Source organism: Corvus moneduloides, chromosome 24 (assembly GCF_009650955.1).
Source record: "Corvus moneduloides isolate bCorMon1 chromosome 24, bCorMon1.pri, whole genome shotgun sequence".
Classification (NCBI taxonomy): domain Eukaryota; kingdom Metazoa; phylum Chordata; class Aves; order Passeriformes; family Corvidae; genus Corvus; species Corvus moneduloides.
In genome coordinates this window covers 2,580,615-2,648,634 of record NC_045499.1, presented here as the reverse complement: position 1 = coordinate 2,648,634, position 68,020 = coordinate 2,580,615, and the positions used below count along the sequence as shown (strand labels likewise).

Genomic DNA, 68,020 nt, shown 5'->3' with positions numbered 1-68,020 from the left:
TAAGTCTTAATTACTTATTGCGGGTCCGAATTCCCCTGTCCTCTCCCGGGCGCCGTGGGAGTGTGGGTTGCTGGGCTGGGCTGGGGGCCGCCCTGACCTCTGCAGTGCCTCTGGCTCAGCACACGAAGCCACAAGCCTGGAGCTACACCGGGACCCCAAACCTGCCACAGGCTGCTTTTAGTGCTGCTGTTGCAGAAATCGGGATCAATGCAGGATCCGTCTGACCCGATTAGCGGCTTCCTATTGCTTTCCATTTATACCTCCTCTCCGGTTTTGCCTCCGGCCGCTGACCTCCTCCAGGGTTTGCTGCCAGTGCAGATTCTGAGGGGGACAAAGTCATTCGTTCATCCCTAGGAGCAGACTGAGGTGACAGCACCGAGCTCTCGGTGCTGGGTTGGGGGTGGAGGGGGGCCGCTCTGCCTCTATCCCAGCACTTTGGGACGGACTGGGAAAGTTTCCCATCGATTTGGGATCGAGTTCTTTATCGTGTTACAGGGCAGTAAGCAGGACGGTGGCAGTGGGGGGATGGCTGCCTGCCCCGGCCCCAGCCAGGCGCCCGGGCGGAGCCGGGATGCTCCGGAGGGAAGAGGTCACTCCACGCACCCCCTTTTTTACACCTCTGCCACTCCAGGCTGATCAAAGCACTTTCCGAGCGCTTTGTGTCCGTGTGTCCATTCAGCAGCCGCTCCCCAAAGTGTGTCCAACACTTTGCAGCAGCGACTGCTCCGTGAATCCCAGCGGGGACCAGACCCGGCCCCCGAAGAGCTCACTTAGCATCCCCAAGAAGCCACCGCAGCACCTCACAGCCAAAAATCCATTTAAATCTTTTCCTGAATCAGGCTAAACCCCGGCTCGGAGTGCAGGGAAGATGAGGAGGGCTCAGCTGCAGCCAAGCCTGGCCCGGTCCCAGGCTATCCCTGTCCCTCGGTGGAGCAGCCGGCACCACCGCAGGGCTGGTTTCATCCCACCTGGCTTTTCCTGCTGCCTGCGCTGGGCTGTGGCCGCTTTCACGGCACACTCGGAGCGGGACCTCGCCGGCTCCCTCCGAGCAGGAACTCGCCCTCGCTGGTTATTAAATTACATCCTGACCCGGTTAATCCATAGCTGATTAATTTTGGACTCCATGGCTGGGTATAAGAAAGGTTTCAACTGTCTCGTGGCGTGGACTCTATGTGCCGAGCTCTCTAATAATCTGATTTTTTAAATATTAAAAAATATGGGTGGAAAAATCAGAAGGAGGTATGAAAAGTGGGGAGGGCTGTAGGGGTCGGGCTGGGCACAGGTCTCTGCCTGCCGTGGGGTCAGCAGTGATGGACACTCCATCCCAGCACTGGGAATCCAGCTGGGGATCTTCCTCATGTTCCTCTTTTCCTGAAGAGCTCCTGCTTGGCTCTATGGCACATCCACAGCCCTGGGGAAACTGAGGCACGGAGAGGGAAGTAGCCTGTAGGAGCTGGTGGCTGCTGGCTCAGGCTCATAATTTGTTTCCTGGTGCAATTTCATGGATTCCCAGGATGGGTTGGGTTGGGAAGGATGTTAAAGCCCATCCTGCCCCACCCCTGACACGGGCAGGGACACCTCCCACTGTCCCAGGCTGCTCCAGGCCCCGTCCAACCTGGCCTTGGACACTGCCAGGGATCCAGGGGCAGCCACAGCTTCCCTGGGCACCCTGTGCCAGGGCCTGCCCACCCTCACAGGGAACATTTAGTCCCAAATACCTGATCTAAACCTACTCTCTTGCAGTTTAAAGACAATTTGTGTGTTTAAATGTTGAGGCTCATCCTGTCCCCCCCTTCCCCCCCTTGCCGCAGACAAACTTTAACCTCTGCTTTTAAAAGCAAAGAGGTTTCAGGTCTGGCTGCTCCTGAGCCCTGGGCTCTCCTGGGGCTGAAGAAACCCTGGGATTGCTCTGAGCCACACCATTATTTCAGTGTGTTTTGGCCCCTTTTCCATTCCTCTGCTATTCCCACAGTGAGGACTCCAAAGCAGAGGCAGCTCTTGCCAGATGCCATCATCCCCTGGAAGATCTGAATTACTCTTTCCTATATTTTTATCATTCACAAACTGCCAGCATCTCCCCTCCTGCTGATTCCCTCACAGCTGCACACATTCGCTTGGAATCTAAACAGTTCAATTCGCAAACACCTCTCCTAAGGAGGAGGACCAGCCACAAATTTTCACAGGGTCTCCCCCAGCAGCAAACCCAGAAGCTCCGTGTTTTCCTTCCCGAGATGATTCCTGCCCTGCTCCATCAGTGCCAGATGCCCAGGGCACCTCACTAAGCCTCCGAGGACACTCCGTGCCCGAATCAGAGCTCGAATATTAATAACCCAGCCCTAATCGAGGGCGTTGAAGGGTCTGGGTCGTGGTTTTACAAATTGCACCCCCCCAAAATCCAGCCCTCCTGATGCTGGGGGACTGTTGCTAATTGAGGGGCACTTCAATTAGCTGGGACGAGAAATAAGAAAAATTCCCTTGGTGGAGACGCCGCGGAGCCACCTGAGCTCCATCCCAGAGCCGCGGGGCTGGAATTACTGAACCCCAGGTAATTAGTGCGGCAAGGAGAGGACAATTAGCGGGGGCTCATTACTGCCCCGAGCTGCTCCGCGGACCGGAGCCGGTGCACGGCAGAGCCCGGCCCACACGGATTTCACAGGAATCTCTGTGGGCTCAGAGAATTCAGGAGAAGCAAAGAAAGAGTCCCTGCCTCGTTCCGCTGCGGGACGGGACCTGCAGGACCCCTCCAGCCTCCCCCTTGTTCCCTGCTCGGGCTCATCCCGCGTCAGAGCAGAGGGAAGCGGCTGGGATGAGCTGCTCTGTCTCCTGCACCATTCCCGCAGGGAAAATTAAGCTCCCTGTGCAAACAAAAATTCAGGCACCTGCTGCCAAATATTCCTCCTTTGCCAGCTAATCCCTCTCTGTTTTAGGACAGGCTCGAGGGTGTTTTATCTCCCCTCTGCTGTCAGAGCTGTGCGTGCAGAGCTGCTGAGCAGCGATCCTGTACCAGGACTTGCTGGATTCTGGTCCATCCGGGATGCAGGACACCCTCGGGGGCCAAATTTGTCTGCGGGATAAATCCCAGCAGAGCTGGTGATTCCAGGAGCAGAGGGTTAGAGGGAAAGAAGTGCCGGAGGAGTGCCTGGGGCAGCCTGGCTGGAGCGGGGATTGAAATCCTTAAAGCCAAGAGGGTGTTTAAGGTCACCTTGGCTGGGAACAAAGGCAGAACTTTCCCGAGGGTGTCCGGGGTGCAGCCGAACTCCCCAGAGATGAGGGAGTTGTGTAACTGCCCCGTTTCTTGGAGGCAGTGATGTTATTCCGGGCATCTCCCCCCGTTCCCGTCTCCTCCGGACCACAGCAGCGCTGTCACTCCGGAGATATCCCCATTATCAAGGGTTTTTTTTGCTAAAGCTCCTCAGCCCCAGCACAAGCCAGATCTTCGGCTCCTCTGGGTGCTTTTCATGCTCCGCATTTCCCTCAGCCACAGCTGCTCTTTGCCCGGATGCAGGAAGTGACCCTGGTTAGTTCCAGGTAGATTTTTGGGAAAATAAACACCAAAAGAGGTCAGATTTTGCCAACAGATCTCATCACCCTGTGCTCAAAGCCCTTCCAGAGCTGGGTTTGGAGGGGAGATGGACACAAGCCGAATTTAGGTGCCAGGAATGTAAAATTAACTCCTTTTTTTCATAGATGCCCTCAGTGGGATGAGGGTAAATCTAAGGACTGTAATCTACAGGGGTAGAGAAATGGTGTGTAAAACGATAAAGCTTCCCTGAAGGACCTGATCAAAGGTCTGGATAATCTCCTGTCCCCTTTCCATCACAGAGGGCTGGAGACGTCTGTAAGATGCTCCAAGCCAGCTCCAAGCCGGGCTCTCCTCCGGGACAGGGAGGTTTAATGTGCTCATTAACGTCATGAGAGGAGAAATAGCTCAGAGGACAGAAAAGGATGCTGGAGGGGGGGAAATCGAGGTGACCGGGTCCCTCAAGAGCAAAGGAGCGTCACCGTGGAGGAATTCAGGAATTCAGGCTGAAGCCTGCGGGTAGAAATGTGCCACCCCCTCCTCTGCCTTCCCCCATTGCCTGAGAGGGCGAGGAGGAGATGGAGGAGGAGGAGGAGGGTGGGAAGGTAACCTGGGTGAAGGGAGAGGTGGGATCCAGCCCTGGGTGAGGCCAACAGGGACGAAACCACTCAGGAGCACCCAAGGCGAGATGGCCGTGAGCATGGCAAGCTCCGGGATGGAAAGAAGGGAAAAACGAGGAAAGAAAACAAAAACCCCGGTTATTTTAACGCCTCATGCCAACCTGCCCGGTCCTGTCCACCCAGGGAGCTTATTAATTAATTAATTAATTAATTCCTGGAGGTGACAAGCCCAGTGGCGCTGGGGTCTGAGCCAGCATCCAGCTGCATCCAGGCCTGAGGAAGGGCCACGTCCCTCCTCTCCCTCGTCCCCCACCGATGCCCTTTGCTGGGCTGTGCCAGCTGTACCCGCTGCCGCAACTGGTCCCAGTCACCCCGGGGCGGGGACGGAGATGTCCCACGTGGTGGTGGTGGCACTGTGGCCGTCCCCTCCTGGAAAGGCGCCCGCTGTCCCCACGGCCACAGGCGAGAGGTAGGTGGGCAGCGGGGGATGCTCCAACCCTTGGGCTTTCCCCTCCCCTCCTCTTCTCAATGCCATTATTTTATATTCTTACTGAAAAGAGCCCTTTCGCCTGCTGTAAATCTCTCTCCCGGTGCCAGCGGTGTGTGGGTCCCTGTTCCCCCTCTCGGCCTCCCTCCCGGGGACCAGCTCAGACCTCGCCACGTCACGGACAAGACTTGTCCCCGCTGGACCATCCGGAGCATTACCGGGGATTAAAGGTGGCATCCGCCAGAAGGGCACGTCCTCCCCCGTCTCGCCCGCCGGCGGCTGGGGGCAGGAGGTGGGTGGCCGGGTCCCCCCTCCCCGGGCGAGGGGGCGTGGGGAGAGGGTGTCCTCAGCACGGCACCAGCCCCTGTCCCCATGGACCCCCGGCTGACTCCAGGGCTCGCCGGGGGATGGCGGGGCCGGGGCTCCGCACGGTGCCGGATCCCAGGGCCGCGCCTGCCAAAGCCCGGCCCCGGAGCGCGGGGCTGCCAATTCCCCGGTGAACCAAAGAGAGAGCAGCCTTTTAAATGACATTGCCTGCGTTATCCCAAAGGCACCTTTCGAGGGTACGGCTGGACTTTTCTTTCATCTCTGCTTTCCCTACACATCCCTATGCGTGTTTAATAACTCTCTTCCCAGATGCAGAGAGCCTTGGCGCTTCCATGCCCTGTCCAGGTGAGTCCTTGCAGGCGCTGGCGTGTGCGGGCAGCGGGAAGAATCTGCTCCTTTCTCATCCCGTTCAGGGATGATGGGGAGAGGAGAGGAGAGGAGGGGGGAGAAGAGGCTCAATGCCTCCAATAATCTGGAAAAACCTTGGAAATGGATATTGTTCGCCACAGGAGCGTGAGGGTGGTGGAAGGAGTGGGCAGAGTAGGGGACTGCAGGCGGGAAGGTTTCACTGGATGCAGAGAGCCTGGTGGAAACCACAGCCCCGATTCCCTGGGATGTGCTGGGTAAAACACAAACTCTCCCTCAAAATGACCTTTCTCTTTCACCGTCGCTCTCCCTCGTGTGGTTTTTTTTGTTATTATTATGATTTTCCACAGGCAGGGATTTCCGCTGAAGGATATTAGTTAATCAGATTCCGAGAAGCAGATGTTGGGTGATTTAGGAGGAAAAAACGAGGCAACTTTCTAGTTCAAGCCTCGGCTGGAGCCTGGAGCACGGTGCAAAGCTTAGGGAGGATGTTTTGTGGCTTCGGGACGCCCTGTTAGTTTTGGTCTTAATTAAAAATGAGACAGATAAGGTGGTTCGGGGGCTTGGGGACAGGCGGGACACCTCCCTCCAGTGACAGGGACAGACAGACATCGGCGTGTTCCGGGGGTTTGAGGCAAGGAAAGGAACCTCAGAGCCCTTCATCCCATGGGAAGCTGTTCCAAGGGCTTGAAATGGAGCTAAAAAGCTCCTTTCCATGTCCCAGGGGGGAGAATGAGCCCGACTTTCCACTCCCAGCCCTGCCCAAGACATCTAAATTGCCCCTTCTGTGCCTCAGTTTCCCCAGCAGGGACGGTGCTGGGGGGGCTCAGCTCGATGTTCGCAGAGGCTCTGGAGCAAAGGCAGCTTTCAGCACATCCCAAATCAGATGTCGCTCCAAGCTGGGGCTGGGGAGCCTTCCTGCCCAGCGAGCAGTGCCAAGAGCCGAGCGTCCCTAACGCTCAAAACACCGAGATCACCTCACCGTGCTGCCTCGGGATGCAATTTCCCCTTGTGGGTCCCTTCCAGCTCAGCGTACTCTGGGATTCTGGGAATTTCATGGTCAGCTTTAGCTGCTCCACTCTGTTCCACTGCCAAGAGATGTTCCCAGACATGGGGACCCCTCTGGGTTCTCCCCCAGGCTGGAGGTGTGGTGGGTCAGGTCAGCTCACCCTGCCAGTGAACACTAAACTCTGATTCAAACTTTATTTTATTCTGATTTAAAAATCAGCTTGGGATTGATATTAAGAACAAACAAGAATGCAAGAAGGGAATGAGGTGGGCTGCTTTTCTTCTTTCCTTCAGGGTTTGTTTTTCCCTTGAAAGACTCAAAAGAGCTTTATTTGGGCCAGGTTTGTTGCAGTATCCCTTCGCAGGCCTCCTGATGCTCCTGAAACCAGGGTTATCCTCAGCTCTGGATTGCTGCTCCGATGCCTCAAATCATCCTGCCAGCACCAGCTTCTCACAAAGCCACCAAATTGTCCAGCCCAGGGTGAATCCAGCCCCACGAAGACCTTGGGCATGTCCGAGCTGGGCATGGCTGGGGCTGGAGGACTCAGGTTTGGAGTCCTTGGGGTTCCCCAGCTTTGCCTGAGGTCACTTTGGGGACACAACCGTGCTGCTGCTGCTGCTGCTTCCTCCAGGCAGGAGGTTCTTCGTTCTGTCCCTTGCCCCAACCACTCCCCTCTACGTGTCCCAAGTGGGGAATTTGGCACAAAACCAGCCTGAAGCAGCTCTGTAGGGCTGGATTTCTAAGAGTAGCCAAGCTTTGTGGGTTTAGTTTAAGCAAAGAAACCTGGTCTTGTAAATAACTTATGATAAATTGTAGGATTTGTCCGCACACCCAGAATCTCTCCCACTGAGGAGAGAGTGAGGCTTTGCCTGGTCTGGGATAGGGATGCTGGGTCCTGTACGAAGTTCTGCTGCCGGGGCTGTAAAGCTGAGGGGAGGAGAGGGAGGATTCACAGCAAGCCGGGATGGTGATACCCATTTCTGCAACAGATTCAGGATTTTGGCTTGTCCTACCCCCTTCCCAGCTGTGTGTCAGCAAGGATGGATCCATCCAATGCCCCAAATTAATCCAGTGAAAGAGATCGAGGCACCAGGAGCCATGGGGGGATGGGTCTCTGCCCAGCACTGAGAAGCAAACCCTGCACTGGGGACCATCCTCATCACAGGACCGGCCCCGGTGCCACTGCTGCTGCTCCGTGGCCTAAATTGTGTTGCTATTCCTGGCAGTTGAGGGCATTTGGGTTTTTTGTCTCCCTCCCGCTGAAGTTGGCTGGGTAAGAAAGCCGGAGTGCCCTTGGTGAGCGGCGGTCACGCAGAGCAGCTCCACGCGTCCTCCTGTGGTGTCTCATGTCTGGAAAATACATTTGGAGGGGAAATAAATCAGGGCACTGAATTTACTTGGAAAGTTCATTCTGGGGAGAATCTCCACAGAAGCGTTCCCTGTTAACGCCTGATTCCTCTCTGTGCTTCTCCCTGAGGCAGGACAGGTAATTTCCCAGCTCTGTAACTTGGTCTGGTCCCTGGGCTCCTCTTTGACTTTGCTGAGTTCAGAATGATGTCGGTGGTGTGTGGGGAGGTGTGTGCCTGGGAATATTTGGGGACATGCTGGCTGTTCCTGAGTGCCTCACACAGCTGGTCTGGGAGATAATCCACCCTGTGGCCCGAAAGGTGCTCTCCAGTGACCCGAGTGCTCAGTCCTGAGCTTCTTCCTGGGGCTGGGAATGTGCTGGGTCTGTCGTGGAGGAGGACTGGGAGAGCTCTGGAGGATGTCACCCCATCCTCTGCCTGCCCCAAGGTCTGGATCAAGACAAGGGGTTCTGTTCCAACCCCTCTTCCCAGAGCAAAGGCGTTCTCCAAGGCTAGTGGACATTTCTCCTCCTGGCCTGCTTCCTGCTGGGCTGCACTCCCCAAATTCCCGCGTGGTTCCTGCTTTGGGAATTGTTTCCAAACACTGCTTGACCCAGCTGCAACGTGCCCAGGACCTCCTGGGGTTTGACCCAATGCCTCTCCCACCTGGATCAAGGGCTGCTCTTAAGCAGGACAGCCGTGTTTAAAAGCTCCAAATCCTGCTCTGAACTTTGGATCCACACCGGGAAAAGGATGAAAGGAACCTTTGCTCTGGGATCACTGGGGAGAGGCAGGGTGGGACACCTGGATTCAGCCCCATCCTCTGCTTCTGCCTGACCTTTCATCCTTGGGTTCTGGAGGTGGGTTTGGGAGCTTTAGCAATGACAAAGCCCTGCCAAAAGGCTTTGCAGGATGCAAAGGTGAACGACTAGCTGGAAGTCATTTTGCCGGTCAGTGGCATTAATGTTTCCATTAAAAACCAAAACAGGGTGGTGTGAGCTCAGGTTTGTTTCACTCTGCTCAGCACATGCACAATTCAGCTCTGTGTCCCTGTCCCTTGCAGATCCTCCTAGCGTGGGAAAGACGGGGGCAGCCGGCATCCGCCGCGGGGATTTCTGCTGGTGAGCTGATTAGTGTATGATGGACGTGGCCAGTTGGAAGGAGATGGAGGTGGCACTGGTCAGTTTTGACAACGCCGATCAGATCGTGGAGGATCCCTGTTATTCCAACGACCTCAGCCCCGCCGCGCAGTCGCGGAAAGGCCACCCCAGCTGCGCCAACCTCCTGTCCAACCTGCGGATCCTCATCAACAGCGAGAACGCCAACAATGAGACCATCTTCTCCAGGTTCTCCACCGAGTTCAGCGACCACCTGGTGGGGGAGAGGGTGGGCATGGATGAGGGGGACCAACGAGTCATCATCAACATCGCTGGGCTGAGGTTTGAGACGCGGCTCAAGACCCTCGACCAGTTCCCCGAGACCTTGCTTGGGGACCCGGAAAAGAGGATGCGTTACTTTGACTCCATGAGGAATGAATATTTCTTTGACAGGAACAGGCCCAGTTTTGATGGGATCCTGTACTATTACCAGTCTGGGGGGAAAATACGGCGCCCGGCCAACGTCCCCATCGACGTCTTTGCTGATGAAATCACCTTCTATGAGCTGGGTGATGAAGCCATGGACCAGTTCCGGGAGGATGAAGGGTTCATCAAGGATCCTGAGACCCTCTTACCAACCAATGACTTTCACAGGCAGTTCTGGCTGCTCTTCGAGTACCCCGAGAGCTCCAGTGCAGCCAGAGGTGTAGCTTTGGTCTCTGTCCTGGTCATTGTCATCTCCATCATCATCTTCTGCATGGAGACCCTGCCGGAGTTCCGGGAGGAGAGGGAGTTTAAGTCCACCGAGGAGCTTTCTAAGAATGTGACAGACACCTTGCTGGCCCACAGCACCTTCACAGACCCTTTCTTCGTCATAGAGACCGCCTGCATCGTCTGGTTCTCCTTTGAGCTCTTTGTCCGGTTCATCGTGTGCCCCAGCAAGACTGAGTTCTTCAGGAACATCATGAACATCATCGACATTGTGTCCATCATCCCCTACTTCGTGACGCTCACCACCGAGCTGATCCAGCAGAGCGAACTCAACGGGCAGCAGAACATGTCCTTGGCCATTCTGCGGATCATCCGCCTCGTCAGGGTCTTCCGCATCTTCAAGCTCTCCCGGCACTCCAAGGGGCTGCAGATCCTGGGGCAGACCCTCAAGGCCAGCATGCGGGAGCTGGGCTTGCTCATCTTCTTCCTCTTCATCGGCGTCATCCTCTTCTCCAGCGCCGTTTACTTCGCGGAAGTCGATGAGCCGCAGTCGCATTTCTCCAGCATTCCCGATGGCTTCTGGTGGGCCGTGGTGACCATGACCACCGTGGGCTACGGAGACATGTGTCCCACCACCTTGGGCGGGAAGATCGTGGGGACTCTGTGCGCCATCGCGGGGGTGCTGACCATCGCTCTGCCCGTGCCCGTCATCGTCTCGAACTTCAACTATTTCTACCACCGGGAGACGGAGAACGAGGAGAAGCAGATGCTGCCCGGGGAGGTGGAACGGCTGCTGGCCAGCGTGGCCACGGGCAATGGCAGCATGGAGTCACTCAATAAGACCAATGGGGGTTACCCTCGAGACAAGGCCAAAAAATGATGGTTGAGGCCCTGAGGGACTGGGCACGGTCAGGTGGGATTGGCTGGAAAACGTATCCAACATCTGCATGCTCTGATTTTTTTTTTTTTTAATCAAATGTGCTGCTGCTTTTTTTTTTTTTCTAGACATTTTTCAATCTCTGATTTCCTGTGGCTGTTCAAATAAATACCATCTTTCTTATCTCTCTGCCCTCCCCATCGGTCTGGTGTTTTTTATTTGATGCTCATCTGCTTGACATTTCTCTTCCCCGTCCATGGCGTCAGAGTGGAATTCCCCACATACAGAGGTTTCCCCGTTTACCGGAGAGGAAAAAGGGCAAAATGACATGAAATGCTTGGCTCGGTGACACCCAGCTGTCCAGGAATGAAGGTGGGTCCAGCTCCCTGCTTTTCTTAGCCCATTTTAAACAGTTACTCCCCACTCACCACCTCAGATCTGGGGGTCTCACAAATCCCCACACCTGCGACAGCTCCGACTGAAAAATAAGCTGGCAAAAAGAAACAAGAAGGGATATTTTCAGCTGGATGGGTTCCCTGGTCTGCCTGACTAATTAACTGTGATGGCCCAGCAGGGTGGGCAGTCATGGATGTCCCCGAGGCAGCAGGTGGGGGATTAGGGGATGCTGACCAGTCACGGTGGCACAGCCACACGAGAGGTCCAGGGCACCGCGGCTCAAAGCCCGCTGGGGTTTCTGCTGGAAAACTGAGCTCTTAGAGAGGGAATGGGGTTCCTCCTGCAACAAACGCTCATTATCTGGTCTACAAACAACCCTGGGGACGAGCCACTGTGACCTTGTAGCTTTTACTGTCACTTCTGGTGCTGCAAAGGGGGCACAGAGCGATGAGAGCCAACATTTCCTGACAGCTCCGCTCCCTGCTGTAACAAGGCACTTCTGCTTTCCTAAAAATGCAAATTTCCAGAGGCACTTTGGATGGGAGCAGCCAGCAACCGCTCATTTTGCCATTCTCTCCAATGCCAGCAGGTTTTCTGACAAAAACATTTTGTTCCCACTTCCCTGTTTCGCTCGACTCTTGTTTTTTCTTTTTTTCTGATGTTTCTGCCTCCATTAAAATCCCAGCTTCTCGTGCAGTGTGTCATCTGCTCTGCTATCCCACACCTGCTGCATGGATGTCTCATCTCCTGACGGATCCCCGTGATCATTACACAGCGTGCCAGCATCCCTGGTGTGCAATCTCATTCAGAAAGCAGTGGTGGAACAGGGATTAGATTTATTGCTCCTGGTCTGTTGGAAAATGTGGGTTCGGGATTTTCCCTGTAGCAGAAATCCCACAGTCCTGGTGGGAGGGGGTTTTTATTTTGGTTTTAGGGGATTTTGTGCACTGTCTTTCTGCAATGAGGTGTTTTGCACCCCAGGAGATGGATCTGAGGCATGACCAGTGCAATTCCTTTTCCCTCTGGGACAAATCCCACTTATCACCTGCTCTCCCTGTTGTTTTTTTCCCATCCTTCCACCATCCTTTTCCCCACCTCTTGCAAACCCCACACCATCATCTCGGACAGGAGAAACTGTCAGAGCTATTTCATCTCCTTCCCGCTGTGTCCAAGTTCCATCATCTGTGGGGACACTTGGAGAATGCACAGCTGGGCACAGCTGGAGGAGAAACAGCTGGGAACAGCTGGGAACAGCACCCAAACATTCCCAGCTCCTCTCTTTTCACCCCTCAATTCTCCCCAGCTGCTCTTCCACATCACTATTCTTATTTCATAGCAGCTTCTTTCTCCTTTCCTTCCAGAAAACTTGAATTTTCCCATTCTTTTGTATTTTTATTGCTCCCCTCCCCACATTCTCTCCCAGCCTCTCTAATCAGAAGCACTTTTGGTGGTTTTTCCTTGGGAAATCACCACAAAAAACTCTGATGAGAAGGTTTGGGCTGGGAAATATTCAGCCTGATTAGCCATGAGCACATTTCCACTCCCCCTGCAAACATGGACCATAATGGTGCTGGGATGGATGGATGGGTGGATGGATGGACAACCTGATTCTTATAAACTTGTAAACTTTATCCTCAAAAGAATAAATGCTTCCAAATTTGGCATGCAGAAAATATTGTTTATTTGGACTCAGCTTTTTGTTTCTGGCTTTGTGTTGCTCCATGGCAATGCAATTCCAGCTGGGAATGGTGTGTGGGAGGGTTGAGACATGGGGCAATACGGAATCCCAGACTGGTTTGGGTTGGAAGGGACCTTAAAACTCATCCCATCCCACCCCTGCCACGGGCAGGGACACCTCCCACTGTTCCAGGCTGCTCCAAGCCCCATCCAGCCTGGCCTTGGACAGTCCCAGGCATGGGGCAGCCATGGCTTCTCTGGAAAACAGATAATTACAGATCTCCAGCTCTGTGAGATGACGACAAACTCTGCACCATCCATTGTGAGAGGCCAGGTCCAGGGGGGATCCCTGATTGATGCCATGGGAATGAGGTCAGAGGCATTAAACCTCTCTAGACACATCAATTTATTTCCAATTTGCTTGAAAGAGGAGGAAAACCAGGCTATGAATTCCCAGTGTCAACACTCAGCTGGTGCTTGACAAAAACCTGAGAGAAACCCCATTTTCCCGCACCATTTGCAGCTTTGTCCCTTCCCAAACACAGGCCCAAAGCTCAAAGCTCCATGAAATCCAAAAAAAGCCCTCAGTAACTGTCCTGTTCCCAAGTCAAACCCTAATGAGCCAGTCTGTCAGGTCCTTCAGCACAGAGGCTGAATTCCCTCTTCGAATTTTTTACTGCCTCAGGAAAAGCTCAAAGAAGACAAGAACCCCCTTTGCTTTATCAGAAAAGTGTCCTGGCCATGTTTTAACCTTGGAGCAAGACAGAACCTGTGGCCAGGTGTGAAAGATTTGCAGGTAGGAGTGACTCCCTCCTTTGAGCTGAAATTCCCGAGAATCCCAGCGTGGTTTGGACTGAAAGGGACCTCAAAGCCCATCCAGTTCCACCCCCTACCATGGGCAGGAACACCTCCCACTATCCCAGGTTGCTCCAAGCCCCGGCCAACCTGGCCTTGGACACTTTCGGGATGGGGCATTCCGGGAGTGGCAGCGCAGCCACGAGGTGGCACTCCGGGATCGGCATTTCCCTGCCACCGCCAGTCCCGACGCGTTCCCTGCGCTCCAACCCGCGCTTGGAAGCTTTTCCTTGGTTTATTCCTTCATTGGGATGTGAGCACAGGTGTGGGAAGGGCTGGCCCGGATTCCCACGGAGGAAGCCGTGTGCCGGGAATTCTCAGCACCAGCGCAGGAGGAGGGTTTAGGAACTGCCCCCTGACTGTTGGTCCTGCCTGGAATAAGGAGCAACATCCCACTCGCACCCCGCTCACCGAAAGCACAGCTCCAGCCCCTGGCTGCTCCTCCAGCTCTTGTCCATCGTGCAGGGCTGGTCCCTGGGTGGCTGACCCTCGCAGTCACGGTTCCCACTGCATCCACCTCATTTCTTTAGTGAGAAAATTCCTGCGATGGAGCTGAGGGCAAGTCCCGTGTGCCCAAAATCCGGGGCTGGGTCACTCTTGTGCTTAGGCACAGGAGATTCCCACCAGCTGGGGCTGGGAAACCCAGGGATGTGCGATCCCGGGGAGCTGAGGGGAGTGAACCACACTCCCACCTTCCCACATCACATCCTCCTCTGCAATCAGCTCAGTTTTTACACGGTGCCAGAGGAGAATAATTAATTTCCAGCCCAAATCGCCTGGATCTCGTCCCCACACATCCCACTGGGCATGGAATCTCCAGGCCCCACCAGTGATGGAGCCTCATTTACCAATAAATAACGCAACCAGTCCCTCGCCCCTCAGCACCGCAGAAATGAAGACACAGCAGGGACTTGGATCTCTCTCCCGGCTTCCTGCTGAGCAATTCCACTGCAGCTGCTCCTGGGGAAAGAGGCAGCCTCCATTTTTAATGGGGTTGGATATGGATGGGGTGATTTCCCTCACAAAACAGAACTGTGCACGTTCTGTGCTTCTCGCCATGGGAGGCACTGGGTGAAAGCCTTTTCCTGCTCTCTTGGGTGGTCCAAGGGAAATCTCCAGCTGAGCCACATCCTCCTGAGGGACTTCTTGCCCTGGGGTGGCTTTGGGCTGTCAGACACCATGCAGGGAAAGTGGGAACGAGCCCTGTGTTCAGGGATGGGGATCTACCAGGACAGGAACTGGTGGGATGCAGTTGTGGGTCTGTAGGGATCTGCTCTGGGATGGTTTGTGTCTGGGGTGGTGAGTTCAGCCTCCCTGGGTGGAAATTTGGGGGTTACAGAATCATTCAGTTGTTGCAGCCCCAATAAAAGATCCACTCTTGACTTCCACCCCTCAGCCCTGCAGCGATCACCGCTCTCAAAGGCCCTGAGCAGAACTGCGATGACCAAACGGTCCTTGGCCACCACAAAGCAGCTGGTGTCCATCAGCTCCTTCCTGACTCCTGCCATTTCATGGGAAATAAACATGCAGCCACCAGCTCAGAACCATCAACACTTTATTTGTGCCAAAAGCCGTGGCTGTGGTCCGGGTGCAGACAAAACCTTGCCATCGCCGGCATCGTGGTGGATTTAAACAGCCTTGGCCAGCCCAACACGGTTGTTGGCCCGGTCAAAGATGCTGTAGTACACCCTGATGAAGACATCTCCCAAGATCCAGAGGTCCCCAGAGGTGTCCTGGAAGCTGCTCATGCAAGATCCTTGGTCGTGCTGCATTTGAGCATGAAAAGGCAATTGGGAAAATGTGGACTGGTCTCTCCTCTTGCACTGCTCTGGAGGCCCGTGGCCATCCATGCCTTGTCTCCCAGGAGGATGGGAGAAGCCAAGGTGACCAGAGCCACTGGACAGAGCAGGAGGACCTTGAGAGAGACTCCTGCAGCCAGGACCAGCTGGTTCCCGCTTACCTGCTCGGTGTAAGCCACGGCGGACACAGGGTACTGGACCCCGTCGATGACAAAGATGACATCGGGCATGGCAGCGATGGAACTGCAGTTCACGCTGTGCTGCAGGGGGGAAGGAAGGGGCTCTTAGGAGGGAAACACGTTCAGAGGGTGAGGAGTGAGGGGAGACCTCACTGGGGTCTTCAACATCCTCCCAAGGGGCAACAGAGGGACAGCTTCAATCTCTGTGAGCAGGGACAGGACCCAGGGAAGGGCTGGAGCTGTGCCAGGGCAGGCTCAGGCTGGAGAGCAGGGAAAGGTTCTTCCCCCAGAGGGTGCTGGGCACTGCCCAGGCTCCCCAGGGAATGGGCACTGCCCCAGGGCTGCCAGAGCTCCAGGAGTGTTTGGACTCCCAGGGGTGCACAGGGGGGGATGGTTGGGGTGCCCTGTGCCGGGCCAGGGGTTGGACTGGATGATCCCTGTGGGTCCCTTCCAGCTCAGGACATTCTGTGATTCTCTGTCTCACTGACATAAACCAGAGGCTGGGAGTGTCCCAGGGGGTCTCTGCCAGGGTTGCCATGAGCAGAGGGTGGTGACCCAGCCTTGGCTGGGCTCTGCAGTGCCAGGAGCCTCCGGGGCAAGCAGGGCGAGCTCTCACCTCTCCATACGTGCCCTGCCTGGCCCCAACTGCACTCTGGATGCTCCTGATGCCCGAGGGTGGCCCGACCACGAGGGAAGTGCCGGTGTCAATGATGGCCTGGCAGCCACCAGCGCACGCAACCTCCTGGCTGTTCACAATGATGCTGTGGGGAGAGAGGAACCAGGGGCTGTGAAACAACCAGATGGACCTTAGGGATGGTTTTAACTTCTTTTATATGAGTTAAAGCTGGACAACTCCAAGGGCTGCCTGTGAGTCTTTTCCTTTCTGGAGCTGCAGAGCCAGCTGGGAACACAGCCACCATTGCAGCCATGGGCACCGAACACAGCCCAGCAGCTGGGACCCACTCGAGCCCAACAAAGGAGGTCTTGACCCACGATTTTGCTCTCCACATCACCAGAGTCATCTCCTAAATCACAGGACAGGAACTAGGCTGTGCCCCAGGCACAAAGCATCCTCATTTTGGGTACTACAAACTACTATGGAGTTTGTCCCCCATCCCTCTGCATCCCTTAGCCCCGGGGTGTGGATGGCACTGGAAGCCTCTGGTGGCAATGGGTCCGAGGTCCTTTTAGAAGCAATGGTTTGAGGCGACCAGAGAGCAGCAGAGCTGATTTGTCACCTGTCCATGGAGATCTGCCAGTAGCCCTGGTAAGAGACGGGGATCCAGTTGATGGGGCCGGTGAAATAGGACTCATCAATGCCCCCGAAGATGACCACGCTCCCTGCTGCCTCACTGGATGATGCAGAGAGAAAAACAAGGGGAGGTTTTGCCGTGTGGTTCAGTGCAGGGCCGTGTGTCCCCAAGGGTGGGGCGCTGATTGTGTCACCTCCCCGCCCTCCTCACCAGCGACACCCCAGCCCAGCAGCGTGGCCAGAGAAAGGGAGCTGTGGTGGAACCACGTGCCTGGAAACTCTTTCCTAGTGAGCCATAACCCCTCTGGGGAGGCTTCTGGCGCCCAGCCCTTGCACACTGTGACACAGACACGACATCTGATGGCAGCAGTGACAAAGATGAGCCAGAGCCACCAGCGAACGATGTGCACGAGGTGCATCCCCCCTTCCCCGGCCCCGCAGGCCCCCAAGGCTCACCGGGACAGGTAGACAGAAAAGAGGTTCTCCCGCAGCAAGCTCTGGTTCACCAGGTTATCAAAGACCGGCGTGACCCCATCGGCAGCCAGATTTGGGTATCCCAAGCCCAGGATCCCATCGAATCTGACATCGACAAAGAACTGTCCGGGCTCGGCGGTGCTCAAGCCGAAGAGTTGGTTGGTGTCCACCAGAGAGGCCACCTGGGGACAGGGAGGGCCCGTGAGGCCTGAGGCAGGCACTGGGTACCGGAGCTGATCCGGGGCAGAAGAGCAGGGGATCCCCTGGTGCAGGTGGAGTGGGAGCTGCAGACAAAGTTATTAAAGAAGCCCAGGCACCGAGGCACGAGGGGCTGAGAGAGCCCCCGGCTTTCTGAAGCCCTCCTCAGAGAGAGGAGTCTGGATCCAATCTCAGCCTCAGATACTGAGGGTTTAAATTCTTTGATAACTTCATCCCGCAAGTTTTAATGATGGCAAATCAAATGCATTTCATGAAAGACAAGTTATTTAGTAAGAAAGCGAACAGACAAAAGATAATGGATGGAAGATCTCAATGGGAATTACTACACAGGATAAAACTGAAGAACCACAGATAGGTTACACCATAACATAAACAGTGTGCTATAGCAAGGTACCTACACTACAGCTGGCAAAAGGAATAGCATTGATTAGGAGCTGAAAGTGATTTCCCACCAAAACAACGATAACGTGCACAGATCACTTCGTCCCTGTGGAGTAACCGTGGAGCAGCGCCCCCTCTCACAGGAGAAACTCCACACATGTCCAGGAAAAGAAGATTTCTGCTCTGTGGAAGTTTGGTGTGGCTTTTACAGCTGTAAAGTGAGGGTCACTCACAAACCCAGCTCCCTCGGCCAGGTCTCACTTTAACAGTGAGAGGTTTGTTGGCAGCTGGGAGGAGCCAGCCCAGTGTTACCCCACAGCTCCAGAATAACTCACTGCAGGACAGCTCGTCCTGCTTGGGTCACCTGGTTAGCAAACAGCAGATCAGCTTTAGGGGGTGGGATGTTCTCCGCTGCCCCAGCAGAGCCATGGGGACACTCACGGTGACAGTGTCGGAGCCCACGATCCCCTCCATCTCGCCGGTGCCGTAGCGGATGGACAGACTCAGCCCTGTGCTCTTGTAGGTGGAGGACTGCGAGGGATCAAACACCCGGTGGGTTTCTAGATGAGTGGAAAAACACGGAATTAAAGCTTTGGGCGAGGCCAAGCCTCAGGGAGGTGTGGGAAGAGGAGCCCTGCTGAACTGCTGTTTATTATCCTGCCTTCAGGGATAACTCAGCTGTGAGCATTTGCTGTTCATCCTTCCCCTTCTCCAGCAGCCAGGGATCCACCAGCATTCCCATCCCCCTTGCACAGGCGGGGGAACTGCGGCACCAAGCAGTAATCATGTCCCCTGTGGAACGCAGCTCTGAGCAGGTCCTGCACCCCAAATCCTCATCACTCCAGCTCACTGCACTCCATGCACCCAGCTGGGCGATCCCCTCTGCCCTGGCAATGTCACCCCAACTTCCAGGCTTGGTGGAGCCGTTATAAACCCGGGATGAGCAGCAGGACCCGGCTCCTACTCACGGCAAGCCAGGCTGGTGCAGGACACGGAGGGAACCCAGAGGTCGGAGGAGCCAGTGTCGAAGACCACGGTGAAGTCCTGCGGGGGGGTGCCGATGGAGATGGTCCCATAGTATTCCACCTGCGGGGCCAGGGATGGATTTTAAGGCATGAAACCAAATCAAATTTTGTCTAAAGTAAAGAATTCTGTGAAGAGGTAACACTGCTGCAGTAAGAGCTGTGTTTAAGGTCTCTGCTTGCAGCTTTTTAATGTTTAAGGCACTTAGCAGATATTTCTACTAAAAGTTAAAAATCTGTATTTTCTATTTAATTTTGTTGTGACTTCATGTATCTGAGCTTGTTATCTTTGTGGTCTCCTTCTTCATGGAGACCCCCTGCTCCTAGCAGAGCTCCTGGGGGACATTCCTCTGTCCTGGGCCACCGGCATGGGCAGGGAGGTGTGAGGGATGCGAGCTGAAGGCTTTGGGATAAAGGATTTGGGTTTGATCTGTGCCCAGCACAGACACAGGGACAGACATCCCACAAACCATCCCAGGGCTGTGTCCCTGGGGATCAGAGCCCATACTCACGTCGAGGGTGTTCAGCAGGGGCTCGGTGGCGGCGCCGGTTCCGTTGAGGAAAGCGTGTGGGAATTTGGTGCCGATGTCGTAGTGGTGATGCTGGAAGAACTGGTGCAGCAAATCCTTCTCCCTGAGGACATCCCTCAGCTTCCTCCCCCTTTCCAAGGGCAGCCTGGCACAAGCAACAAGGAAAAAAGAAGAGTCAGATGGGATTTTGCTGCCTGCAGCTCCAGCGAGCAGTGTTTGACACCTCCAGTGTTCTGATCCAGCAGCAGGAGCACAGGAAACTCCCCCAAAACTCTGAGTCAGGGATTTCCTCAAAAATCCCAAAACAACCCTAGAAACCACCCCCATTCCCTGGCACCTCCTCATTCTTTGCACCCCTGGAGCAGCTTTCCACAGCCTCAGACCTCCCCTCTGCTCCCCAAAGCCGTTAAAAGCCCCAGTTGCTCATTTCCCCTTTCCCATTGCCCAGGTGGCCCTGGCAGTGATGCTGCTGTGACCCACTTGGTGACACCCTGGCAGAGGGCAGCAGCAGCACAGAGCAGCACCAGGAACCACATCCTGCCAGGACAGCCAGGGCAAGTCCCGGTGGTTTATAAAGCCCCTGCCCACCCCCCTGCCGTGCCAAGAGCAGCCGGGACCAACGGGAGCTGCCCCCTCCCCTCCTTTGGGCACCCGGCCAAGGCAGGTGGCACCCAGGGACCGAGGGACACAGCAAACACGAGCCACTCGTCACCGGGCGGGGGGAGCTATTCCCTTATGCCACCCATGATCCTCACCCGTGCTCCCCACTGGATCCCAAATCCAAACTCTCCATCCTTTACACCCCAAATCCTTCATCCTGACCAGGCACTGCCTGGCTGTGGGCAGAGAATCACGGAATTCCAGGATGGTTTGGGTTGCAAGGGACCTCAAAGCTCATCCAGTGCCACCCCTGCCGTGGGCAGGGACACCTCCCACTGTCCCAGGGTGCTCCAAGCCCTGTCCAGCCTGGCCTTGGGCACTGCCAGGGATCCAGGGGCAGCCACAGCTGCTCTGGGCACCCTGTGCCAGGGCCTCCCCACCCTCACAGGGAACAATTCCTTCCCAATATCCCATCCAGCCCTGCCCTCTGGCAGTGGGAAGCCATTCCCTGTGTCCTGTCCCTCCATCCCTTGTCCCCAGTCCCTCTCCAGCTCTCCTGGATCCCCTTTAGTCCCTGGAAGGGTCTCCAAGGTCTCCCCAGAGCCTTCTCCTCTCCAGGCAGAGCATTCCCAGCTCTCCCAGCCTGGCTCCAGAGCAGAGGGGCTCCAGCCCTGGGAGCAGCTCCGTGGCCTCCTCTGGACTCGCTCCAGCAGCTCCAGGTCCTCCTGACGTTGCAGCCCCCAGAGCTGGGGCATCATTTTGGCCTTTCAGCCTGGCCCCCAACGCCATTGCCAGGCACAGTGGCACCTCTGTTCACACGAATGTCCCCCGGGGCTGGCACGGGAAGGGCCCTGTGGCTGCTGGCGGGGGTGACCCCACCGGGGGGGTTTAACTCGGGTTTCTCGGCGCCGGTTCCCCCCCTCCCGTCATCTCAAACCCCGTGAGCGCCGCGGGATGCAAACAGGGCAAGGTGACCCCGCGGCCGCTGGCGCCGGGCTGTGCCCGAGATACGGGACCCTGGCGCGGCGCTCCAGCCCCTCAGAGCTCCGGTATCGCCGCAGCGATAGCGGCTCCCGGGCCCGCCCCCGTCCCCGGGGCGCGGGGGGCACGGGCGGTGCGGGACGTGGGTCCGGCACCCGCTGGCGCTGCTCTGACTGAACGGCGTGTCCTCAGCCCCACACCCCTCCAGACGCCCAGATTTGCAGGAGATTGGGTTTCCTTGAGGATGGAAGGGGAAAGACTACGGATTTTAATTTTTTTTTTTTTTTTTTGCTTTAATGTTTAATTTCCTGTGGGAATTGCCGCTGTCGCGAGGGTGTTGTGGCCAAAGCCACTCCATGCACCGGGATGTCCCCTCCGCTGCAGGGACACACAGGGGTTCCACGATGGGGGTGGCTCTTGCAGTGCAGTAAAGCAGGAATTTATAATGGTTTTGTAATAATCCATGATGATTTTTCTGCTGAAATTGTCCGGGTGGTTTGTAGAAGAGTGGGAAGGCGCTGGGGCCGTGGCAGCCAAAAAGGCAGCGAGGCTCATCCCAGCTTGGTGCCAGAAAGGAGTTCAAGATGGGTTTGAAATGTGGGAAGTCATCAGCATGAATTGTAGGAACCACCCTTGCGACAAAAATTTGCTCCAGGCAAAAAACGAATATTTTAAAAAATTATTGAAATAATAAATATATTAAAGTAATAATACTAATATATAATGTATGAGGGACACTGTGAATTATAAAACCTAAAAATATAATGATATATTCTGTGTTTTAATATGATATAAATACATAAAGCTCCTGAAGTCCAGTGAAGAAGAGACTAATTAGAGCAGAGCAGACTAGAGAATGGAAAATAAGATAATTAGAATAGAATGGAATTACAATACAAGATAATTAGAATAGAATAGAATAAATAGAATGACAAGAGAATTATAGACTAGAATAAAACACCCCTAGAGAAGAGAATAATGAAATAGAATAGAATGGAATAGAATAAAGAACAGGATATTCCCCTTCTGTTCTGAAGCCATCCATGTAATTATTTTGGGTGTGGAATATTCACACCTCAGTGCATCACCAGAATGCGGTGCCGGGTTTGTGACATTTCAGCCGTGTCCTGCTCCCATCCCAGCCCTGTCCTGCTCCCATCCCATCCCATCCCATCCCATCCCAGCCCTGTCCTGCTCCCATCTCAGCCCAGCCCTGTCCTGCTCCCATCCCATCCCAGCCCTGTCCCGCTCCCATCCCAGCCCTGTCCCGCTCCCATCCCAGCCCTGTCCTGCTCCCATCCCAGCCCTGTCCTGCTCCCATCCCATCCCTGTCCTGCTCCCATCCCAGCCCTGTCCTGCTCCCATCCCAGCCCTGTCCTGCTCCCATCCCATCCCAGCCGTGTCCTGTCCTGCTCCCATCCCAGCCCTGTCCCGCTCCCATCCCAGCCATGTCCTGCTCCCATCCCATCCCATCCCATCCCAACCCTGTCCTGCTCCCATCCCAACCCTGTCCTGCTCCCATCCCATCCCATCCCATCCCATCCCATCCCATCCCATCCCATCCCATCCCATCCCCGCCCTGTCCCGCTCCCATCCCCGCCCTGTCCCGCTCCCATCCCAGCCGTGTCCCGGCCGCTCCCACCCCTCTCTCGTGCAGCCGGTTCACCTTGGAGGCAGAACATCAAACAGAGCTCGGGACTCTCCCGTGCGGGGGCCCCGAGGGGCGCTTGGCTCCGTTCCGGGCGGGAAGGCGGCTCCGGGGATCAAAGAGCCCCGGGGCTCCGGCTCACCGGGCGGTGTTGACTTTCCCCCTGGGCTTCCCCCCCCCCGCGGGAGCTTTGCACCTCCAGGAAGAAATTAGAAGGATCTTTTCTAGGTTTCGCTGCCCCAAATGCGCTTTGAAAGCAGCTCAGAAGTGGGGGTTTTGCTAAATTGCAGGGAAAACCCTGCAGGGACGCAGGAAAGGGGAGCTTCTGCACCACCTTCGTTATGGACAGCTCCTGACTCCCCCAGTTCACAGTCTGAAGTCAAGCACAGCCTCCTCCTTCAACGGGGGCGTCCCTCGTTTTAATCAAGGGATTTCCCACTAATTTGTCACCTCCTGTAGCCGAAGGCCACTGGGAGATTGGCAATTCCCACTCCTGGGGTCTGGGGAGTCCCTCCAGAACGGGAATTGAGGATGGTAAGAAGCTGCTAAGAGGTTTTGTTTCCTTTTGTTGTGGTGGAGTCTGCTGGGAGAAAACAATTTGCAATATTTTCCACTGGGACATGTCCAAAAATTAAGCAAAAACCCCCAAATTAACATCCCTCTCTGCCCCTTTCCAAGGTTGTGGAAAGCCAGAGGCAGCTCATAAAATAAGGCAGCTTAATAAAAGAAACCCAAACCATGAAATTATATATTTTTGGGCCATTTTATGAGTTATTGTGGGGGGTTTCCTGAATTTTTCCCTCTCTCTATTGCCCCGAGACCCCTTCCTGGGGGTTTTTGGGCAATCCATGGTGTTCCCAGTGCCACATGTGGGTACCACAAACTCGCCCGCCTGGGGATGCAGCAGCCCCACAGCAGCATTTTCTCTCATAAATAAAAAGCAAAAAAATCCTGATGTTTAAAAAAAAAAAAACAACCTTAAATGAACTCAGCCTGGTCTTTGCAGTGTTTTATTTTCACCACATTTATGACATTTTTGAGGGGGAGAAACAAGCGCAGGGAAGTTTTTGCCGGGCCTCGAACACCAAATCCCGACAGCTTCACCAGCGATGGGAACACAGCGCCTGCCACGGCCACAGCCTGGGGCTTTACGGATACAAATCGGTGATTTTAGAGCACCAAAACCCCCCCAGACCCCCCCAAACCCCACTGGCTCCACTGTTGGAGCTCCCAGCTGCACAGGTTCTGCAGCTCTGCACACACGAGCATCCAGCCCCTAAATTCAGCTTTGGGATTAATGCTGCTGCCTGAAAGGAAGCCAACCTGGTTTTTTGGTGGATTTTTTTTTTTTTTTTTTTGCTGTAAATGCTGATTAGTTTTAATTTCTTCTCTTCATTTCTCTCTCCTTACCCTGGCTGGGGGTTGCCACAGGCAGCAGGAGAGAAGCTCCAGCAGCACCCGAGTTTTCCACAAGAGATTCCAAGAGCAGAACTGCGAACACACATCCGAGACCACTTTTAGCACATTTAATTCCCTTTAATATCCCCTGCTCCTCTCAAAGCGAAGCTCCAAACCCTCATGCTGAGGCTGGAAAATGTTTTGCTACATCCCAAAGAGCCACATCTGGCACAACACAGCTCCAGCCAGCTCTGCTTCAGACTCTTCCAAACCCATCCCAGGGCTCGGGAAAACCCATTCCTTAATTGCCCACAGCTACCTGATATGGATTTGATTTCATTGAGGGCCGGATTAGATCATCCATCAGCAGCTGGAAGAGCTGCTGCCAGGGAAAAAACTCATGGATAGGGCACGACTGGGCAGTATCACGATGGGAATTATCATCCCAGAACTGACTCCTCCAGCAGGAATTGCAAGGGAGCTGAAGCAGCTCCGAGGATACGGAGGGGCTGCAGAGGATTCGCATTTGGGATAATTTGGGCAGAAACTGAAGCTTTGGGTGTTGAATAAAATGCTCCAACTGCTCATAAAATGAAGTTTCCGTCCCCCTGATTTTTGTTTTCCCTTGTACACAACTGAAAAGTGTGAAAATAATCCAAGTCAGGTCTCCAGCAGCCCTGCTCTGTAGATGAGATGATGCTGCTCAGCTTCACGTCCCAGATTTTATCATGTTACAGGATAAAACACCACATGAGGAAGCTCTTGGCTGCCCAGCACCCACTTCCACTCTTCAAATCGCCTCACCCTTGATTTTTCCTGGATGAGACAAAGAAGGGGGGTGGAAACTCCCTGGCAGCATCCAGGAGCCAACACCTTAGGAAAGGGATTTGTGAGGCCCTGTTTGCCACACAGAGAATCCCTCAGGTCCAGCCAGGTCCTGCTCCAGGCTGGGATTGAGCCACCTGTGGGAGCAGCTTGGCCTGGCCGTGCCTCAGTTTCCCCGTAGGACAAACGCTGAGCTCAGAACAACATTGGCCACCTCAGAGAAGCACTCCTGAGGCTGCCGGGTGCTCCGTGGGCACCTGGCAGCCACGGGAGATGGAAAGACACAGGAGCTGGGGGCTCATGGGTGGAATTTTCAGGAGCATCATCCTAAAAATGGATGTTCTTGAAGTCGATGGAGCAGCGGTAGCGGCTGTCGAGGACCCTGCAGCACAGGAGGCTGGGCAGGCAGGGGCAGGAGTGGTGCTGGCACTTCCCAAGGAAAGGCACCTGCAGGGAGGAACGAGAAAAATGAGGTGTCATGGCCCAAAAAATGATCAGTGAGATCAAAGCCCTGAGAAAACCTCTGGCTCTTCTCCGAGGTTCCAGAGGGATATGCCTGAAATTAATTTTTGATCCCTCCTGAAGCCCTTGCTTGTGCGAGCAGCGGGTGCAGCATCATTAAATCTTCTTCCTGGAGCATGAAATGGATGCAGGCACAGGCGGTGGGATGCTCGCTCCGAGGCTGGGATGCTGCTGCTAAATCCTCCAGGAGCAGGACGGCAGCAGCCCCGCGCTTTGGGCTAATCCCGGTGAGCTGGGGGCTCTCATCCAGCAGAAACCACAGCACTGGGGCAGCTCGGAGGGATTCACTCAGCTCCTCCTGGCTCGGCAGAGCCTTTCTGGCTCGGTTTGGAGCAGTGTGGGGTGTGCCTGGCTTCTAAAGGAACGGGCAGAGGCTCCATCCCAGCTCCCTGTCACCGCCCACGGCTCCCCCGGGGCATCCCGAGCGATCCAGGCCGGGCTGGATGGGGCTCTTAGCAACCTGGGCTGGTGGGAGGTGTCCCTGCCATGGCAGGGGGTGGAAGGAGATGAGCTTTGAGGTCCCTTCCGACCCAGACAGGCGGGAATTCCACGATTTAGGATGGCGAGGACAGGCAGGGCGGTGCCAAAATAATTTAGAGGTTGAAATCAGCTACTCCAGCTTGGGGACCACCACGATCCTCACCCCAAACCCCCAAGAGCCCCCGACAGCGACCGCCCTCTGCATGCCAGGGGAGAAGAGATGCAGCGACCGACAGGTCTGGCGCTGGCTCCGCCTGTGCGGGTCCCACCCGCGCCGGCTCCTCCCTGCCACAGCAGTTTTCCCTTGAAATTCCTGCTCCAGAGGCACGACAGCGTCCCTGCAGCAGCGCTGGTGTCCCGGGCATCAGCTGCACTTCCAGCTCCTCCTCACTGCACTCCCAGCCCCCCACACCAATTCCTCCTCACGCGGGGCTTTACGGAGCTTTCCCCCGGTGTGAGGAGCTCAGAGCCCTCTTCCCAGCCCCTTCCCGGCCCCTTCCCAGCCCCTTCCCCTCCCCAGGGTGGTACCTTGTGGCTGAGGGGGTGACACTCGTCCCCCTCCTGCCCCAGGGGGGTGCAGACGCGCAGCCCCCGCAGCTCCAGGCTCACGGCACAGCAGATCCCGCTGCCGCACGGAGGGTCCCGCTGGCAGGGCTGGGGAGGAGGGAAAAGCATCGTTATCGCTCTTTTCGGGGGGTTAATGGAGAAATCAGCCCCGAGCCGCTGGGGGCAATCCCTCCTGGGGATTTAACATAAAGGGGGGTTCCCAGCTGTCCCGTTTTGGGTTGAGGTGGGAGTTGTGGGGCACAGCAGCGGTTGGGTTGGGGTGCTGAGGTTTGTGGGGTGAAGGGGAAATCCCTCGTGGATACAGGGATGGGGGGGACACAGGGAAAGCTCGCAGCTGCCCAGCTGAAAGCCGTGCTGGTGCCCAGGGAGAGCAGAAGCAGCGAGGGGTGAACTCATTGTCCATCCTCCCTCCAGGGATACGGCCCGGCTGAGCCTGCGAAACCTGCTCAGTATCCCCCGCTCCCAGGGCTTTTGTTCCATTGCTAACGGGGAGCAGAGCGATTCCAACAGCTCGGCCTCTCCCACCCCAGGCAGGTGCAAAACTCTGGGGAACGAGAATGGGGAAACTGAGGCATGGATGCAAACGCTGCCCCAGCTCAAAACCTCGCCTGGGAGTCCATGAAAGTGCTGGGAAGAGGGGGATGGGGGCACTCTGAGCACGAAGCAGGTCCCATTGTGCCCCCCCAGGGTGACCAGAGGGGCTCATGGAACCCCCAAACCCTTCTCTGACCCCTCTGTCTGACGCTTGGTTGGCAGCACAAGGAGAACTGGTGGGATTCTCTCGAACATCCCTGGGGTCACCTCTCCTCAGGGCACCTCTCTCCCGGAGCTCCCAGCACAAACCCATCACGGATGAGGAGCTGTGGGAATTTCAGCTGGGGGAAAAAGCATGAAAACCCACCAGACAGCAAAATTTCTGTGGTGCAGCTCTAACAGGGTGGCAAAAAGGGGATTTTATGGAGCCTTCCCTTTCCCCGATTCTCCTTGAGCATCCAAATCCCCTTGAAACCCCCAAATTCTGTCAAAAACCAGATCCCAGGAATGAGGGACCTTCCCTCACCTGCAAGCTCGGGAGGCTGCAGGCAACCAGGGAGCTGCACATCCAACCCCTTCCCTCCCTCAAAAGGAGCCATTTAAGCCTTGGGAATCATTTAAGGAGCTGCTGGATCTGTCTGGCCCTGGATAGAGGTGGATCCCACAGCCTGCAGCTCTGCGGCTCCGGGGTCTGTAGGGGTTGGGGAGATGCAGCCAAAACCACCCCAGGCTGGAAGGAAACAGCTCTGGCTGTAAGGGAAAAGAGGAGCTAAGAGCCAGCTGAAGTCAGCAAGGAAATTCCCCCAGGTTGGGAAAAGCTGGGAGGCAGTGGGATGGAAAACTCTGCCTTGGTTTTAAACAGATTTTTCACTCCTCGAGAAAAGAGGGGGGTTCAGCCCTGCTGAGACCAACGCCAAGGCTCCTGAAGCACCACCAAAACCTCGATTCTGTCCCCGAAACTCGCCTTTAGCACCACCCTCGGTCCAGTTCGGGAACACCGAGTCCATGGACAGGGTGAGCATCCACCTGCCCTCGGTGTTCCAACAGCTCCCACCTCTTTGAATGATTTAATCTGGGAGGGAGAAGGAAAATCTGAGGTGTTTGAGCCCTTGTCCCAGTCGGGAACATGCTCAGAGAGACGCCAATAAAGATTTATTAATTTTCCCGTGCTGGAAAACGTCCGGAAATCGCCCATTTCTGACACGGTGCCGAGAGGAGGAGGAGAGCGAGGTGTGGCTTTACCCTCACGGGCTGGGGCTGGGACAGCGGGAGCAGCATCCACGCGTCGGAAAAATGAGCCACGAACGGAGGAAAAATGAAGAAAAACGAAGAAAAATGAAGAAAAATGAAGAAAAATGAAGAAAAATGAAGAAAAATGAAGAAAGAAAATCAGCGGTCCCTGCGCTCCTCCCCGAAGCGAGGAGGGCGAACCAGCGGGAGCAGGACTCAGCCCGGTGAGGACGGCGCAGGGGCAGCGGGGGAGGAGCAGGAGGAGGCGCAGGAGCCGCAGGGTCCGGCCTCCCACCCTTTATAACCCTGCGGGTTTTCCCCCGGGATGAGCTCGGGAGGAGCAGATGAGACCTGAATCTCAAACGGTGTCAAAGACAGGTTAAAAAACCACCGGGAAGGGATAAAACCTCCCTCCCTCCCTCCTTCATCCACCTCCCAGGGGGATTTTCCACCGCAGCCGGATTTTCCAGGCACACCTCGATATCCGTGTTTATTCCTGCCGGGTGCACGGGAGAATTTCATGAAGGGTCTGTGATTTTTTTTTTTATCAGAAAGAAAACCAAAGAATGAAGTTCAGTTGTTACTCCCTGGCTCGTCAGAGCCCAGCATGCCAAAAGCGTGGCTCCATGACAAATATCCCACAGAAAGAGAGGCTTGGCTGCATTTATTTGGGAGCATAAAGGGAGGCAAAGAGGGGAAAATGTCTTTTTTAGTACTGAGGGTGTGTTTCAATTTGAATATCACGTATAAATATGTTGATTTATGGCTTGAAGTACAACGCGTCGACCTCGAGCTGCTCCTGGGAGCACGGGGGAATAAAAAGGCTGGAAAAGCTGGAAAAGGTGGAATGATCAGCTTATTTTTTAAATCCGTGCATCCTGGGAGGACGCAAGGGAGAACATCCCGATGTGCTCAAGGCTGGGGGGCCTCAAAACAAAACCACTCACTGCTGCTCACAGGGAAGTAATTCCTGCAGCCTCGGCCGTGGGACATCCCCTCAGAGCTGGGATCACTCCTCACCCCCCTCCTCATCCCATGGAGCCCCTCTGGGAGCCCAGCAATACAAAGGTTAATCCTTTTTAGGGTTTATTTTAATCGTAAGTAAAAAATAATAACAAAGAAAAATCGAAATACCCTTCCATGGCCAACACCTGGGTGCTTCCACGGTCAAATCCTGGATCCTGGATTCGGCTGGGACTGCCCAGACCAAGCTCCCAGGCCTGCCTGGGGCACAGATGGTGCCTCAGACCCTTCTCAGGACAAGGGCAGGACATAAAACTCTGGTTTTTTCACCCCAAAAGAAAGCTGGGTTTGGGATTCTCACCCAGCAGGACAGATTTTCCCAGCCCTGGGGTCTCAGACTCCTTTCCAGCATTTGGAATTCAATCTCCTTTGGCTTTTCCCACTGAGGAATCAACACCCCGAGGCTGATTTGGGGGCTGGTCCCTGTTGGACCCAGTGCACAGGGACAAATCTGGGATCAGGAGCAGCCCTGTCCGGGAAGCGTGGTCCGAGGTGATGGTTTGGCATTGAAATATGGGTTTGATCGGGCTCTTGTGGTGGTTTTATTTGTTTGTTTGGGTTTTGTTGTTGTTACTGGTTTTTTGGGGGGTTGGTTGGCTGGTTGGTTTGTTCTGTTGGGGTTTTTTTGGTGTTTCTTGGGTATTTTTTGTTTTGGTTTGGGTTTTTGGGGTTTTTTTTGGTGTTGTTTTGGTTTTTTGTTGTTGCTCCTTGGGGTTTTTTTGAGAATCAGTCTGGTGCTGAATTGCCAATTGAATGAGTCAAAACCAGCCCCAGCACTCCCTGCCCTCAGCCCAGCCCAGCCCAGGTTTCCATGCAGAGCTGCACCACTGAAGTGTCCCCGACCTGGGCTTGAATTAATTAATCCAAAATCTCTCCTGGCAGAAATCCCGCAGCCGGGAATGGCTCGGGAGTGGTTGTGCTCGAGAGGTTTCCTTGCCAAGGGGCTGACAGGACAGAGGGGAGGCAGCCCCCGACTCCAGAGGGGTATTTGTATTTGTGTTTGTGTTTGTATGTATGTTTGTGTTCGTATCTGTATTTGTTTTTGTGTTTGTATTTGTATTTGTGTTTGTATTCGTATTTGTGTTTGTATCTGTATTTGTATTTGTATTTGTATCGGTATTTGTATCTGTATTTGTATTTGTGTTTGTATTTGTATTTGTATTTGTGTCTGTATCTGTATTTGTATTTGTATTTGTATTTGTATCTGTATTTGTATCTGTATTTGTATTTGTGTTTGTATTTGTATTTGTATCTGTATTTGTATTTGTATTTGTGCTTGTATTTGTATTATTTGTGTCCTGTGTTGCCTCCCAGAAGTGGGGAGAAAAGCCCCAAAACAAAGGCACTTTCATTGCAAGCCATTCCCGTGGGCTGGGGTGCAGCAGGAAGCCCCTGGAAACCCTTTGAGCTCGCAGCTTGACCACAGAGAAAGAAAAGTCCAATAAAAAAAAATTAAAAAATCAAAACCCTGCTGCACTTCGCTTCCCCCTTCAATAACAGTTTAATTTCCCGAGCTGACAAGCCGAGATCCGCGGCCGGGCGCTGCCTCATTTCAGTGCCGCGGGCTCCCGGGGCTGCCCCATAAATCCCCTCCCACCGCCCGCTGCCGGCACGACGCGGTTTTTGGGGGGGTCCTCAATGGAAAACCGGTCTGAGAGTCCCTTTTAACACCTCTGTGCCCCATGGGGAGAGGATGGGGGTGCTGATCCCGGCCGTATCCTCGTGTCCCTGCATCCCCAAACCTGCATCCCCCGCCGTGGTCCAGCTGCGAGAGGATGCTCTGGCCGGGGAGGGGGTACAGGAGCATCGTTAAAAGCCCACTTGATCCTGGGCGGTGCTGCGTGGAGGGAGGGGACACAACTCAGCCACGCTCAGGAGGATAAAGTGGAGAAAAGGAAGGAAAAAAACCCAAATATCGCAACTGTGCCGCGTGCTCTGCGGGAAAACGGACAGGCGGGGCGGGCTGGTTTGGGGCTGCGGGTTTGCTGCGAGTCCTCCCGAATCCGGGCACGGTGCCTGCGTGAGGGGACGGCGGCAGCCGCACAGCGGGGCCCGGGAGGGGCCCGGGACCGGCGGATTTTGGGGTGTCCGGGGCACCCCCACGGAGCCGAGCGCGCCCCGAGCGCTTTTGGCCCTGCGGAGCCGCCGTCGCGAGGTCACGTGGTGCCGCCGCTGCCAGGCGCGGGGCGGAAGTGGCGGCGCTGGCGATGGAGGGGACGCTGGAGCAGCACCTGGAGGACACGTACGGGCCGGGGGGCACGGGGGGACACCGGGGGGACACGGGGGGTGAGGGGAGCTGGGCCTGGGCCGGCCCGACCCGGCTGTGACCGCCGCTGTCTCCCCCCAGCATGAAGAGCCCGGCCGTGGTGGGCGTCCTGTGCACCGACTCGCAGGGGCTCAACCTGGGCTGTGAGTGAGCGAGCGCCGCCGCGGGAGGGCACCGGGGCCGGGGGAGGGCACCGGGGCCTGGCAGGGCCCGCTGAGGGCTGCCGGGGGTGGGAAGCACCGGGCACTGCCCCAAGGAGGATTCCCGGGGCTGCGGCACACCGGGTCCTGCCCATCCCCTCCAAAGGCGCCCGGGGCTGGGGGCTTCAGGCCCTGCCCATCCCTTGTGAGGGCTTCTGAGGGTGGGGGGCACCGGGTTAGGGGACACCAAGCCCTGCCCGGCCCCTTTAAGGGCTCCTAAGGGTGGGGGGCACCTGGCACTGCCCCACGGGGTAGCCGCAGGTCCTGCCCATTCTCTTTTAAGGGCTCCCCGGGATGGGGGCACCGGGTTAGGGGACACCAAGCCCTAGCCGGGACCTGCCCGTCCCCTCTAAGGGCTCCCAGGGGGGCACCAGGCCCGGCCCTACCAGACCCCTCCCCGTCTGGGGGTACCCGGCCTTGTCCTGCATCGACGCCGCTCTGAGCACACCGGGCCCTGCCCTGCTGTCCCCAGGGGCCACCAGCTGCCTGTGCCTCGGAGGAACCCGGAGCCGGCTCTTCCCGAAGCTTTAATTCAGGATTTTTGGTGGTTTGAGAGGGACCATTTGGGGAGACACTGCATCAGCCCCCAGGGAGGGGAATGGGCTGGGCAGGATGAACCCCCTTGGCCTGGGGAGGCAAATGGCCTCTCCCCAAGCACTGCCCTGGCACACGTGGCTTTGCCCATCGTCTCCCTCCTGTCCAGGCAGAGGGACCCTGTCGGACGAGCACGCTGGCATCATCTCGGTGCTGGCCCAGCAGGCAGCCAAGCTCACCTCCGACCCCACTGACACGCCCGTGGTGTGCCTGGAGTCGGACAATGGGTGAGTTGCCAGCCTGGAGCTGCCGCTGTCCCCCCGCCTTTGCCTTTCCCCCAGCCCTGGGAGCCTCCCGGAGCCAGATCCCCGGAGCAGCTCCTCCTCTGGAGCTGCAGGGGCAGCTGTGGAGGAAGCCCCGTGCCAGTGAAGCTGTGGGGGGAGGCAGGCACTGCCATAGGCAGATTCGTTGGATGAATGGGATTTTAAGAGGCAGGAGAGGTAAAAGCAGTGGGAAACCTTTCAAGGGGGGTGGTCACTGCAGCTCGGTAGCTCTCCCGGGATCCCTGTGGGTAACAAAGGCTGTGAGGCAGCAGGGACGCTGCTCAGGGAGTAGGGACATGGAGCAGCCGAGGTCTGGGATGGAGCTGGGGGCTGCAGCTGCTCGGTGATTGCCCTGCCCACTTCCCACTTCCCTGCCAGCTCCTCCTGGCACAGCTGAGCTCCCTCAGCACGTTTTCCTTGTTCCAGGAACATCATGATCCAGAAGCACGACAGCATCACTGTAGCAGTGCACAAGCTGCTGTCCTGAGCCTCGGGGACCAGCTCCGCTCGCGGCTCCTCCTCCCTGCACACCACCCTCCCTTTGGAGCTCCACACCTGGGATGAAGGCTCTCCCTCCCCTCTCACGGCTCCTGGGCAGCTCTCCGGGGCTCCAGCTCACATTTTAGCCCTTGTGCTGCTGAGGATGAACCGTGGGCACTCCCCCAGCCCCTGTTACAGCAGATGCTACCGGCTGTGGGGAGGGGGCTCATTTGTTGGAGAGATCAATAATAAATGACCTGTAAAAACGCTTCCTTCCTTCTCTTTGCTCCGCCTGGGAGAGCCGGGCCTGGTGCTTCGTTTCCAAAGCCAAGCGAGGTAACTTCTCCCACTCCCTTCATTTGCATTTCTGTAGAGAAACATTGGAATTCATGGGGGCTCCTCCAATAGGAAAGGTACAAACGCTTTCCAAAGAATTTCTCCTAGGAAACATTTCGCCTCCTCAAGTTAAACATTCTGTGGGAGTTACTTGCTCACTGTGCCTTGGGGTGAAGTTCAGACCTGCGTGTGCTGGCCCTGCCGGGGCCCTGGGAGCTGTAAATGGATCTTGGAACATCCTCACTGTACCGGTTTGGCCAAATTTAGAAATATATCCTCTGAGATATCCTCAGTTTAGAGGCATAGAAAGGCACAGGAATTAATTTCTGGGCATAGGCAGCGATTTGTGTCACCCCAAGACACTCAAATCCAGGTCCCTCTGCCTCTCGCAGATTTGAAACAGGCAGGGAAACAATCCTGCAAAAGGACTTGGGAAGCTGCTGCACTCCAATGGCTCCGTGTGCTGGGGAGGGAAAAGGAGCCGGGCTGCAGCTGCAGGAAGGGGAAGGGAAGTTTCCCAGCAGAGCATGAGGTAAAGCTTGTGCTGAGTCAGAGTGAAATGCCCTTGTCACTGCTCTGACTTTACTCCTCGGAGCAGTGACAGTGACAGGCTCACACAGGAGCAGCCCCTGCCTGGCCAGGCTCCACGCTCCCATCCAGCTCAGTCTCAATGTGGAGTAAAGCCCCGATCTTGGCATAGCCAAGCTCTGTGGTGGCCCTGGGGAGTCCTTCTCCCCTGTCCCTCCATCCCGCCAGGCTGGGAGCAGCTGGAGCTGGAGTCTCCCCCTGGGCATCCAACAGCTCCCCCCCTACCCCTCCTTCAAGCCCTTTAATCACACTCAGTACAAATCTCACCCTGCTCAAATAAAGCTCAATGTACATATGAAAAGTCTTGCTGTGGGGAGAGCTCCTCCACAGGCTCCCATTTATCCGGAGTGATGCAGCTTTGGCAAAGGAAACCAGAGAGCATCACAATCCCCCAGTGCTCCCAGTTTTCCCTGACCTCAGGAATGCTGACTGGGATGACAGCTCAGCCGAGAGCAGGGCAGGGAGCAGCAGGGCTCTGTTTATCCGGGAGTTGGGGCAGATTCGCAGTGGAGGCGCGGAGCCGACGCCGATCCCGCTCCGACCCCAGCGCCGCCCCGGGGCTGCAGCAGCGCGGCTGCTCTGTCCAGCTGGAAAACACAAAAGTTTTCCAGCCTATCCCATCCTCGGTGCTGCAGTTTCCCGGGCTGAGAGCCGTGCAGGACGGGCAGGGACAGGGCCCTGCTCCTCTGCAGCCACCGGCAGCCCCAGGCCGGGCTCCAGTCCACCCCTGCTCTGCTCTGGCCACATCCGGAGCTTTTCCCGGAGTCAGAACTCGGCAGGCTCCCCCTCCTTTTCCCTCCCAACAGGATTTCTGCTCCAAACGCCCCGGGTTTCCTGCTCCCAGCTGGGAAGGGGAGGGACTCCCGGCCTTGGGGCCTCACAAGCCAAGCTCTGCCCCCAGAGAGGAGGAGGAGGAGGAGGAGGATGGGCTCTGTCCCCCCAGCGCTTGCCAGGCTGCATGTCCTGCTCAGGACCGACACCATCATCCTCATCGGATGGGAATGAAGGAGCAGACTCTGGGGTGCCAAGTCAGGAAGGGGGGATTTCATCTCTGGAGCAAATGAAGAGACTCTGAAGAGGTTCCTCTTGGCTATTGACGGTTCCGGGGAGGATTTTCCAGCATGCAGCAGCGAGGGGGTAAGGAAAAGTTCCAGAATCATCATCCCCAACTGCTATAGGGTCCAGCTGCTCCCTCGGGCAGGATCCTGCCTCTGCCAGAGGCACGGGGTGGGTGAGAGGATGGAAGGGAAACGAGCAGAGAAAAGAGGGAGTAGGAAGAGCTTCCTGGAGAGCTCCAAGGTGGATCCAGACAGACGGAGACCCCCTGGCTTCTGGCACAACCCAAACTGCTGAAGCAGCACTAAGGACTTGCCCACCGCTAAAGCCGCAGTGGTTACAGTAATTTGGTGGGAACGAGAAAGGAAATGGAACTGTTTCCAGACAGGGATAAGGTGGAATTGTCGAAAAGGTTGGTGAAAGATCACCAGGCTGAGTGCAGCGTGTGGTGCTGGCCCCAGCAACAGCCACGGGGCTCCACGGCAGCACTGCCGGCACGGGAATGGTTTTGAATGGCAACAGGAGCAGTGGAAGGTGTCAATGTGCCCTGACATTCTCATCGGCAGGGGAGAGGAAGGAGGATGAAGAGCCGGAGGCTTTGGAGGCTCCATCAGCTGGGAAGAGCCGAGGCAGCGCAGCAGCAGGCGGAGGGTGGGCGTGGGCAGTGGTGTTTCACTTCTTCCTGGTAAGCAGGGAATGCACCAAACCCTCCTGGAGCTGGGGCAGGGGGGAAAGTCTCCAGCCTCGCTCAGAGGATGGGACAGGCCGAGCCCACCCGTGCCAGGGCACAGTCCAGCCCCGCCATTCCCTATGGAATGCCACCTGCAGACGTCTCAGTGATGGACAAGGGGGTTCCCTTGCCACAGTAAGATGACTTTTATTCAAACACATCACCACGGGGGTGTCAAACCCCACAGGGGTGTCCTGTCCCTTTGGCAAGGGCACGATCCCACCTTGGGCAGTGAGAGGGGAGCCAGGGAGCAGCACACACACTCAGGTACTCTCTGGGAGGACCAGGCACCTCAGCACCAAAGGCACTAATTCTCTGTGCTCCAGGCTTTATCTTCCCACCAGTGATGAATCAAGGAATTGTGAAGCTTTGGAAAAGACCTTTAAGGTCACCGAGTCTGACTGTAAAGAAGGCACCATCCCCCCAGCTAGGAAAGCTTCCCCCACTTCCACTCCACCCCAAGTAACTCACTGCCAATCATTAACCACCGGCCACCAGGGAGGCAACAGGAGTTAAAATTAAGGACACAAACTGTCTGTCCTTTGCCCCTGTGGCAGAGAAATCCTGGGAAAGCGCCCCGGATAACATCCATGCCTGCTCCACTCATCCCCTCATCAACTCCCAGTGATCTCCAACTGATCCATTTAGACTATTGCTTTAGTACTAAAAAGCAACTTAAAAGGCAAAAATATCCTCCAAGAGTTGAGCTCTAGTGTTGCTGAGGGTTTTCTGAGCATCTCTTGGGATCAAACTGCAGCAAAGCCACAACCAGCCCACACTGCTGGTATTCCCAACACCGGTCCAGGTGCCCCAGTTTGTTTCTCCCACACCACCACAAAAGCAGCAGAAGGAAAAGCTTTTCCTCCCTCCCAGTCCCCTGCGGCACCTCACCTCCACCCCCTCTCGATTCAGGTCAATGTGCTCGTGATGGGGATGCTCAAAACCTTTGGGATTTTCTTCGTGGCTTTCCGAGAGGAGATCGGGGGATCTTCTGAGCAGGTCAGCTGGATCGGCTCCATCATGTCCTCCCTGCGCTTCCTGGGAGGTGAGCTGGCATTCCCAAGGCTTGGAGCAGTGCTGCAGCCTCGGCTCCATCTGACCTGGGGGCACTGAGGATCCGCTGTGGATCCAGTTCCCAGATCCCAGACTGCTCCACACGGGACGTGGCTGGTACTCACACGTGTCTGAGCAGGAACGTGGTCTAAACACAGGGTCCTGTGTCATTCAGATGGGATAGTGGGAAGAAATCGGATATTGGGAAGGAATCCTTTCCTGTGAGGGTGGGCGGGCCCTGGCACAGGGTGCCCAGAGCAGCTGTGGCTGCCCCTGGATCCCTGGCAGTGTCCAAGGCCAGGCTGGATGGGGCTTGGAGCAGCCTGGGACAGTGGGAGGTGTCCCCGCCATGGCAGCGGTGGCACTGGATGAGCTTTAAGGACTCTTCCAACCCAATCCATTCTGGGATCCTCTGAATGTCACTGTAGGTTTATTGCACAGATCCAGAGCAAACAACAATCCTGTCCCAGCTGTGGGACAATCAGGAACCGCTGGGCATGGTGTGATTTGGGAAGGAGACTCAGGAGAGCTGAAAGTTTGGGCCTTGCCTCCTTCCCTGCCCCATTCCCTGAGCTCCCAGGGTACCGGGGAAGTCTCTCTCCTGAAGATTGACCCATCCCAAACCCCTCATCACCCCCTGACTCCCAAGGCTGCACATGGACCACTTCTCAGTGGTCCCAATCAGGTCCCCAAGCCCTGCCAAAGCAGCTTTTGTCACCTTCAGCCTGAGACATGTCCCTCCTTCCCTTGCAGCCCCGCTCGTGGCCGTGGTGTGCCGGAGGCTGGGAGAGCGGCCGACCTCCATCCTCGGGGCCGGGCTGGTGGCCGGGGGCTGCCTGCTCAGCACTCAGGCCACCAGTGTCCCCTTCCTCTGCTTCTCCATGGGATTCCTCCTGGGTGAGACTCCCTGGGCATAATGAGTAAATCAGCTCCTTCAGCCGTAAGCCTGGGGAAGGGTCTGGAGGGGGAGCAGCCAAAGGTTTGTTCAGCTGGAGAAGGGGAGCCTGAGGTGATCACAGACAGGACCCAGGGAAGGGCTGGGGCTGTGCCAGGGCAGGGTCAGGCTGGAGAGCAGGGAAAGGTTCTTCCCCCAGAGGGTGCTGGGCACTGCCCAGGCTCCCCAGGGAATGGTCCTGGCCCCAGGGCTGCCAGAGCTCCAGGAGCGTTTGGACACCACTCCCAGGGGTGCACAGGGTGGGGTTGTTGGGGTGTCTGTGCCGGGCCAGGGGTTGGACTGGATGATCCTGTGGGTCCCTCCCAGCTCAGGACATTCTGTGATTCTGTGAACCTTCAGTGCCAAAGCATCCCCAGCTTCTTTCTGTGAGACGCTGTGTGAACTCCCAAAGCTTCATGCTCAGAATGAAACATCAGTTTCAACATTCCAGTCCCAACTAACCTTGGTTTTTTCCCTGCACCTACACAGATCCTGGCCTTTTAAAATCCCTTATATGAGGGCAGAGCCTCCAATCTCCCAGACACCAAATCCCACCCACCAAATCTCACCGACCCCTGACTGCCACAGCACAAATCCCCCCTTTCAGCCCAGGAACACTGCAGAGCCAGGGACCACGACCTTGGGATAGCAAGACACAGAATCCCGACAGCAGGAGTCCCTTTTTGGGCACGGAATTCTCAGTTTCAACCTTCCCACAGGGATGGGGTTCGCCTGCCTGTACCAGGCGGGCGCGGTGATGACGGCCAAGCGCTGCCGGGCACGCCTGGCCTTCTGCAACGCCCTCGCCCGCTCCGGGATGGGGCTGACGTTCCTGATGGCTCCCTTCACTCAGCTCCTCATCGAGTTCTACGGCTGGCAAGGTGAGGGATCTCCTGCTCCTTCAGATTCACCAGCTCCCAGAGGGCATTTGGGGAGATCTGGGCAGGGTAAGAGGCTCTTTTTAAAAATTCAACACACCGAGGAACAACTCTGCCTCTTCTAGGACAGTTTGGGGGCATCTTGTTAATAATTAAACACTTAATCACTCATTAAAGTCAGAGGCAAAGCGCAGACCTCAGAAATCAAAGCCAGAAATGCCTACTTTTAGTGTAGTGTTTCAAGACCAGCTTAGAGGTCCATCACAAGTTTAAAGGAGGAAAAGCAAAACAAGCTCCCAGAGCTCAGAGGCAGCTCTGGGTTTGTTGTGTGCATGGCAGCAAAATGAATTTCCAGCTTCCAGAAAAACATGAACAAAAATCCCTGCTTTGTTAACTCCTCCATAAGGAGAAGGCAAAACCCTTTCTGATGGCAGAGCTTTCTCCACGGTCAGTGGAAACCACACCCTGCTCTAGAAAGGCCATTTCCTGCTGCTCCTCCCTTTTCAAGCCGGGAACAAAATGCTTTTTGCCTTCCCTCAGGTACTCTCCTGATTTTTGGAGGCATCATGCTGAACCTGGTGCCCTCCAGCATGTTGCTGTGGCCCGTCAGCCCCCAAGTGCCTCGGGAATCTGCTGAAAACCAAGACCGGGGGTCTTCAACGGCAAAGAAGGATCCAGAAACTCCTGGGGGATGTTCAGCTGGAAGCACTCACAGGGAATTACAGCTTCTCAGAGCACAGGAGGCTCCCAGCATGGAGGGACTCGTGATGCCCCACGGCAGAGATGTCTCCGATCCAGCAAATCCATCTGCCTTGGGAAGGCTCCAGAAACCCACCCCGGAGAGCTCCTCCTCGGAAACATCCACCGAGGCCAAGAGAAGCCACAAACCCCTTCCAGCCACCAAAAAGGAACCTTCTCAGCCTCTCCTGGACTTCTCCCCGCTGAAGGATCCCGTTTTCTTCATTTTCACGTGGTCTTTCCTGTTCAGCCACCTGGCCTACTTCGTGCCCTTCTTCCACCTGGTGGCGAGAGCCAGGACGCTGGGCATGAGCAGCAGGGACGGCTCCTACCTCATCGCCGTGGCTGGTAGGCAAAGGGATCCTTTACACCCACGGGTCACACAGCAACACCACAGATTCTGCCAAGAAATAGTCCCAGGTTTGTCCTGGGATGGGTTCTCCTGGCAGAGGTCCAGCCCCTACCCCCTTCTGCGGACACAGAGTCGCCTCCTGTCCGTGCACAAGTCGCTCCCGCTGGGGTGGTGCTGGGTGGTGCTCCCAGTGCCAGCTGGGTGATCTCACATCCCCCCCTGCTCTCAACAACCCCAAATTTCCAGTTTCAAGGTGCTCTCTGTCCTCCTGGAGCCTTCCCATCACGATTCCTGCTGTGCTTAAAGCCACAAACCGCCGGAATCCAGAGGGGCATCCAAAGCCCTCCAGTTTGACCCAGGAGAGAGAAATTCACTATTGGGGGGAAAAACCCCACATTAACGTGGACCCAGGCATTTGGATTTGGTACATTCCCCTCAAGTGGGGAAAAAACAAGGCACACTCCCCAAAAATCAAACCCATGCCTGGTTATAAGCTGGGATTAACACTAAAGCCATGCTGGGGTAAGAAAGCGGCTCCAGCCTCAGTCAGCAGCAAGTACTTTATTGTACAAAAATACATTTTCTTTGTGCAGTGATGGGGAACGTTCAGCAGTGAGGGGTTGTCGAGGCGTTAGGAGAGCCCAGGAATGGATGTGACATTTGGAATTAGGAGTGGGAGGGACTCAGGGGTCAGTGGGACACGAGCTCACTCGAGAGCTGCTCAGATTTTGCTTCATAAAAAAGTGCCAAGAAATGTAAAAAACAACTCTCAAACCCCAACTCTCAAAGCCCAGCTTTCACAAACCCAACAACCAAAAGGCTGCTGAGCCTCTAAAATTCCTGGGTTTCTGTGCTCTTTGGATTTTTAGAAGAATTTAGATCTTAATATTCAGCTTTTTCTCTTTAGAGAGTTCCTCTTTCCTGGCTCAGGGCAGTTCCGAGGTGTCTGGGCTGCAGAGCCCCAAGGGAATTTTTCCAGAGCACTTCGGTGCCCTTGGTAAGAGCAGCAGAAGGGAAGAGGGAAAAACCCCAATCCATGGATTTTGCAAGAGCCTAAAAACGCCTCCCTGGAACTTTTCAGCATTTCAGCCCTTTGTGGTCACGTCCTCACAATGAACAGGGAAATTGGGATGTGACACAGCAAATGACAGGAATCATGTATAATAACAGAAATAGGGAGCATAAAAATCAGAAATAAATAATAAATAATCAACATAACACCATAAAGCATTATAAATAAACACATATAAAAATAAGCATGGATATAATAATATGAAATAATACAAATAATTAACGTTATAAAATAAAGATAAGAATATATTAGGGTTAATAGAAATAATCAAGTGTAATGTGAAGAATGCAGAATAAAAACATAAATGATATATTATAAAATACTGTAAAATACAGTTGTAATGTATAATGTGCAATATTGTGTTATAATATATAAAAATATAACAATATAACAATACAATAATATAAAAATACTAATTTATGATAAACACAGTAAAGATATGAATAATTTAAGTGTATGAAGTATATTAAATTATATAAAATAATATAGATGAGATAGATAAGTTAAGATATATTAGAGCTGATAATAATAAACTATAATCAAAATAATATAAAATAATATGAATAATATAAAATACAAAATACTGTATCAATATAATACCTATTATACTACAACTAATATAAATAATCACATAAAATACTATACAATGCAGCTAGATTTATAATATCTAATATATTTCTATGAAGTAATAATATATAAAAATGAAGTAATAATATACAAAAATACCTAGAAGTAACAGAATTTCAATATCATACAAACCCAAGTCTCCCCTGAGGCTCTGAGAGCTCCTGTTCCCTCAGGCATCACGGAGATGCTGAGCCAGCTGCTCTCGGGCTGGGTGGCCGACCACAACTGGACCAAGAAGTACCATTTCCATGTCACCTACCTGCTGCTCAGCGGGGCCACCAACCTGCTGGGGCCACTGGCCACCACCTTCCCGCTGCTCCTCACCTACACCGTGGCCTTCGCCACCTTCTGCGGAGGCTTCATGGCTCTGGTGCTGCCCGTGCTGGTGAGTCCCATGTGTGATCAGCCAGGGCCAAGCCAGGCTTGTGGCACCTGCTCCGCTCCCAGAATCACCTGGAACACACAGACAGCTCCAGCAGGACCCTGCTGGTGGCCACGGAGCTGCTCCCAGGGCTGGAGCCCCTCTGCTCCAGAGCCAGGCTGGGAGAGCTGGGAATGCTCTGCCTGGAGAGGAGAAGGCTCCGGGGAGATCTTAGAGCCCCTTCCAGTGCTTAAAGGGGCTCCAGGAGAGCTGGAGAGGGACTGGGGGCAAGGGAAGGAGGGACAGGACACAGGGAATGGCTTCCCAGTGCCAGAGGACAGGGCTGGATGGGATATTGGGAAGGAATCTTTCCCTGGGAGGGTGGGCAGGCCCTGGCCCAGGGTGCCCAGAGCAGCTGTGGCTGCCCCTGGATCCCTGGCAGTGTCCAAGGCCAGGTCGGACGGGGCTTGGAGCACCCTGGGACAGTGGGAGGTGTCCCTGCCCATGGCAGGGGTGGAAAGGGATGAGCTTTGAGGTCCCTTCCATCCCAAACCATTCCAGGATTCTCTGATCCAGATAGAAAAGCACCATCATAATTTGGCATTTCTTTCTGGAAGGCATTCAGAGATTTAAACACCTTCCTCAAAGCAGCTGGAAGGCAGAAAAGCCTCTCCCATCCCAGTAATTTCCATGTTGGCCTTAAGGAGGCGAACGGATTCCAGGCTGGATCAGACCTACAGGGGCAAAGTCCTTCCACAGCTGCAGCTGAAGAGCAAATTCCCCAGAAAAAGAAAACTCCCCAGAAAAAGAAAATTCCCCACAAAAAGAAAATTCCCCAGAAAAATCAAATCAAACCTTGTGCTTTAAAAAAAAAAAAAATTAATTCCATGAATCTCTTGTGCATATGCATTCCTATGAACTCCATCACTAATTGTCCATTTTGGTTTCCAAACAGGTGGATCTGGTGGGTGTGGAAAAGCTCCACAGCTACCTGGGGTTTGCTGCCTTCTTCGCAGGGATAGCAGCCATGGGAGGACCCCCTTTAGCAGGTAACTGATGTTATATAAAACATCACCCACCCCAGAAATCCAGGGATAAAACACGCTGCTGGTTCACTCTCCTACAGGGATCCATCCCAGCATGGGTTTTCTGTTCAAACAGAGGGTGGGAAAAAAAAAAACCAACAACCCTATTTCAGAAATGTATTTTTATAGACAGGCAACATTCTGCTTGGGAATTTGCAAAATCCAACCAGCAGCTTGGAAAACGCTGCCTGGAATATTTAGGAAATGCTGCCTGGAATATCTGGAAAATGCAGTGAAGCCCCACGTGCGCAGTTCAGCCCTGACCACGGCAGGACAACGAGCACATTACCAGGGATTTTACTCCCAACAGTGTTAAAATAACACTGAGCTTGGACTGGGGGGACTGGAGGGGAAGCAAGGACAGGCTCAGCAACATTCCCACCAGGCAGAGGCACTGAAACATCAGGAGAAGCCTCAGTAATCTCTTGTTTTGACACAGATTACACAGCTCAGCCACCAGAGCTCTGGGCCCTGAGATAAGGAGCATGAAAAGCCTTTGCTCTTCTCCCTCTGCCAGAAAACCAAGGCAGCTGTGAGGATTTGGGAGATTTCACTTAGAAATGAGTGTCCAGCCTGTGCTCAGGAGCAGGGGACTTGTTCTCCTCCAAACAGCCTGGCCAGGACAAAGCTTTTCCTTCCCTGCAGCCCAACAAGCCAACTGCTCCCGGGCTGACCCCCAGCGTGGGCAGCAGGGCGGGGGGGATTCTGCCCCTGTGCCCAGGTGAGACCCCACCTGCAGAGCTGCCCCAGCCCTGGGGCCCAGCACAGCCCTGGAGCTGCTGCAGCGAGTCCAGAGGAGGCCACGGAGCTGCTCCCAGGGCTGGAGCCCCTCTGCTCCAGAGCCAGGCTGGGAGAGCTGGGGGTGTTCACCTGGAGAGGAGAAGGATCCAGAGAGACCTCAGAGCCCCTTCCAGTGCCTAAAGAGGCTCCAGGAGAGCTGGGAGGGACTTGGGACAAGGGATGGAGGGACAGGACACAGGGAATGGCTTCCCACTGCCAGAGGGCAGGGATGGATGGGATACTGAGAAGGAATCCTTCCCTGTGAGGGTGGGCAGGCCCTGGCACAGGGTGCCCAGAGCAGCTGTGGCTGCCCCTGGATCCCTGGAAGTGTCCAAGGCCAGGCTGGATGGGGCTTGGAGCAGCCTGGGATAATGGAAGGTTTCCCTCCCAATGGCAGTGGGTGGAAAGGGATGAGCTTTGAGGTCCTTTCCAATCCAAACCATCATTTTTTGTTTCCTGCCCTCCAAATCAGCTGTCCCCAGCCTGCAGAGGCACCTGGCTCAAAGTTGCCAAGGCTTCTGTAAATTCCAGCTCCATGCAAAGTTTCAGCAATGCTGCTGTTCCACCAGCACAGGAAAAAGTTCATTTTCCTAATCAATATCCCTGGGCTGGTTATGCTCTGTCTGCCTGTGGATGCAATTTCAAGCAGCCAAAACATTTCACTGACCAGGAGCTCCACATTGCCACGGTGATGGCCAGCCTGGATCCCAGATCTCTGCTGCTGCTCCCAGGTGTGCATTCAGCAATCCCTCAATCCCACTGAATTCCCTGCCACGACAGCAGGAGCTCCACACCTCGGCTCAGACTGCAGTTCCACTGCCATCCACCTGCAATGTATTTTCACTAATGGGAAGCCTTTGCTTGCTGCAGGGGATTTGTAAAGCAAGCAGGCTTCCTGCAAAAACCTTTCCACAGCAATCAGGCTTAGTGCAGGCGGGATAAATAAAGGCCAAATAAAGCCAAGAAGCAAAACACTTCCCCATCCATCTCATTACAGGCAGAGCAAGTTGGAAACAATCCAGAGCTCAGGATCCAGGTTTGGCATCCAAGATAAATGCTGCAATTTTCTCTTTCAATGCAGTTTTAAGTGTGAAAACTGAGTGAGACCAGAAACTCCTGATGAAGTGGCCAAACCCACCTGCTCCTTGCAGAATGCAGGATTTAAACACTCTGTGAGACCTTGGAATTTGGTGCTCTCACCTCCCGGAAACCTTGAGTTTAGAATTACAGTTTTATCAAACTCAAGTGCTTTTATGCAGTGGAAATAATGATGATGGGTAATGAGAACTGCAAAGGTTAAAACTGCCTAATTTGCATATTAGATCAAAGCCTAATGCAAGGAAAAGGTGCCTTACCTGCAAATCTGTTCAGCTGAGAGCCCTGAAATCCAGGGGCAGCTGGCAGGACCCGAAGGGGAAGTTCGGAGTCTCCTTCAGAACTCCCCATCCACTGGCACCTCGGGATGCTGCCACGCTGAAAAAACCCAACCCAAAGCAGAATAAACATTATTTTGGCAGCCATGAGCAAGCTGAGAGAAGGGCCCAGTTTGTTTCCACCAGCAGTACAAATCACTGACTCAAAGTGCAGAAGAGCTGAACCAAAGCATGTAATGCAAGTTCTAGAAGAGATTCCAGCCCCCAGAGCACAAACTCCAATCCCAAGAAATTTGGGTGGTGATAGGAGAGAGGATGGAGTTTCCCAAAAGCTCTGCTGGCACATATACTTAGATGTTTTCTACATTTTACCTTCACCTTCCCACTGAATTTTGCTCCTCAAGGCATCAGGAATAAATCGAACTTCTGATTAAAGATCAGTAGCACCATTTAAACAGCCTGACCCAGCTGGCAGCACCAGCAGTGCTGGGAATGTTTCGTTTGGATCACACTGGTGCCTGGGATTTACCAGCATTCCTTACAAAACTGCTGCTTTGCTGGAGTTCGAACACCACAAGATCCTAATTCAGCTTTCTGCAGCAGGAGTGATTATTTGTTTGGAAAAGGATTGGGGGCACAGAGACTGGAGTTGCTTCAAAAGGTTGGGGTGTGGTGGAAGTTGATGGCTGTGCTGCCAGTGAGGCAATGCTGGTAAATCCCTCTGCACCGAAATCCCATTCTGCACCAAAAAAAAACCCCAAGAACATGAAAAAAAAAAAATTAACAAATATCCTGAAGGATATTTTAAGAATAATTGCAGTAAATCAGAGCTCAGCTGGAGCACTCTGTCCTGCTCCTCTCACAAATAACTACGTCAGCATCCCTTCTCCTCTCCAAATCCCAGAGACTTCCAGGCAGCAAAACCAGATCCCACCCCTGGGAATAAACCCCTCCACAACAACCTCGGGGTCATGGGAGAGTCACCCAGCCCAGCACCACGGGATCCTCCTTCCCAGCTGCAGCCTCCAGCTCCTCCAGCGCCGCTCACACGCCAGCCCTGGGGGAAAAACAGAGGGGCTCCCCCGAGACAGCAATGAGCCAACAGAAACTGAAACTGGGCAAAAGCAGCTTTTCCTCTGCCTTATAAATATATATTTCCTGCAGCTGTGGAAATCTACAGCAGGGAAACGTCGGTGCCTCTGCTCCGGCACAGATCCCAGCGTTTTACCGGAACCCTTTCCTTCCGTGAGCCCAGGATCTCAGGGACCAGATCAGGTCCCTTCCTGGGTTTAAGAATCTCAGATTTGGGCCAGACCTGCTGTTTGTGTAAATCATGGAAGCCCATGGATGTCTGGATTCCACAGATGTCTCCAGAGGAATTGCATTTCACGGCAGCAGCAGATCTGGCTCAGCTGCTGCCCCACACCCGCCCAGCCCACACCACATTTGGGACTGGATGAGGGCTTTTATGTGCAGCAGCATCTCCCACCACTTTGTAGATTTTAGATTCAAAGAGAGGAATTCCCCACCTTTCAAAGGACTGCCCAGACCCCAGATGATTTGCCAGGACCAAACCTCACCAAAGTGACCTTGGAGGTCACTTTAAAAGGCGACCTGAGTCCTCCGCAGATTCCTGGGGCTCAATGGAATTCAGCTTTGCCTTTTAAGTCCTCCCAGAGCTGATTTTATCAAGTTCACCTCCAGCTCCTGGCTTGGGCTCTCTCCTGTCAGAGAAAGTGCATTAAACTGGGTCTGCTCACAGGAAGACAATGCTGGAGAACAGGGGGTTTGAAGCCCAAATGTTGCAAATACCAACACATGCAAGTCATCCCAGCAATCCAACGGGATCTTCCATCAGCTGCTTTTGGCCCACTTATTTAACAGGGGAAAAAAAAAATTCAGGGATTCAGTTCAATCCAATTAAAGCCCGTGTCCACTGCAAGGATCACAGCTGGCTCTGGGAAGAATGAGCTACGTGTCATTTCCTTGCAGGAAATGCTGCCCAGGAAGAGTTAAAATAATTCAAAGGAAGTATCTGAGGAATTCTTAGATGAGAACACACATCCTTTGCCTCCCACCCACCGCCCCAAATGGTTTTTTTCACGGAGAAAAATCCCACAGCTTTAATAACAACCTTCTCTCCTGCAGGCTGGCTCTACGACTACACCCAGACCTACGCCTGCTCCTTCCTCTTTGCTGGAGCTTGTGCTCTCATCTCACCTATTTCCTTCTTCTTCGAGCCTTCAGCCCAAAAATGGAAGCTAAAAAAAGCCAATTTGAACAAGAGCCCCAGGTCTGGCTGAAGTTTTAAAGGCTGGGCTTTGATTGCATCCATGCTGGGAAAGCCATTGCCTGTACTGGGAAGTATCAACAACAGCAACCCTGAAAACTGGAATTCTTGGATGCCAGATTCAGTTTGTATATGTGGATATTTCTCCTGATTAAAGCCATCTGAGAAATGCATGGTGTGAAGTGTTACTTGATGGGGAAAATGCAGCCTATGGCATGGGTGGGCCTGGGTTTCACTGTGCCTTTGCTCCTGAGCTGGGTTCTTCTGCCTCTCACATTTAATCCTCAGCACGACAGCTCCGTCCCTCCCGGAGCAGAGCTGACTCACCTCGTGGGATGAGCAGCCAAGGAGCTCCAGGTGCCAGAGCACAGCCAGAGGTTTCAGCCCGTTCTATTCAGCTACAAACACCCAGCCCTGGGGAGGGATGCAAGGGCAGGGACAGGGGGATCAGGATGGTACTTCCACGAGGATCCGCAGAGCAGCTGTTCCAGGAGCCCCTCTCCCTGCGGGCAGGATGCTGCAGTGGGGCCATTCCATCTCCCAGGCACAGTTATTGCCACAGCACGGAGCACCTGTAGGCAAACCCAGTTTTAATTAAAGCCAGAACCACAACACAGCAAAGGCAGAGACCAAAGCCACCCCTTGGCCTCCTCTGCGCTTCTCTCCCCAGCTTCCCAACCGTCCAGAGACTCCCTGGGATTCCAGGCACACACAAAGGCAGCTCCAGTGCTGAGGCTGCATTCAACCAGCACCCCACAGATTTCGTTTGGGTGGATAAGACACAATACAGCAGCTTTGCCTTTCTCTCCAGTAGTGAAGCTGCAATTTTTTGCATTATCACCAGACATTTGAAATTAAGATGTCAACCTGGGATATTTATTCCAGCCATTGGCATTTTCCTTCTTTTCACCTCTCCTTTTTTTTTAATTATTAAATTGGAAAGAGATTTAAGTATCCTATGTTTTTTCTCACCCCTTTTTTTCCTCATCCCTTTTTTTAATATTAAGCCATCAAGAGAGTTGTTTCCCCTGCAGAAACACCCCTTTAAACTGTGAAATGGGTTATTTCAAGCCCCAAATTAGCTGGTCTATTTTTAATAAAAAGCTACAGAATATTGTAACAGTTTTAAGGAGCTCAAACACTGTCCCAGGTAAGAAAGTTCCTGCACAGATGATGGGCCAAATTCAGCCCTTACACAATTACACAGTGCCAAAGAAACTGTGCTGAAACAAGGGGAAAATTACAGGGAACGGGGAATATCAGTGCTACAAAAGAGTTCATTTTTCATGAGGTGTTTCATAGCTTCTCTCAGGAATCTGCAGGCAGCAAGTGCTTCGGGAATGGTCCTTTTACCCTTTAATCATCATCCCTCTACACCTTCAACCTCAGCATCCAACACTCCGTGATTTGGATGGACCAGGAAATACCTGCATCCAGGACAGGATCCCTAGGGGGCATTTTCCAAGCCACCAGGATTTCCGGATGAGATTATCATTTCTGAAGGGTTTAAGGCACTGGGAGTTGAAGGGGGATGAACAGGGGCCGTCCTCAGCCAATCCTGCACTAAGGCCTCAGCCAAGACCTTCTGCAGCAGGGATGAAGCTTTCATTGAAAAATTTTGAGTTTTCACCTCTTGAAACGTTAAAGTTCCTCACTCTCCCTCTCACCAAATCAAACGTTACCAGCAGCTTTGCTTTGCTGCTGTAACAGGAACTATGTGAGAGCCTTGGCTTCAGGTTTTCCAATTCTAAAGCTTTAAACCCCCACTTGCTCTGCCCCTCCCTAAGAGCAGCTGTGCTTTGGCTTTTAACAGTGTGACCAGAGCTGTGTGGGGATGCAAAGAGGCACCCCACCAGCTCCTCACCCTGCTGCTCCTGCTCTGCACAATCCCAACACCTTTCCCTACGCTCTGCTCCCTGTAAATGAAGCCTCTGCTCAACACCTTCCTCCTTCCAGCACAAGCCCTGCGATATTTTTACCTCTTCTGCCACCAAGAAACAACTTGGCAGGATGTGGTGTCCACACCTCCCATCCCATCTGCTCCAACAAAGCTCCCCTGCAAACCTCCAGGATCTCAAGGAGATTCCTCCCCTGCCTCTCCACCAGACCAATAAGTCACCAATTCTTTACCCTTACTCAGCAAAATGGGAGTGCTTGTCCCGCCTCTCTGTCCTTCTGCAGAGGAGCAAACAGCTCAGGAGCTCCCATTTCCCACATCCCACCCCATGGACGGGCACCACCAGCCTTTATTTGCCCCCAAAATAACCCTGTGCAGGCACAGCACCTTTCTCCAGCCACAATTACCTCGTGTCTATCCAAAACTGCTGAGGAAACCAATGCCCACAGTGAGAAACTCCTCCAGGAGCCCTGTGCCATCCTGCCAGTGGGCTGGGAGGGGCGAGAAGAGTCTTCAAACCTTTTGTCTTTGCACTGAGCAGGCCCAGGGTGATGGCTGCTGGTCAAACACCTCTCTGCTCACAGCTCGTGCTGGGGAGGCAAGCACAGAAGAAGCTTTAGTTCCCTTGGCAGCTCTGAGAACCAAAGGCAGTTATTTACTTGCAGGATACAACAGGTGCATGAGACAAACCAAGAGTGAGCAGGATGGGAACCCCTGCCTGCAGGAAGGTTTTCCCATCCTGATGCCATGATGATTTTTTGCCTTTTCTTTTATACACCTTTTATATACCTTTTTATAGCTTTTTGTATTCTTAGTGGTTTTTAGCCTACATTCTTAGACTTATTTGTTAAATTAGGAGAATAAACGTCTTAGAAGCCACAGACCCCAAGGTCCTCTCCAGAACACATTCTGTAAATGAAGATAGAACCATCCAGGGGAAGGTTCCTTGGGGAGGGGGGCTCACTTGAGCCTCTCATTGGGGAAACTTTGATAGATCTGCTAATTAGTAACACCTATAATGTGAATCCAGATCTTTTGGGGGTGCATTGCGGTGTGCATTGAGGTGCATTCGACCTGGACGTGGTGCACCTAAGGATCCTTAAAATAAATACCAAGGTAAAATCCCTTTTTCCCTTCTAACCGTGTTTGATTCTTGATTTTAAGACCAGGAGAAGGCATTGGTCCCACTGAAGTCACCTTGCAAATCACTTCCTACAGCTGTTTTTGCACAGTGCAGAACAGCACAGGGTGTGTGGAGAAATGCAAGAACAGGGGTTGCTGGGACACAAATGAGGTTAAAAGCTGCAGTCTGAGGTGGAGTAAAAAAACCCTTTTGTCCCTACTCCCTCCACAGAATGCCAGAATCATTAAGGTTGGAAAAGCCCTCCTGGATCATCGAGTCCAGCCTGTGCCTGATTCCTTGTCCCCAGCCCAGAGCACTGAGTGCCACATCCAGGCATTCCCTGGACACCTCCAGGGATGGGGACTCCAAACCTCCCTGGGCAGCTCCTTCCAAGGCCTGACCACCCTTTCCATGCAGAAATTATTCCTCAAAATTTTTCCCTTCCTCAAAGGAAATCCTTCCCTCACTCATCTGCGGCAGAGAAAATGAGCAGCAACGGCTAAAAATGATCCTCAGCATGAAAAATGCTTTGTTTAAAGACATTTAAATGCTCCCCCAGCCATCCTGGTCCTGGGAAGGCAGTGGAGAACCGGATCCCTCCTGCCTTCCAACCCTCGTGTACCTCACAAGCAGCATCTCCACACTTTGCATTGGAAAGAAATCACCACCAACCTCCTGGATCTTTCCAAGAAGATAACTTCACTCACAAGAAATCAAACCCCTTGGAAAAACAATGCCAGTCTCAGCACTGTGCCCTGAGTCACTCAGGGGAACACTTCCCTGCCCAGCTCATCCTCTGCACGTGGGATAACGTGCCGTGGCCAGCTGGATCTTGATGGGAAACCGCATTTGGAAGCACTTTAACCAGGATTCACGGGCTTAAAAACCTTCCAAAATTCATGGTGCAGAGAAACCAAACACTAAAGATCTCTCCAAAAGATCCAGCGACCTGCAAGGAACCAGAGCTGGCTGGAAGGAATCCGAGTGACCACAGGAACCCAAGAACACAGCCTCCAATTTTCACTGTATCCCAACAAAGACCTGGTACAACACCTGAGTCCCTTTGGGAAAAAAAAAACCCTTAACAATTTCATTTAGATAATTAGTTTTCTGAGCACTGACAGACAGAGGACTGATACCCTGAATCCTGATTAATTTGAGCACCACAGGATTAAGAAAGCAAGAAGAAAACATGGAATTGGCTCCTCCACCAAGACATGGCAGGTAAGGATTACTCCTGGGTTTGTGTCATCCCAACAGCTGGGCTGCAGGGGTTCCATCCTTCCCGGGAAGGAAAGGCTTTTCCACTGTCAGTCAGTGATTTATTCCCAGGTGTAATCCTGAAGGAGGAGCCTGGGTAGCCTCCAGGACCTGCTCCCAACGCCTGCTAGGCATCCTGGCAGGATTGAGTTATGGGGTGGGCACCTGCTGGGTCTTAAACCTGCTGCAAGTGATGTTCCACGTGCCAGGATAAAAAGCTGCTAAGACTCAGCTCGGGTGTATCAAAGCTACAGAAGCTGGTGCAGTCGGAGGTCACATCAGGAAGCACGTTGCATCCCTCATTCCCACTGGAATTATTTTATATTATTAATTTATACAGCCACTGTGCACCCCTGAGTGTCCTGGCTATCAGCTGCAGGTTTCCCTTCCTTGTTCTGTGTTCTGGGTCATTGAAAGGCAGGACAGAGCTCCTAAAACACGGATTTAGCCATTTCTAAGTACACAAAATCAACCTCTTCCTGGTCAGGCTCTGCCCTTGATAAAAAACAAAATCTACTAAAAACCAAGGCTGTGACTTTCCCAGCGCTCCTCAGATGCCAACAGCAGATAAACACAGGCACCGGGCACAGAGGAAGTCGATCCTGACACTTATCATACAATAAGGAACAATCTTTATCTCGCAATGAAATCCCCTCCAAGGGCTGGGCTGGGATTATTTCGGTTGTTTCTCCAACGTGCCCGAGCTCTGGGTTTGCTTGGAGAGCTGTCTGGGAATCACACATCCCTCAGGGTGTGGGGCAAGAACTCCGGGTTTAACCCAACCCCTGCGATCTCCCTTCGACCCTTTCCAGGCACCTCGGTTGTTTGAGCCAAAACCCAAACCCACTGTGAAGCTGCTCCTGCCACAGCTCCCAGCACGCCCATTAACCACAGGGGGGAAAATCTACGTAATTCCCATTTTAAAGGGGAGCAAGAGGCTTTTCCACAGCTGTGGCAGCACAGGGCACACCGCAGACAAGGAGCTTCAGCTACCAACACTGCTGAGGTTCCTGTGCTCACCTTAAGCCACAGGAAGAAAGCCAAAAGCCATTTAAAATAGCTGGGTAAGGATATGACAACAGGGCCTTCCAGCAACAGGAAACGTGGCTGCTCTTCCCTCGCCCTGCTCGGCAGATACCGCGTGCGGTCTGGGCTGTTTGCTCGCCCTCACACACAGTGATAACAGGAACACTCTTTTTTTTGGTGCTGGCTTCCCCCCCTGCCTGGAACACGTCCTGCAGCCGTGTTTACCATGCAGAGCGTTATTAGGCTGCAATTCACCAGAGCCTGAACAAAAAAGTTTCACTTCCAAGGAGCTGAAAGCCTTCGCAGGAGGTGGGAGTTGTTAGAAAAATAATAATAAAAATCTTTAAAGATATCATGGTTTTCATTGAAGTCCATGGGAACTTATCAGCGGCTCTAATGAACAAAAATTAAAGCAGATGTTTGAAAACCCAGAAGATTTAGCTTTAGCTGAGATCCTCATGGGAAAACTTTCCAGCCTGCAGAAACCACAAAGGGAATGGGAGCTCTTGCTCATGGCCACGGACAATTCCAGAAGTAATTCATGGGTCAAAGTCTCTTTTCCAAAGCAGACTTTGCCTCTGAAGCCACCACCAAGCCTTGCAAAACTTTCCCCTACAGATATTCCTCACGTGGGCAAGACAGAGCCAGGATTGTACTCTGGAAGAAAGAGGCAAAGGGTGTCTTTACAACACCCCAGGGACAGAGAGAACACCAATAAACCGAGCTCCAGCCCCTCAAGCCTTTGCTCAAGCTGCAAAGGAGTCACAGCCACCCTGGCTGACAAAAGGGCGGTCACAGGGATGGGGTATCTGGGATTGGGCTCTCCCAGCCTCCAGCTGCTGTTGGGATTCAGCCCTGAGTGCCATGAGGAACAGCAAAGGCACTCTCAGATATCCGAGAGCTCCAAACATGCTACGCCTCAGTGCCAGAGGGGAACGCCGCGCTGGCAGAGGGGGAACGCAAGGTCTTAGAATCACAGATTCCTGGAATGGTTTGGGTCGGAAGGAACCTTAAAGCTCATCTTGTTCCACCCCCTGCCATGGGCAGGGACACCTTCCACTGTCCCAGGCTGCTCCAAGCACCATGAACCTGGCCTTGGACACTCCCAGGGCTGGGGCAGCCACAGCTGCTCTGGGCACCCTGTGCCAGGGCCTCCCCACCCTCACAAGGAAGGATTTCTTCCCAATATCAAACCTAAATTTCCCCCTTTTCAGCTGAATCTATTCCCCTTTGTCCTGTCACTCCAGCTCCTGATGAAGAGTCCCTCCTGTAGTCTCGTACACAGTCCTGTCTTCATCCACCCAAGAGGAGCAGCACAAGAAACATCAACATCCCCTTTTCTCACCATGTGCTCCCCACAAGCCTCAACAACAGCAGTTCGGGTGGTTCAAGACCTCATCCTGCCCTGAACCTCTGCCCACGTCAGACCTCAGCTCAGGCTGGCACTGACCAAAGCAATCCCTTGGCCAAGGAAGCTGCAAACACCTCCACAGCCCAAAGGACATCTCCTCTCCATGGGCAAACAGAGCTTAACAACCACCCCGGGAGACCTCGCTGGCTTCCCTTCACTGAAACCCTTCGCACCCCTCGCGTGTCCTCAGACACATCTGAAGTGTGCGATGGCACAGCCTGGAAAGGCAGCACGTGCATCTGAAAGGAGAGAGCGGCTGGAGGATCCAAGTGTTCGCCTGCACAAAGGGCAGAAACGCCAGGGAAAGCTGCCAGCTCGGGGCTGGGTCGGGTTGTGTGCATTGCTCAACGCTGGCCTGACCTCTCACTGGATCTGGGGACAGGAAATACTGAAGAGAGCTAAAAATCTCCAGCCCGATCTTCAGATGCAATTGCAGAACTAGGTATGAAGGTCAAGGCAGGCAGATAAGGAGATGAAATAGCTGTGACCCACAATTAACCTACAGCTCATCCGCTCATCTGTGGAGCCGATCACATCCCACCCCCATCCTGGGACAACACACGAGCTCAAACCCAAGAGCCTGGCCACAGGAGCTGGGCTGGGAGGTGGCAGCTCCTTAATGCACAGCACCGGCAGCGTGTTCGACAGCACCCACAGCCCCGGGTTCCAGCCACGTTTAATTAATACATCCCTGGAGCGGGAGGCAAAGGGTGAAAAAAATAGGAGACCTTTGTGCCACCGTCCGTGTTCTCTGCTCCTACTACAGGCACCTCCAGCAGCACATGGACAAACAGGAAGAACAGCAGGAGGCTCCTGTCAAACCCATCACAGCACGTGCCGCTGACCCGGTCCCTCAGAGCTTACTCTGTCTTAGGAGTTTACCTCACCCAGTTCTCAAGGCAGCTCTAATTACACTCAGGCACAGGGCTCCGAGCCAATAACCGCAGGAGACACAACGGGAATCACAAAGCCATCAGCTCAAGAGCCTTTCCGCTGCTCTCCCTGGCTTTTCTGCCTGTTTGACCAAACCCTTTTTGGTCTTTGCCCCAGCCCTCGGCACACGAGGCGGGAGCGTATCCTCCAAGAGCATTTGCCATTTCGTAGTAAACCAGCAGCATGAGGCCAACACAAGCTTGGTATTGGCCAAGAGCAGAATCTGGGGCATCTGATATTTTAAACTTATTAATTCAGCTGCAGCTGGTAAAAGCACAGTTCTAAAAAAATGTGTGAATTCAAATAACCGGCTCCCATCTAATCCGCTCGCACCGCTCTCTGCTGCAGTGCAGTTAATTAAATGGCTCTCATTATAAATCCACTTTCCCCAGAAGTCTCATTAGCCAAATTAATATGATGCATATAGAGCACTTAACCCTTCCAAGAGACTGGTTTCGACAACAGCCTGGCTCTACCTGGCCACTGGAGCATCCCTCTAAGCCCCTCAGAAGGCAGAAGGGCAGACCCAGCACCCGAAAAACAACTCGCTGGCACAAAGCAACCGCAGGAGAACCATCCCACACCACATCCCACGATACCTCCGAGTCTCTGGAATAAATACATAATGTAAAGGAGACAGGGAACCATCTCCCAGTGAAACAGACAGTGAAATCTGACTCAGAAAGGCAGAACTCTTCTCGAACAGCCACTGACACTTTGAAGCACAGCCAAAAAGTGGGATAGAGCCCAAGCCCTGCCACAAACACCTGGATACCTGAGCAGGTGACCAGCTTGCAAAAAACATCCCCTTTTTTTGGGGGTACACTAAGAGATCACCCATCTCCTGTCAGCATCAACCCCCCAGCTGAGGCAAAGGGGCTGAAACACATCTCCCATTACTGCTACCAGCCCCAGACCTATGGTACACCAAAGGAGATCCAGAGGTTGTATCTCAACAGCACAAGAAATACATTGCAAAAACCAGAAATTTTAACTACAAACACCAACTTCTAAAAGAAAAGGCATCTCCCGAGTCTCCCCTCTCCAATTCCCTTCCCTCATTACCAGCAATAGCTACAATTGCTCCCATTTACAACAAACAGCTTCATTTAAATTATTACACCAGCATCCCATAAACACAGATAATTTGCCAAATCATCGCCTTGGCTTTCCTTGTCGACACACACAAATTATAAACACTATTCTGGGTTAAAGCAGTGTTAATTCAAGCAGTTCATGAAGTCAAAACAACAGCTCCAGCTTGCCAAGCTGAGAACACGTAGCTTTATGTGCTGTTTGTTAACGGGACCCCCCCAACGAACAGGGAAGCGCATCCAAGAGTCGGCTCCTTCGCTCCCGTTCCCGAGCGGGTGGAACAGCAGGGTGACTGAACCAAACACTGTTAGTAAGCATTAATAAACTGGAGAACCAAGACAACAAAAGGCGAACAACAATCTTCTTTGACATTACAATTCAGTTCAACCTCTTCCAGCCCCTTACCTGTTTTAGGGATTTACACAGCGCTTTGCCCCGGGAACAGACACCTTGCAGAGCACAACCACAGCATCCGTCGGCTGAGAGGCATCTGCAGCCTAGCAAAGATCCTGCCCGGCTGCAGGGGGTTATCCATGGAGGTTAAAGTATGTCAAGGCAAACAGGGCAAGCTGCCATTCAAGGTGTCTTCATGGCACGTCACAAGAATTGTACCACGAGCTCCTGAAGCCGACGATGCAGCAGCGGCAGCTTCCTCTCGACGGCCGCGGTCCTCTCCTGCAGCAAACACGGAGTTGTGCTCCTGCACGGGAACAGCCTTCCAAAGCTCAGGAGCCCCCGGGACAGGAGAACTACAGCACACAACGTTTTCGGGCCGCCTCCGGCTTTTCCTCTCCCCATCTGTACTACACCGGGAGCGACTGCACGGAGCGCGCGGCGGGGCCGGGACGCGAGCAGGGCACATGCACATCCGAGGCGTGTGGAACCAACTGGCTTCAAAACCGGTCAAAATAAGGCACTGAGACACCACGCAAAGGTTTTAAATTACCGCCTCCAGCTCTCAGGAACTCTTCATCCATTCAGCACTAAACCCACAACTGCTGAAAAGCCCCTGGAGATGGAGGAGCGCCTCGCGTACGGCAGGAAAGGCTTTATTAACAGCATTTAAACACTTTTAAGGACTCATTTCTCTTTTTCTTTTGGCAATTTTGGTGCAAAGGTTTTACGTGCAAGATTCAAAGCAATTTCAAAACTTTTTTTCTTCAAAATTAAAAAAAAAAACCAAGAATCAAAACTAAAGGCAAACATGTTGGGTGAACAAAATAAATCAGAAACTTAAAATTCAGGAACTCCAGCTCTTCCAACCAGCGAAGCCCCAGACTTGGCCACCGTTCCGAGGCGCAGGGCGGTGCTTCCCTGCTTCTTGCGTGCCAGCAGCAGCACCGCTGCCCCGTCCCGCTGAGGAGAAACGCAGCAAGTGACCCCTTTTTCACTGCAAACACGGGGGCCACAGCAAGGCAATCAGCTAGAATCCTTCTGATTGGTACCACAGGTCGGTCAACGCGAAAGTGTCGGTGCTCTCCCTGCTTCTTGCTCAAGACCCACAACTATCAGCTCAATTGGGCAGCAGCAGCAGGAACCCCTCCGCTGCCAACACAGGGGCCAAACGTTTGTCGTCAATTCACTTCCAGGCAGAAAAACCATTTTCCTCAAAAGAAACAATTTATTTAGAATGAAACAAAATCAGCTCAACTGTGAGCGCATGTTTGAGTGACAGCTACTTTTAAGCTGTGTGAGCCATAAAAAGGGTATTCCTTTACTTTTCCAGCAATCTTGTGTACACAGCACAAAGCAAAGAGGTCATTTTTTTTTTTCCACTTAAAACACGGGCATTGGCATCACAATAGCAGATACACAACTTTTTTTTTTTTTTTTAAAGCTGCCATTTTAGTAAAATGCACAAATACTAAACAGATAAGCTTTCTTCCATCAGGAGGCCCATGGAAATTCCACATAAGCCACAGCTTCTCTTCCCAAAGGTCCATTAGAGCTTGGTATCCCATGCGGTTGTCTTCTGCAGTCCACCAGATTTGCTTGCAGGAGGAAAAAAAACGTTATTTCAATACAAATGTGTACACCAGATTTGGGTTTTTCCCCTCCCTACGTTATACAGATGAACATAAAGAGCTACGAGGCCTTTCTGAATATTCTACTTGGACTTCAAAAAGCACCAATACCACCCACAGGCATGAAACCTCGGAATGAAGTCACCTTCTAGGGATAGATGCAAAACAAGTAGTGCAGGGCTTCTTTTTGGACCAGGATTAAACTAGGCTTACAGTACTGATGATTACCCAACTCGTAGTAACACGTGATGGGGCACACCGAAATCATTAACCAGGAGAAAAACCAACCCAATTCTTGCTAATTCGGTTGACTTTCCTCACAGGGTATTTCCTGAAGGCAACTTATCAACAAAACCATGAAATGTAGTGTCACACAGCTCTTTTGCTCTCGTTTTGCCGCGCAGTTCTAACAGCAGACAATGCCAATGTTAAAGAAAAGGCCAAATCAAAGACACACCCAATATAATTTAAAATTGTTACTATTCAAGCCGTATCTCTCAGCCATCCTTTTCACACAATCGGAGCTGCAGGAAGATGAATATTCAATGAACCATTCTCTGCACCACCCGCTCTGCTTTAAGCCTGATACAAAAATCACATCATCGTTCAGTCTATCAATCATTGGAATATCTGTCCTTCGGTGCTATAAAGAAGTAAACAGGGGGATAAAGGGGAAAGAACCCCAAAAGCTCTAGAGCCACATGGCAACCATTTCTTCCCCTCTGGGTACACAGCACTCCCCAGGAGCGCTGCCCTCAACACTGTTTTGCTTAGAGCCAGGAATTACCATTTTCCAAGCCATTTTTCCCTGAGTCCTCAGAGTTTTTGAACCTGTCTTCACAATTTTGATTCTCTCCTCCTTCCCCATTAATACTTCAGGCCTTTCACCTCAGTTACCATCAACCAGAGGGTTCCCAAACCCACGCAAGAAATTAAAACTCGTTCTCCGCTCTCCACCGGGGCCAAGAAAGTTGGCACCAAAATATTCCATCTTTAACACCCTTGTAGGGAACGAAAGAGAGAGAGAGGGCAAGGTTTGTCTGCCTGGCAAGGATGCCCTTTTCTCTCTGCGAGGCTGACAAGGACGTGTCGGTATTTGTGCCCCTAAAACCTCTGGATTGAGGATAACCTCGGTGTTCCCGTGGCAGCAGCTCGGCGGGAGCAAACAAAGCCACTGGCTGGAGGCCAAGGAAGTTGCACAAAGTTTCCAATTGAAAGAAATAAAACAACTACCTAAAATCTCAAACAAAACTACGAGTCATTTGAGGTTCTTTCCCCAAAGCATAAAGCACACGGATGAAATGATTCAGGAAAAGGACATCCTTTTTCCAGGCTAGTTCAACACACTAATGAAATAGAAGAACATCAGCTGCACACAAGGTTGGGAGGGAATACTGAGCTCTCGCCAGAGCAACGTAATGCCAGACACAAGGGAGAGAGCCAACAACTGCTACATCTGGTTTGCTCTGCACACAGTGGTATCACCCACAGGCTTCAAAACCTTCAGCCCTGGCCAAGCTGACTTCAGTGGACAGTTACTCCAATGGGGAACACCTCAGACCAAGGAGGAAAGCAGAGCCTGCCCAGCTGCACCGGCCGGGACGGCAGCACGGGAATTCAGTGCCGGCAAAAAAAAAAAAGCTGCCAAAGTTTTGCCACAAGAACCCTCAAAGGGTGTTAAAATCCCTGCTTACAAAACAGAGCAGCAACCACAAATAAACCAGATTCAAAGCAGCAGGTGCTCCATTAAATAAAGAACCAGAAAACCTGGAGTCAAACACAGCCTTGCCTGCTCCCTTTGGCCCTCCAGCACGGCACAATTTAACAGCCAGTAGCAGGTGGAACCACTGTGATTTTCCAAGGGAAAAATGGAAGTGCACCCAAGATGCTCTTCCCAAAAGGCTTCCCAAACCAAGCTGGCTTTGGCAAGCTACACTGACCCCAAGTTTTATGGGTTTTTAAGCAGGTGCCTGCTGCGGATCAGCCGAACAAACGCTGCTCTCAGCGACCTTAAGTGTCCAACACAAACATTAGTGCTTCTTTTTCCCGGTTTTGGGCAGATTTGAATTCCCAGGTGCTCAAGTCTCTTTCCTAGAAAACTCTTGCAAGTGATTTCTGTCAGATGCAATGAGAAAACTCCCTGCGAATGCAAGCAGCACTGGCAGCATTGATCACCTGCTGACACACAACAGGCACCTGCTCCAATTAAAACATTCTTTGCAGTAAGTGGTAAATACGCTGTATCTCCTTAAACACAGTGATTTGCATTTCCGGTGTCATTCCCAAAAATTCTCGTTGTTAATAGTAAGCTGAACAGCTGAATTCTGCCATCTCTTACATTCACATTGAAGGGCAACCCAGAAATCCTGGATTTTACCCTCAAATTTAAGAGCATTAAATGAGGCTTTCACCTTTTCATTTAGAAAGAAAAGCAGTTATAAAAACCAGATCTGTGTTTAAGATACGCTATCAGACTGGAATTCTCAGTTCACCACGATGTTTGGGGTACTGTGTCCACTCATTCCTGGCAGATAAAGCAATCAAAGCCCTCTTAAACCACAGCCCTCTCTCACAAGTGGTTCAGTAACAAAAATTCCTATTTTTGTGACAGAAACTCAAGCAAGTTCAGCTGCACCCATAAAATACATTCAAGACATTTCCTCCTTCATCTCCTATTCGCATCCTATTCCACACTTTGAATTTGATTTTTGCCGTGCGAGTTGTAGCAGAAATCAACTCATGCCTGCATCAATCATCCAAGGAATCTACTGGAGCATGGACCGAGCGAGGCAGCGTCGCTTCTCCGTTGCCCAAATCCCTGAAAACATGGCTAAGTGCAAGATTACATTCTGGGTTTAAGTGCAAGATTACAATTTTGGGGCCTGTAAAAAGATAACAGTCAGATTTACACTTCAGTTTAGAAGCTGCTGCAACATCCTTTTGGTTGTTAAACAGAATATCATGGAATTAGATCCCATCAGGGATTGAGATCCCTTCTTCCCTCCTAAATGCCTGGATTACCAAGGTGGCCGAGACAGCTGGAGAAAAGTGCCCAATGGTTGGGGGAAAAATAAGAAAAAATTAACTATGTTCCGTGAAAAAAAACACCCTGCAAACTGTTTCATCCTTGAATCACGAGAACAAGAGCTCAAACCTCGGTGTCTTGGAGTATTTTTAACATTTCTCCAAGATGCTAAAACCACTTTACTCCAGGTGCCCATGATAAACCTCATGTAATGCCCGCTGCACACTGTACCTGAAAAGTCCCTAGCAGACAGCAGTTCCTTGCTATTAACAAAGAGGTAAAATGTTAATGAGAACTTTTATGTAATTAAATTATCACAGAATGAAAAGCATCTCTGGAGAGAAGCACTTACTTGCTCAGAGTTTGCACTGTGGAACCAGACCCCACTGAACCTGCAACTCTCGGAAAACAACAACAAAAAAAAAACGCAGTAAAACCAAAACCCCACGATATAACTCAAGTTCTCCTTAAAGCACCTCCTTGTTTCCTGCACACCAGAGTGAGCACAAGACATTCCTGGTTTGTAACAAAGTCCTCAGCTCTTCGCCAAACCTTGTCACTGCTACAAACCCAAAGTGCACATATGGGATACACCGGGAAATCAGGGAAATACACCTGGTAAAAAGCCCAGTTTCAGTGCATGCACCTGGGGGGCTGGCTGAAAAAGGAATCCCTTTCCACAAAGGAATTCAGGGTTCTGCTGTGTACCCGAGAGCAGCTGCTGCTCACCTGAAAAACGTCGACCTCGAGCCACGCGACTCAACGGGGAAACCACTGAGGCTCCCGAGGGAAGAGATCCCGTGGGCCAAAGGGCCGCTGGCCTGAGGCCGACAGGGAATTTCAAGGACTCAAAAGAGGAGCTGACACCAGTCTGTTACTAGAGTGTGGTTTTCCATTTCCACTGAGTGCTTTAAATCTGGTCTGTTGGGTTTGGAGCTCTCTCAAGGACGAGCTCTTGGGACTTGCTTTAAAATACATGAAATGAAAAAAGGACATGAATCAAAATTCAGAAGACGGGAATTCTTCTTTCCCTCCCCTTCCCCCCCACCCCAGTTTTTCTTATTTTTCTTTTCTATTTTCTGTAAATCAAAGCAGGCTGAGCCTCCCTGCTGTCCCCACTGATAGGGAATTCTCAAAATATCCTATTCACGCTACTCCTAACCAACCTCTCTGGCTTCTACCTTTATAGAAAAATGTAGTAACAGAAAATCGGGCCGGGAAAGTCACCTACAAACAAAGATCTATTTAAAATAACGACAAGGCTGGCTAAGGCTGTATCCCATAGCACCTGGCACACGCTGGAAGGGCTGCATGGAGGAGTAGGCAGGGTTGGGAACAGAACACGAGGGCCTTAGGACGCCCCACGGACAATGATCATGACCAGATAGTCGTCCTCTGATTTGGCCAACGCCTTGGCCGTGGAGTCCAGGAACTGCTGGGAGAAATCGCAGGGTGGAAAGGCGTGCAGGACCCCGCTGTTCTCCTTGTCTTTGTTCCCCCCTACAGGGAGGCTGATCACCCCGGCAGCCTGCTTTTGCTTTAGGTAGGACACCAGATTCCTGAGCGGCCTCTGCGTGGAGGTGGTGGCGGCCTCGGCAGCCCCGGCTGCGGAGCGGTTGTCTGAGGCGCCGGGCACGGCCAGAAGGATGGCGTATCCGTTGGGACCCGCCACCTTGATGCGCCGGTTGACCTCGTCCAGCTTGGGCTGGTCCAGACGGAGACGTTGGGTGATCTTGAGCTGAGCCACTTTCCCCCCAGTCGCTCCCTCCACGAGGAGGCTGCTGGCGACTCCGAGGTCCCCCTGGAGCAGGTGCATGTTGGACGGGAAGTTGCTGTTCTTCAGCAGGAGCATCCCCTGCCAAGCCAGGCACAGCTTGGGCGCTGCCCCGGCCTGCGCCGCTCCGTCCTGCTGCTGTTTCTGCGGAGGAGGTTTGAGCCGGGAGCCGCCGCCGCCGCCCTCCGCCGCCCGCTCGTCCTTTTTGGCCGGACTTTTGCACTCCTGGGCGGCAGCGGCGGCGCGATGTTTCCGCTCCCGCTCCGCGGAATTCTTGCGGTCGCGCTTTTCGTTCTGCGCCCGCTCCAGGCTGCCCCGGCGGGATTCCCGGATGGGGGAAGGTCGCTCCAACAGGAGCAAGCGGGATGAGCGCTCGGGGTCAGTACTGTAACGCTCCCGGCCTCCGAGGAGCTCGGGGCTGCGGTCCGGGGGAGAGGTTGTGGCCAAGCAGTGGCGCTTTCGGGAGGAAGAGGAGCGCTCACTGTCGGGGGAGCGGTCCAAGTGCCGGCCTCCATCCTCTGCCAGCCTCCGTTTCCTAGGCTGATCCCTACTGCTACTGCCCAACTCCCTCTCCCCGCGGTCCCGCTCCAAGGACCACCCATCCCGGCGGCGCTCCAGGCTTTCCAGTGGGTCATAGGCAGCTGCCCGATTACTCCTGTCCCGCACAGGGGGCGGTGGGGGCACCCACTCTGTCTCAGGGTAAAGGTCTCTGTCACGGTCTCTATAGAGCAAAGGTGGCGTCCTGTCCCGGGCCCCCCGGAGAGGGTCAGGGGGGGCTCCCCGGTGAGCCCCAAAAGCAGCCGCCTCTGCCACAAGCTCGTAATGAGCTGGGGGTGGCAAGGGCAGGGGCTGCAGGTAGGGCTGCTGGTACCGATGCTCCGTGTCAGCAAAGTCTACGCGGAGCCGGCGATCCGGCCCCCCCCAGGGGGAACCCCCGCATGTGAGTGCAGGCCGCCTGCGCCGCGTCCAGGCTCTCGTACTGGATATAGGCCCAGGAATCCCCTTTGCGGTAATCGATCGTGCGGATGGTGCCAAACCGATCAAACTCCCTGGCCAGGGCAGCCAGAGGCACCCAGGGCCCCAGGCCGCCCACCCAGAGCCGGGTGGTCGGGGTGGCTTTCCCATATCCAATCTTGATGGGGTTACGCAGCAGCACCTTCCCTGACATGGCCAACTTGGCCCGGTGCGCCATGTCCAGATTTTCAAACTTAAGAAACCCATAGGTGCTGGTCTGCCCACGTCCCGGCCTCTTGATGTCCACCTCAGTGATGACCCCAAAACGGTCAAACGCTCGCCGCAAGTCCGACTCGCTCACGGTGATGTCCAGGTTGCCCAGGAACAGCGTGCGGTTGGCTCTCTGGTCATCCTCAGGGCTGATCTCCTCCTCACCGGCCGCTCCGGCACCTCCTCCTCCTCCTCCACGGAATCCCCCGGCCGCCGCCACGCCGGCCACGCGCTCCAGCCCGTAGGCCGGCCGCACCCGCGCCTCGTAGAAGGCACCGTAGTCCCGCTCCCTCTCCAGCTCCCTCGGCAGCGGTGGCGGCGGCGGGAGCCGGCCCAGGGCGAGCTGCTGCAGCCGGTAGTCCCGGTATCCCAAAGCTCCGCCGCTGCCCGCGGGGGACAGCGCCCGCTGCGCGGCCCCGGCCGGCGGGTGCCGCACGGCCGCCGCCACTGCCCCGACCGCCGCTGTGCCGTAGGGAGACTCCTTGTCCAGCAGCGCTGGGGAGCGGCTGCTGCGCCGGCGGCCGCTGCCTCCGCCGACATAGACGGCCTCGATCTTGAGCGGGCGGTCGTAGAGCACGAGGCGGCCGCGGGCGTGCTTGGCGGCGCGCGCGTCCTCGGGCCGGCGGAAGTTGACGAAGGCCACGCGCTCGTCGGCGGCGCCGGCGCCGGGCGGGAGGCGGCTGATCTTCACGCTCACGTCGCCGAAGCGCTTGAACTCGTGGAAAAGCCCGTCCTCCACCGCCTCGTCGCTCAGCGCCGAGCCCAGCTCGCTGATCTTCAGCGTCTTGTACTCGCCGCCGCCCGGCTCCGACGAGGAGGAGGAGGAGGAGGCGGCGGCGGCGGCCCCCCGCGATTCGCCGCCGCGGCTGCTGCTGCTCCGCGACGCCTCCGCGGTTTTACCGCTGTAGCCGTGCCGGCCCCCGCCGCCCGCGACCGCCGCCGACGAACCGGTCTCGTACTCGCGGCTGCCGGCGCGGCCGCCCTTGTCCGTGTGGGCGCCGCGCCGGCCGCTCCCGCTGTTGCTCTCGCCGGACGCCGCCGCCGCTTTCCCGCCGTTGGAGCCGCCGCCTCCGCCGGACGAGCCGCTCGGCTTCTTGCTGCCGCGCGAGGAGGAGGAGGAGGATGCCGAGTCCTCGCCGCCCCGGGAGCGCTTGGCCTTGGCGGGCGAGCGCTCCTTGCCCTTCATGGCGGCGGCGGCCGCGCTCCCGCCGGGCCTCCCCGACCGCCCCGCTCACGCACCCGCCGCCATCTTGGGAGCCGCGCCGGCAGCGCGCGCCGCCCCCCCCGCGCCCATTGGCTGCCCAGGGCGGCGCCCTCGCCCATTGGCTGCCGCCGCGAGGAAGCTCCGCCTACCGCGTGGCGCTGCGCGTTCCCATTGGTCCGCCGGGCTGTCGGTCTGCCAACCAGCCCCATGCTCCCGCGGGGAGGGGCGGGAATCGCCGCCGTCGCGCGCCTCCCCGCTCCGCTTGCTCATTGGGCAGTTAGAAAGGGCGCGGCGATCTGATTGGGCGGTTCCATCTGTCAGTCGTGGCAGTACAACCATGGGAGGATTTTCGCTGCCCATTGGACACTGGGCCGAACTTACCGCCGCCTTCTGATTGGCTCTCGTATCTGCCAGTTACAATATTCACACTGCGGCCCCGCCCCGCCCTTTTCCATTGGCTCTCTCGCTTAGATGTGGGTTCCCATCGTACCTCTCAAAATCTCGCGAGTTGCTATTTCCCGCCCCCTTTTCTCATTGGTCATTAGTCAACGCCATCGCCTGCTCTGATTGGCTGATCCCTACGCCGCTCACGACGGGGCGCGCCCTGCCCCCTAACTCCACTCCTGGTTTATCATTGGGCGAGAAAATCTCCCCAGGCATCTGATTGGGTGCAGACAGGCAGAGTGCTGATTGGCTAGGACAAAAATCAATCAGGCTTGCGCTGACTCTGATTGGTCGCAGCGGGTAGGGAGGCGGTCCCCAGCAGAGCTTGCGGTGCGGCGGCCCCTGAGGGCTCAGAGCGCGGCGGGCTGCGGTGGCGGGCGGAGCTGCAGTGCGTGCTCCCTGTCCTTCCCCTCAGCCCGCCACTACACCCAGCGGGCCGGGCTGAAGCCACCGCGGGGGAGAGGAGGAAGCTCGGCTGCATTCAGTGCCTGTCTCACCCTCCCCCTATTTCCTTGTGCTTGTCCGCACCAGGGAATGCAGAGAAACGCTCCCGGCGACTGCGAGAGCTGCGCAGGTGTCTGAGGCTCCCCAGGGCCCGGCCCGCGCTCCTCTGCCGGTTTTGGAACCCTGAGTAGCTGCAGGCACTGTCTCGGGGCACGGTCACTCCTTACTCGGGGCCTCCAAACCGCTTGAAATATTTCCCTGTTAAATCTTCACAACACAGTGGGTATCCTGATAGATTTTGCTTTCAGCAGCGGTCCCATCTTTCCCTGGGGAGTTGGAGCTCGGAGGTTCTCGGAGATGGGGAAGAGGTTTGGATTCGGTCTGAGGCGAAGGAGCCTCCGCGGCCTCAGGGAATCCCAGTTCCCGTGGAGCAGGAACGCCTCTAATCCCTGTATTTTGTGAGGATCCTGCTGCCACGTGGGGCCCTGGGCGCTTCCTCTTCTTTCTCCTGCCCTGCTCTGCCTGTGAGAAGTGTAAATAGGAAAAAGAAAGGTTCAAAGCGGGAGAAGGCGGAGCAGGGCTGTGTCCCCCAACCCTGCTGGAACTGCTGCCCCTGCATCCTACAATCCCATAAATCTTCCCCCTAAACCCTAATTTCCCCCAATAAAACCATAACTTCAACACCCAAACTCCAATTTCACCCTCAATGCTCCAATTTCACCACCAATCCCCAGGTGGATTCCCCCAACTCCAAATTCTGCACTCCAAACCCTCATTTCCTTGCCCAAACCCCAAAATTCATCCCCCAAACTTTAATTTCCCTCCCTAAATTCCCGATTTCACCCTCAAATCTCAATATCATCTCCCCAAACCCTAATATCACCCTCTCCTGTTCCATCTTTCAAACCCCAGTTTCATACTCGCAACCACTCATTTTACCCCCTAAATCCTAATTTCACCCCCCATAACCTAATTTCATCCACCAAACCCTCATTTCATTCTCCCAAACCCTAATTCCGACGTCCCAAATCCCAGTTTCTTCCCCCAAGCACTAATTTCGCCCCACCTGATCCTGATTTATATCCTAAACCCCTATTTTCATCCCCCTAAACACTAATTTCGTGCCAACAAACCCTAATTTCACCCCGCAAACCTTAATTTCACCCCATCAAACCCCAATTTGATCCTCTCAAACCCCAGTTTCACTGCACAAACTCCAATTACACCCCCACAACTGCAATTCCACTTCCAAATTCCAATTTCAACCCCCCCAAACCCCAGTTTTATCCTCTCAACCCCCAACTTCACCCTCCAAACTTCAATACCATTCCACAAACCCCCAGTTTCACCCCCAAACCCCAATTTCACCCTCCAAACTCTTAGTTTCACCTTCTAAACCCCAATCCCACCCCACCAAACCCCAGTTCGATCCCCCCCAACCCCAAATTTCACCCTCCTAATCGTTATTTTCAAATCCAGCAGTTCCTGAGGAGGAATTCCCTGCAGCTACTGGGATGGGAAGCACTCCGTGGAAACCCGTGGCTCTCCAGCTGCTCCGGGCTGTGTTTGAACAATCCCAGCCTGAGTGGCTGGAGATCAGGAGAGCAGGAGGCACAACGTTCCCTCACGAAATCCGATCGCTCCCAGGAGTTCATCCAACAGGGGGAGATGGGATCTGATTGTTTTAGCAGGGCCCATTAGGCTGTGTCTGTCTGTGTCTGTCTGTCCCCTGCCGTGTCGTCTTCTGGCTCAGGGACAGCGGCTCCTGAAGTTGTGGGAGGGTTTCAGTGGAGGGTAAATGGCTGAGCATGAAACCATTCAAAGTTGGAAAAGCCTTCCAAGACCATCGGGTCCAAGCTGTGCCTGATGCCCACCTTGTCCCCAGCCCAGAGCACTGAGTGCCACCTCCAGGCCTTCCCTGGACACCTCCAGGGATTGGGAACTCCAAACCTCCCTGGGCAGCCCCTGCCAAGGCCTGAGCACCCTTTCCATGCAGAAATTCCTGCTGATGCCACCCTGAGCCTCCCCTGGCCCAGCCTGAGGCTGTTCCCTCTCCTCCTGTCCCTGTTCCCTGGCAGCAGAGCCCGACCCCCCCGGCTGCCCCCTCCTGTCAGGGACTTGTGCAGAG

At 54.0% G+C, this 68,020-nt stretch overlaps 6 protein-coding genes across 17 annotated transcripts in view; 3 read left to right on the top strand and 3 right to left on the bottom strand.

The window, feature by feature from the left end:
• KCNA10 (potassium voltage-gated channel subfamily A member 10) overlaps positions 1-10,558 on the top strand; it is a 10,996-nt gene extending 438 nt beyond the window's left edge. The window contains exons 1-2 of one of the 2 annotated variants that reach the window (XM_032133397.1): positions 4,678-5,299; positions 8,739-10,558. In XM_032133397.1, the coding sequence (XP_031989288.1) occupies positions 8,813-10,363 (1,551 nt within the window). In that variant the 5' untranslated portion in view covers positions 4,678-5,299; positions 8,739-8,812 and the 3' untranslated portion in view covers positions 10,364-10,558. Of the gene's footprint in view, positions 1-4,677; positions 5,300-8,738 lie in introns of those variants that run through there. The other variant, XM_032133398.1, reaches the window with a different exon arrangement.
• A 4,358-nt stretch (positions 10,559-14,916) lies between these two features.
• Positions 14,917-19,680, bottom strand: LOC116455474 (embryonic pepsinogen-like). Its single transcript, XM_032133399.1, has 9 exons — positions 19,625-19,680; positions 19,127-19,289; positions 18,561-18,678; positions 18,034-18,152; positions 16,975-17,174; positions 16,505-16,618; positions 15,883-16,027; positions 15,249-15,347; positions 14,917-15,054 (listed from the first exon to the last, which is right to left on the bottom strand). The coding sequence occupies exons 1-9, from the start codon at positions 19,678-19,680 to the stop codon at positions 14,917-14,919; spliced, it is 1,152 nt and encodes a 383-aa protein (XP_031989290.1).
• A 5,243-nt stretch (positions 19,681-24,923) lies between these two features.
• Positions 24,924-26,273, bottom strand: PROK1 (prokineticin 1). Its single transcript, XM_032133522.1, has 2 exons — positions 26,127-26,273; positions 24,924-25,043 (listed from the first exon to the last, which is right to left on the bottom strand). Exons 1-2 carry the CDS (start codon positions 26,271-26,273, stop codon positions 24,924-24,926), a joined length of 267 nt encoding a protein of 88 aa, XP_031989413.1.
• Positions 26,274-31,088: 4,815 nt separating this feature from the next.
• LAMTOR5 (late endosomal/lysosomal adaptor, MAPK and MTOR activator 5) lies at positions 31,089-33,025 on the top strand. The gene is made up of 4 exons (XM_032133395.1): positions 31,089-31,194; positions 31,300-31,361; positions 32,122-32,239; positions 32,702-33,025. Exons 1-4 carry the CDS (start codon positions 31,160-31,162, stop codon positions 32,760-32,762), a joined length of 276 nt encoding a protein of 91 aa, XP_031989286.1. The 5' UTR covers positions 31,089-31,159; the 3' UTR covers positions 32,763-33,025.
• Positions 33,026-34,328: 1,303 nt separating this feature from the next.
• SLC16A4 (solute carrier family 16 member 4) lies at positions 34,329-47,181 on the top strand. Of its 11 annotated transcripts, none has more exons than XM_032132751.1 (9): positions 34,332-34,816; positions 35,302-35,420; positions 36,378-36,510; positions 37,272-37,415; positions 38,172-38,399; positions 38,871-39,488; positions 41,293-41,504; positions 42,436-42,529; positions 44,343-45,523. In XM_032132751.1, exons 1-9 carry the CDS (start codon positions 34,801-34,803, stop codon positions 44,447-44,449), a joined length of 1,671 nt encoding a protein of 556 aa, XP_031988642.1. In that variant the 5' UTR covers positions 34,332-34,800; the 3' UTR covers positions 44,450-45,523. The 11 variants fall into 11 exon arrangements, with proteins under 11 accessions (XP_031988648.1, XP_031988649.1, XP_031988642.1 ...); XM_032132750.1 differs by lacking the exon at positions 44,343-45,523 and adding an exon at positions 43,818-44,283; XM_032132749.1 differs by lacking the exon at positions 44,343-45,523 and adding an exon at positions 46,867-47,181 and having other exon boundaries at positions 34,338-34,816.
• Positions 47,182-57,354: 10,173 nt separating this feature from the next.
• RBM15 (RNA binding motif protein 15) lies at positions 57,355-65,059 on the bottom strand. Its single transcript, XM_032132747.1, is given in 2 exon segments — positions 57,355-63,497; positions 63,499-65,059. Coding segments are annotated over 2 exon segments (2,832 nt in total). The 5' UTR covers positions 64,987-65,059; the 3' UTR covers positions 57,355-62,153.
• Positions 65,060-68,020: the final 2,961 nt, after the last annotated feature.

Coding starts and splice junctions, on each gene's coding strand:
- LOC116455474 (XM_032133399.1), bottom strand. CDS start 19,680: ATGTGGTTCCTGGTGCTGCTCTGTGCTGCTGCTGCCCTCTGCCAGGGT. Junction 17,175..18,033: donor TGGGCTCCGACACTGTCACC/GTGAGTGTCCCC, acceptor CCCTGTCCCCAG/GTGGCCTCTCTGGTGGACAC. Junction 16,619..16,974: donor TTTTCTGTCTACCTGTCCCG/GTGAGCCTTGGG, acceptor TGCATCATCCAG/TGAGGCAGCAGGGAGCGTGG.
- PROK1 (XM_032133522.1), bottom strand. CDS start 26,273: ATGCTTTTCCCTCCTCCCCAGCCCTGCCAGCGGGACCCTCCGTGCGGC. Junction 25,044..26,126: donor GTCACCCCCTCAGCCACAAG/GTACCACCCTGG, acceptor TCCTCCCTGCAG/GTGCCTTTCCTTGGGAAGTG.
- LAMTOR5 (XM_032133395.1), top strand. CDS start 31,160: ATGGAGGGGACGCTGGAGCAGCACCTGGAGGACAC. Junction 31,362..32,121: donor GCAGGGGCTCAACCTGGGCT/GTGAGTGAGCGA, acceptor CCTCCTGTCCAG/GCAGAGGGACCCTGTCGGAC. Junction 32,240..32,701: donor TGCCTGGAGTCGGACAATGG/GTGAGTTGCCAG, acceptor TCCTTGTTCCAG/GAACATCATGATCCAGAAGC.
- SLC16A4 (XM_032132749.1), top strand. Junction 39,489..41,292: donor CTGCCAAGAAATAGTCCCAG/GTTTGTCCTGGG, acceptor CTGTTCCCTCAG/GCATCACGGAGATGCTGAGC. Junction 42,530..46,866: donor GGGAGGACCCCCTTTAGCAG/GTAACTGATGTT, acceptor TCTCTCCTGCAG/GCTGGCTCTACGACTACACC.